This window comes from Oncorhynchus keta, chromosome 19 (genome assembly GCF_023373465.1).
Source record: "Oncorhynchus keta strain PuntledgeMale-10-30-2019 chromosome 19, Oket_V2, whole genome shotgun sequence".
Classification (NCBI taxonomy): domain Eukaryota; kingdom Metazoa; phylum Chordata; class Actinopteri; order Salmoniformes; family Salmonidae; genus Oncorhynchus; species Oncorhynchus keta.
In genome coordinates, this window is record NC_068439.1 from 50110376 (window position 1) to 50170846 (window position 60471).

Sequence of the window (60471 nt, forward strand, 5' to 3'; positions counted from 1 at the left end):
AAATACAATTTGTAATCTGACCGCTTTGCTCATCATCTGATGGGATTTTTTTTTGACCTTGCGGTGTTATAGCCTAGCTTTTCAAAGATCTAGGCGCATGACAGCTGTCTTTAGGAGATTCCTCACCTTTTCAGATACCCCGCCGTGAGGCAATGAGGATGGGAGCCTAATTGCAGTAAGAAAAAAAAACGTACTGCTGCTCCCCATGCGATTTCTTCAAAGCCGATTACCCAAAAGAGTTCAACAGCAATGCAATGCATTTAAGGCTATACAAATATTGCTTAAAGTTTACCTTGAAGACGGAGCATCAACCCTGTTCAAACTGGGGTAGTAGGCCTACCGCGTAAATTCTTCCGCAAATGTTGTTATGAGCGCCAAAACATTTTGACAGAATTCTGTGTAATGTAAATGGTGGTTCCTTGAGCCAACTCAGGTCTCCCAAAAATGTGCGCTGGATCCTAATATAGTCTGTGAGAATGGCCTTCGAAACCAGCGATGCCCTTCAAGAAATCCATGGCCATAGAAAGCAACATTCCAACGCCTTACTTACTTCCCCCGGTGTATCTACGTGGGAAATGCGCGCTTGGTGTTGGCTATCTAAAAGAAAACGGCAGGAGGATGAGGTCCCGCTATCGCTTTGATTCTACAGCTTTCCAGCTACACCACACTCGAACGGCATGAACCGTTTAATAGAAGAGAAAACGCCTTTGTTGCGATACGGCGCTGTCTACTGACTGCTGGTGCTGCATTCGGATCGCGTAGAAGTCAGATGTTCGCATCGCTTTTTCTCAGCAGGTCCGCAGGTGACATGCGGGCTCAAAGCAACCGAGTCAGACTGACACCCCGCTAGATCCCTTCTGTCCTCCGGTCCGGGCGTCACACAAGTCGTGGACTATACTATCAACCTTTACCCGCCAGCGAACCAGCTCAATTTCGCGGGTGACCAGAGGTGCACTGCTGTGCTTGGAATGGTAATCGAGGGCGCCCCCCAGCACTAGGGCCATTTGTGCATTCATCCACAGACAGACAGACAGTTGCAATGCCTCCCAGCACAATCTTGCACCTGTATACTGATTATTTAAATTAGTAGGCTGTATGAACTCAGCTTCACATCTGACAATGCAGTGCCCCTATAGTAGGCTATATGGAAATACTGTATTAATCACCATGCTGTTATTCATTTATCATCACAATGATTATGAGCTGAACACATTTATAAGCAATCATTAAGCCAATTAAGCTCAATGATTTGATGCAGTGACATACTAACACAATTTAAGAATTGATCTGGTGCAGGCACCTCTGCAAACAAGCAAGCACACAAATAACCAAAAATGTATAGGCTATTGAACATGTGGTGAAATAATAGCCTTAAAATGTGTATGATCTATTGGCAAACTGAAAGATTACCATATGCGAATTTAAAAAGCTTTCAAGAGATGCCCAGGTAGTTGGGTACCAACATGACTACTTCTGCATTCAATGAGGTCACAAGAAAATGGCAGGTTGGCTGTAACCATCTTGGTACTCTCCGCCCTGTCTTTGGCACCCACTCCTCAGGCTAAAGCACAGGGCTAGCCAAAGGCTACTGCTGCTGTGGTTATGTAACGGAGGTGGTTCGGTGACTCATGGGGCGGCAGGGTAGCCTAGTGGTTAGAGTGTTGGACTAGTAACCGAAAGCTTGCAAGTTCAAATTCCTGAGCTGACAAGGCACAAATCTGTTGTTCTGCCCTTTAACAGGCAGTTAACCCATTCCCTAGGCCATCATTGAAATGAAGAATTTGTTCTTAACTGACTTGCCTCGTTAAATAAAGATTAAAATCACAACCTCGCTTGAGACCTAAATATTTGTGTTAGCTACCTGAGCTAATGTCTAGGTTTTAGCCCCGCAGGCTTACACGGTATTGTGACGTGCAGAAGATGACCTGGGATGATACATCGTAGGTCATGTCATCTTCTGATCTTATTCTGCACTTCTTCACGTTGACAAAGGCCATTTGTGTTCTCTAAATGCATTCTCTTAACAGGAAATACCATCAGACTCGCTGTTTTTGTCCTCAAAACAAAGCCCGTAGCCCAGCTCCTCATAATTCACAAGGTGTTGGGTTTCATCTACTACAGCATTGCACTGAGGAGTTCTACTGCGAATCAATATATAGCCTCATTCAGCCACTGTATACAGGCAGGGTTCAGATCAATAGAGACAATGTATGCCCAAGGTGTTGGAACGAAGAAATCTATGGTGATTCCAGGAGCCTTTGCAGTTTTCGTGTGTCTAATATATTCTTTAGAATGCAGAAAATGACATCCTGTTGTTGTAGCTTTCATTACCTAGTTAATCAATAAAGGACATTGTGACAAGGCAACTGTGTCCCACTTGTTCATGGACCAATGGAGTATTAATATTCTCCAATCAAACCTTCCTACTCTATTGGACCATGAATAAGTGGTCAATCTGGAGATGGAAGAAACGCAAGCCTGGTTAGGCGAAGTGCTGGCTAGCGGAGTAGAACATATTTTTAGAAAGAAAACAAGAATAAGTGGAACATAGCCTTGGGCCCTTGGCTAAGGATATGTATCTGTTATGCATACTATGCCAGGAGGTCTGGATCCTATTGGCACATGTGGTAGTATAATAACTACAGGGTCATAGTCCTGAACCCTGCACTGAACCTGGTGTTACTCCTCAATCACTATGATATTACAAATGAATTTGGAGGCATGCAGAAAAGATCATTGCCGACCCCGCCCACCCCAGACACCCCCTCTTCCGAACACTCCCCTCTGGTAAGCGGTTCAGGGCCATCATGACCAAAACAACCTGACAGCTGAACAGTTTCTTTCCCCGTGCTGTGTTCCTCACCAATTGGCCATCTGGTCCATAGAAACTAAGGGACTATGCACTCTCTGCTGCGCACTGCATCAAGCCATCTTCGACCTGCACATATAATAACCGCACTACCGTAATTGCACTCTGCACATTAACACTGCATATGAGCTGTACATAGGCACCTGTTGTTGTACTACATCACAGAGCATTCTTACCTCTGCACATATATATTTATAATGTACATTTGTAAATCCTCTCTGTAAATTCTCTTACTGTACAGTTCTATGCATACTTGATCTATTTTGTATATAATGTACATAAACTTTGTGTAAATTCCTCTGTCTGTATTCTGTCTGTTGTCTATTGCTAGTAGCACATCACCAAGTAAAATTCTAGAAATGTTAAATATACTTGGCAAAGAAAGGTGATTCTGATTCTTACCAACAACACACTGACCGACATTTAATCCATTCACGTTTCTTATATCAGACACCAAATTCCATTCACTGTTTCCTGTCGTTGATGAGCTGCTTGTAGGTGAAGGAGTCGTCCCAGGGTCCAGTTTAGATGCTACCCTCGTTAGTTGGCCAATGAAATATGAATTATTCTCAGTGCTGAATCTGATTGTCTGCATTTGGTTGTGTATGATATATCATGTTGTGTGACGCATCTTGAATAATTAGCCAACCACCGAGATGGGAAGATTGCCCAATGTTTTCTTATTTGGGTTGGAACAATCCTGCATACATTCATGGTGGCGCCTCCAGGACATTTTAGTGCCTTAATGCAGAGATTACTGTAGTCTAGCCTATTTCTACTTTACATTTAGACCTTTTCAATCAACATCACTCTACTGAAATTGATATAAGTATCCAATGCAGGCATAGAATCTGAAAGCTTCACAGCTTAATTTCCCTTTACTTTCATATCCTCAAAGTCTGTGATTCCTAATCTTGACAGATAGTGGTAATTTACATAAATCAGCTTTTTACCTGTGATGAGGTTCTCAGTGAAACAGGCCTGTGGGGTGGATAAAGACAGAGTCGTTGACTCGTCGCCATCAGCAAAGTGGACTGCTGTGCACTAATGTTAGGCTAGCAAAAATAAAATGGAAAAGTTATTTGGCATTGTAAAGAAATTAGTAACTTCATAAAACAATGTGATAGCTCACTCACTGTATAATGTGGATATCCTAAGGAATGCCACGGTGTGTGTGTGTGTGTGTGTGTGTGTGTGTGTGTGTGTGTGTGTGTGTGTGTGTGTGTGTGTGTGTGTGTGTGTGTGTGTGTGTGTGTGTGTGTGTGTGTGTGTGTGTGTGTGTGTGTGTGTGTGTGTGTGTGTGTGTGTGTGGTATCATAGAAACTGTCACATGTCAAGCTAGGTTGAAAGTGTTTATGTCATCTTCAACCTAGCTGTAAGGAAAGAAGCTAATGTAGCTCAGCCACAGTTTTCCATTGGGTCAAATTACTTTGCTCACGCCTAAATATAACATGTTAGGTATAGAAATAGGTAACTTAATTATAGCATAAAAACTCAGACCAAGGCCAATGTGAAAAGTGTCTGTCACATTATAAAAAGTGGAATCAGGAATAAAGTAATGTAGTGACTTATAGACTATGGTCTATTCTATACTATTATAATGTGTTCTACCTTATTCTAGAAAGTTCAATTTACTTAATTTAATGTATGTTCCGAAAAAGACCAGCTCTCACATGATACTTTAAGCTCTGTTGGATAAGAAAAAAATGCATAAGGTGAAATGATGGACTCGATTTTGCACCAATGAAAGACATGTAACAGAGCTGGGGCGGGCACTAATTGTGCAAGGGTAAATTATTTAGCATGGCTCGGTGTCCTGGGTGTTTGGATTTGATGCATTTTAGACCATTCCATTGGTCCTTACGTGAAATCCACTCAGCCGGAATACCGGACCGTGTAAAACGAATTTGCCCAATGTCAACGACGACTGGTCCCTATCATGAAAGGCCAGCCAATCCGCTTCGTACATTTTGGGGCGTGTTTTTGTTTTCGCCAACTGATTGGTTCTCGTCCAAGCGTTTGTCCCTCACATGGTGCGTCCTCTTCACGGGACTCTAGCGTTTCAATTTCACAGATGCATAAAGTATTTGCTGCATTCATCAACGTGGCCTAACTTTGCTGTCTCATTGAAAGATCGAATAAAAGGTGCAGCTTTTGCGTTTTCTACGTTCCCAGTCTGTTTGACTTCATCAACGTATAACTGCTAGATAGCTGACCTTATAAATGGCCAGAGGTGTCTGTGTTTAGGGACTGTAAGTGTGTGTACTTTGGGCTGAAAGCAATCACAATCTCTTCTACCAATGGCAGGGATTCTAGCAAGATCGTTATGGAGCAAAAAGGTCAACCACATTCCCCGTGCAGCTTTTCTAGCTAAATGCATTGTTTTATACTTGATTGGCTAGCTAGCTATATAAATTGCTAGCATAGTAGCATGGCACGGTAGCTAGTTAGCTAACTATCGCCACAAACTTTTGGGAAAAAAAAGTCTAAGCAGTCATGTACGATTATATCCTTTTTGCCTTGCAACGTTAGCTATATTCTGTAGCATGCGGCCAATGCATGATTAACAGGTTGAACGAGTCAACTAGCTAGCTAACTTCAATGTCACAGTTGGTTAGCTTAGCTAACTAGTTAGCTAGCAGAACTGTAGGGTTTTGGATCTTAGCTAGCTGGTCAATGGCAATGAACGTAACGTTGACAATTGATCCTCGTGTGTCCTCTCTTCAGGCACCACTTCAGATGGGTCTCGCGTGTTATTCATCATCAGTGGTGAGTTAACATCTTGCAATCGTAAAATAACTAGATTTATGAGTGGTCGTATGTATACTGTAGCTCGCTATCTAAGGCTTGTAGTCAAATATATGCTCATGCAATCTACACCTGCACAGACATGTTTGACATTGTCGATGACATGTCCATTGTGAGGTTGTCATTTCCTGTCTTGCAGCCCACCACCAAGCTGTTCATTGACGGCAAGTTTGTAGAGTCCAGCACCTCAGAATGGCTGGACATTCACAACCCTGTAAGTGTCAATGCTTACACACACACACACACACACACACACACACACACACACGCCACAACAGGTGTACACAATGTATAAGCCGGTCGGGTCGGAAGATGAATATGTCTTGAGGGTGTCATATTTTAATCTGTATGATTTGCAAAGTGTAGAAATGGAAGCATATTCTTCACAGCCAACTGACCCTTGACATGTTTATGCACTAACATGAACTATAACGCTGCATCTACTTCAGGGAAACTTGCTATTGACTTGCTTTTGGCAAGGCAACTATATACTGCTGTTGAATGCAGAATCAGCTACACACCCAGAAGACCATAAATCTCTTCCCTACAAATAATTTCATTTAAAAGTTAGCCTAAAAAGGATGTATGTATTATTTATCATGCTAAAACCCCTGGTAAAAGACAAACGTCCCCCTCAAGCATTCAGTCTCACTAAAAATACCATAATGAAGCGCTATCTGACTCAACTGCCGATTCTACATGTCATGATATAACGTTATACCTGTACACAATCAATTTTTACGTTACACCCTCCTGGACAGGCCCCTTATGTAGTGTGTCTCCGTTCACAATGACATTATTATTAATCTATTGTCCTTATTCTCTCCCTACCTCAGGCCACTAATGAGGTGGTGGGTCGCGTGCCCAAAGCCACCCAGACAGAGATGTTAGCTGCAGTAGAGTCCTGCTCCAGGGCCTACGCCTCCTGGGCCGAGACCTCCATCCTCACCCGCCAGCAGATCTTCCTCCGATACCAGCAGCTCATCAAGGAAAACATTGTAAGGAAAGACCCTGGTTTGAAAATGGGCCTCCATAGGAATGGTTCCCAATATTTTGTTCAATATAATGCCTTTTGAGCTGTATTGAAAATCGTGATCCAAAGAAAAAGCTACAAACAAGTTTCTTTGCAACAATCGGGGTCTAAAACATGAATGTTCATCAAAGATGTTTGGTTCATTTATTTATTTTCATCTGTGTTTTCAGAAAGAGCTAGCCAGGCTGATCACCCTGGAGCAGGGCAAGACTCTGGCTGACGCGGAGGGAGACGTCTTCAGAGGATTGCGTAGGTAGACCAGTCATGCTAAGTAGGCATGGGGAAACACGGGAGAAAATGTTTGAACTGTTTGAAACTGGGAGATACGACAACTTGCCTCTGTAGTCTGTATTGAAATCTCTGTTCTGCAATCGCTATCTCCTTGCACCACAAATATTTGACCCTCTGCCCACCACTTCTGTGTCTTTCACTGCTACTCTTATCTCTAAGAGTAGCAGTTTGATCTTCTGCTTCCTGGCTTTACTCACCGTCTCTCTGCCCCCTAGAGGTGGCAGAGCACGCCTGCAGCATCACCTCCCTGATGCTGGGGGAGACCCTGCCCTCCATCACCAAAGACATGGATACCTACACCTACCGCCTGCCCATCGGGGTGTGTGCTGGTATCGCCCCCTTCAACTTCCCTGCCATGATTCCTCTGTGGATGTTCCCCATGGGTATGGTGTGTGGCAACACCTACCTGATGAAGCCTTCCGAGCGCGTCCCAGGATGCACCATGCTGCTGGCCAGGCTGCTGCAGGACGCAGGGATGCCCGACGGGACCCTGAACATCATCCATGGACAGCACGCTGGTAAGATTAGGGGGCGTGTGTGTGATGAGTCTTTATAAAACATGCTATTGAAGTGTGTCCTGTTTCCCAGGATGTAAGGAAAAACCAGGCTATGCTGATCATGTGTGTTAGCTAGTGCCTGAGGTATATTGGTAGTCTTTGAATGTCCTGTAGACCCAGCACTTTATGTTAAGTAAACGCTTTGCCTAATGTGTGTAGGTAAATGTGTTTAAGTGCCGTAGGGGGTAGCAGTCCATATAGGAAACACTATTTGTTTTGTTGCAGGTTTCATTTCCAAGGTGATTACACCTCCATCTTGTGCCCTTACAGTGCCATGTTGAGGAGTGAAATAATATGACCTTTGACCTCTTTCCGTAGCTGTGAACTTCATCTGTGACCACCCTGCCATCAAGGCCATCAGCTTCGTGGGCTCCAACCAGGCAGGAGAGTACATCTACGAGAGAGGATCCAAGAATGGCAAGAGAGTGCAGTCCAACATGGTAAATATGATAACCGAATAGTTTCTATGAATAGGGTCAATTGGGGACTAAACAAATGAAGGGAACCCTTAGATGCTTAGGGAAATATGTCTGCCTTAAATTGTCTACAGTGCCCTTAACCATACTGCAAGATGAATAGTTCTACCACATTATCAATCCTGAACCAGTAGATGGCTGAAGTTCCTTGAGTTTCTTATTGCTTAGGTCTATGTCTTTGCACATTCTGAAAACTCGTGTCAGTAAACCTACCAACCCTTGTATTCTGCCTCGTAGGGAGCTAAGAACCACGGTGTGGTGATGCCTGACGCAAACAAGGAGAACACTCTGAACCAGCTGGTGGGCGCAGCCTTTGGCGCTGCAGGACAGCGTTGTATGGCTCTCTCAACCGCCATTCTCGTAGGCGAGGCTCGTGAATGGCTCCCAGAGCTGGTGGAGCGCTCCAAAGCCCTGCGCGTCAATGCAGGTACAGTGCCTTGCAAAAGTATTCACCCACTTGGTGTTTTTCCTATTTTGTTGCATTACAACCTGTCATTTAAATTGATATTTATTTGGATTTCATGTAATGAACATACACAAAATAGTTCAAATTGGTGACGTGAAACAATAACTTGTTTGTTTTTATTTTATTTTAGACAACAGAAAAGTGGTGTGCACATATGTATTCACCCCCTTTGCTATGAAGCCCCTAAAATAAGATCTGGTGCAACCAATTACCTTCAGAAGTCACATACTTAATTAAAGTCCATTAAAGTTCACCAGTATGTGTATAAATAATACATGCATACATACACACCTGTTCTGAAATGCCCCAGAGTCTGCAACACCACTAAGCAAGCGGCACCATGAAGACCAAGGAGCTCTCCAAACAGGTCAGGGACAAAGTGGTGAAGTACAGATCAGGGTTGGGTTATAAAAAATATCATAAACTTTGAACATCTCACGGAGCACCATTAAATCCATTATTAAAAAATGGAAAGAATATGGCACCACAACAAACCTGTCAAGAGAGGGCCGCCCACCAAAACTCACAAATCAGGCAAGGAGGCCATTAATCAGAGGCAACTGAGACCAATGATAACCCTGAAGGAGCTGCAACGCTCTACAGCAGTGATTGGAGTATCTGTCCATAGGACTACTTTAAGCCGTACACGCCACAGAGCTGGGCTTTATGGAAGTGGCCATAAAAAAGCCATTGCTTAAAGGAAAAAAATAAGCAAACATGTTTGGTGTTCGCCAAAAGGCATGTGGGAAACTCCCCAAACATATGGAAGAAGGTACTCTGGTCAGATGAGACTAAATTTGAGCTTTTTGGCCATCAAGGAATACACCATGTCTGGCACAAACCCAACACCTCTCATCATCCCCACAGTGAAGCATGGTAGTGGCAGCATCATGCTGTGGGGATGTTTTTCATTGGCAGGGACTGGGAAACTGGTCAGAATTGAAGGAATGATGGATGGCACTAAATACAGGGAAATTCTTGAGGGAAACTTGTTTGTCTTCCAGATATTTGAGATTGGGACGGAGGTTCACCTTCCAGCAGGATAATGACCCTAAGCATACTGCTAAAGCAACACTTGGGTGGTTTAAGGTGAAACGTTTGCATGTCTTGGAATGGCCTAGTCAAAGACCAGACCTCAATCCAATTGAGAATCTGTGGTATGACGTAAAGATTGCTGTACACCAGCAGGAACCCATCCAACTTGAAGGAGCGGGAGCAGTTTTGCCTTGAAGAATGGGGGGGAAAATGCCAGTGGCTAGGTGTGCCAAGCTTATAGAGACATATTCCAAGAGACATGCAGCTGTAATTTCTGCAAAAGGTGGCTGTGCAAAGTATTGACTTTTTTTTTTGGGGGTGAATAGTTATGCACACAAGTACATTTTTTTTGTCTCATTTCTTGTTTGTTTCACAAGGAAAATTGATTTTGCATCTTCAAAGTGGTAGGCATGTTGCGTAAATCAAATAATACAAACCCCCCCCAAAAAATATATTTTAATTTCAGGTTGTAAGGCAACTAAATAGAAAAATACCAAGGGGGGGTGAATACAATCACAAGGCACTGTACCTCTCACTCTTTTACTTAAAGGGACTTTCAATGCCTTGTGTGGATTTATGACTTTTTTCCTCCGCAAAACTTCTTACAAATCAAAATGTCCCCCCCCCCCTATGTGTGAGAACATTGATTTAATTAAACATTTCAAATAGTACATCTAATATGACCACCAGCGCCAGTCCACATAGTGTATGTCATAGAATAGAGTTCTAATTGTGTTTTCTTCCTCTGTGTATTTAGGTGACCAGCCGGGTGCCGACGTAGGTCCTCTGATCTCCCCTGAAGCCAGGGCCCGTGTTGAAATGTTGATCCAGAGTGGCGTGGACGAGGGAGCTACGCTGCTGCTGGATGGACGCAATGTCCACGTCAAAGGATACGAGAATGGCAACTTTGTAGGGCCCACCATCATCGCCAATGTTACGGTAAGGGGGGTTGTGTCTCTCTAACCGACCTGGCTTTGAACCTTAGCTGTGTGATTTACTGTTTTTTTTTATTTAAAAAATACTTTAGGGTTGGATCAGCTTTAATATTAGAGCTGATCCAACCCTGAAGTAATTGTAAAAATATATTAAACTGTCTTAGGTCAGTTAGGATCAGTGATAAATTTGAGCTTTTATTTCTTTCATCACATTCCCAGTGGGTCAGAAGTTTGTATTAGTATTTGGTAGCATTGCCTTTAAATTGTTTAACTTGGGCCAAATGTTTTTGTTAGCCTTTCACAAGCTTCCTACAATAAGTTGGGTGAATTTTGGCTCATTCCTCCTGACCGAGCTGGTGTAACTGAGTCAGGTTTGTAGGTCTCCTTGCTCGCACACGCTTTTTCAGTTCTGCCCACAAATGTTCTATAGGATTGAGGTCAGGGCTTTAATGGCCACTCCAATACCTTGACTTTGCTGTCCTTAAGCCATTTTGCCACAACTTTGGAAGTATGCTTGGGGTCATTGTCCATTTGGAAGACCCATTTGCGACCAAGCTTTAACTTAGTGACTGATGTCTTGAGATGTTGCTTCAATATATGCACATTGTCCTCATGATGCCATCTATTTTGTGAATTGCACCAGTCCCTCCTGCAGCAAAGCATCCCCACAACATGATGCTGCCACCCCCGTGCTTCACAGTTAGGATGGTGTTCTTCGGTTTGCAAGCCTCCCCCTTTTTCCTCCAAACTTATTGATGGTCATTATGGCCACACAGTTCTATTTCTGTTTCATCAGACCAGAGGACATTTCTTCAAAAAGTACGATCTTTGCCCTATGTGCAGTTACAAACTGTAGTCTGGCATTTTTTTTATGGCGGTTTTGGAGCAGTGACTTCTTCCTTGCTGAGCGGCCTTTCAGGTTATGTCGATATAGGACTCATTTTACTGTGGATATAGATTCTTTTGTACCTGTTTTCCTCCAGCATCTTCACAAGGTCCTTTGCTGTTGTTCAGGGATTGATTTGCACTTTTCGCACCAAAGTACGTTTATCTCTAGGAGACAGAATGCGTCTCCTTCCTGAGCGGTATGACGGCTGCGTGGTCCCATGGTGTTTATACTTGCGTGAATGTGGAACCTTCAGGCGTTTGGAAATTGCTCCCTAGGATAAACCAGACTTGTGGAAGCCTGCAATTATTTTCTGAGGTCTTGGCTGATTTCTTTTGATTTTTCCCATGATGTCAAGCAAAGAGGCACTGAGTTTGAAGGTTGGCCTTGAAAGACATCCACAGGTACACCTCCAATTGACTCAAATTATGTCAATTAGCCTATTGGAGGTGTACCTGTGGATGTATTTCAAGGATTGTGTGTTCCTGGTGTAACTTGGGCAGTTGTTGCCATCCTGTACCTGTCCCGCAGGTGTGATGTACCGATCCTGTGCAGGTGTTGTTACACGTGGTCTGCCATTGAAGACGATCAGCTGTCCGTCCTGTCTCCCTGTAGCGCTGTCTTAGGAGTCTCACGAACATCTCAGTCTCATGGACATTGCAATTAATTGCCCTGGCCACATCTGCAGTCCTCATGCCTCCTTGCAGCATGCCTAAGGCACGTTCACGCAGATGAGTAGGGATCTTGGGGCATCTTTCTTTTGGTGTTTTTCAGAATCAGTAGATGGGCCTCTTTAGTGTCCTACGGTCACAGTTATGAGAACTTAGGACACTCAATTGCCGACCGTCTGTAAGCTGTTATTCTTAACGCCCGTTCCACAGGTGCATGTTCATTAATTGTTAATGGGTCAATGAACAAGCATGGGAAACTGTGTTTAAACCCTTTTACGATGAAGATTTGTGGTTATTTGCATTTGTATGAATTATCTTTGAAAGACAGGGTCCTGAAAGAGGGACATTTAATTTTTTGCTGAGTTTATATATAACATTTCAGTTTGCAAGAATTGTGTTTAGGTTTTGATTGACTGTTGGCACGCTCAGCTAAACCCTAGGTTTCCACATCTACAAACTATACAGGTTACTGTATTTCATAGATCATGTACATTTTGGTGAACCATCTCCACTACACTTGGAAGGGTCATGCACATCAGTGGAGTATCTCAGAACAATGTTGAACTTTGGTACAGTGGATATTACACTTTGACAAAAGTACAAAAAAATATATACAAACTTTTGACATACCAGTGTTAGGTTCTAAATGAACCTTCTAAAGTTTCATGGACGCTTAATAAAGCTCAAGCGATGTTTATAACCACATTGGGTCAAACAGCTGCAAAAGACAAAAGACATTCACACGAGCACTGATATGTATCCCTTTCTCCTAGGCTGAGTCTCTTCCTACACATCTGAACAGCCAATGCATCTCTGTTGCTTGACAGAGCCTTAGTGATATCTGTTCTTCCTCACTTCATCTGACCTCTGTCCCAAAGTGCTCACTCCTCTCCAACTCACGGCTGTTATGTTGACTCGTACCAGACGGTCTTTTTTTCCTTCCATAGGATCCCTGATGGCTAACAACATATCCGGACAGAATGGAAACGTTATACATTCCCCTCTCTCCCTGAATAAGTATTTCATATTCTCAGAACTCAACACGACAGTCTAGGGCTACAAAACCTAGATATGGGCTAGTTGATCTGGACATTTCTGACAAGTTATAAATGGCTCTCTAAAGTATGCACTGATGAGGGAAATGACGAGGAAAACTGATGATGCACTACTTAATCTCAGGCTTTTTCCTCCCCAGCCAGCGATGAAGTGCTACACGGAGGAGATCTTTGGGCCGGTGCTGGTGGTTCTGGAGGCTGACACTCTGGGTGAAGCCATCTCCCTGGTCAACAACAACCAGTACGGCAACGGAACCGCCATCTTCACCACCAACGGCGCCACCGCCCGCAAGTACACACACGAGGTGGATGTCGGACAGGTGAGCCATAGTTCAGAGACCTCCGGTAGGTGCTTGGGGAAGTAAGACTTGTGTGATCGGCGTCCAACAGTAAAAGTAGTTTCCCATTTAACTTCATTTCTAGATAGATGGGCAACTATGCAGTGATTCATAGCTTGTGGTAACTCTGAGGATAATTTAATGCAACTTTAATTACATTTTAGTTATTTAGCAGATGCTCTTATCCAGAGCGACTTAGTGCATGCATTTTTAATTCGTACTGGTTCCCCGCGGGAATCGAACCCACAACCCTTTGCAAGTGGCATGCTCTACCAACTGAGCCACACGGAGTCATCTATTGTTTACCTCACTATTTTTGTTGTGTAAGTCTTTTTCATGGGTCGTTGAAGGTGTAATTTGTAGGTTAACGTTGGGCATTGTTTTCCTTTTCTATCTTTGGTTAATTTTGTTGGTGTATTGGACGAGGGATGGGTGGGGTTCTCAGATGGTTGAGGGGCAGCTCTTAGTGAACTGTGGTGGGGGGTCTTGGAGGGCTGGTGGTTGGGAGTTTGGGCCGGTGGCTGATGGGTCGCTGGTTCGTGTCCCCATTTTTTTGATCTTGTGGGAGATCTGTCGACGTGTCCTTGAGCAGGGCGTTGACCCTGGTTGCTTCTGTGTCACTCTGGATGGGAGTCTGATAGATGACTGCTTTGTATATATTCAATAATGGTCCGACAAATCCCAGGTCCTGCTGATGGCAGTTAGGATTTGGCATGAGTCAATGGACCCAGGCTAGTAGCGACGGTGTATCGCGTCAGCATGGACCAACATACCTGTGGAACGTTTCCGACTTGTAGAATCAATGCCCCTGATAATTCAGGCTGTTCTGGAGGCAAAGGTAGATCCGACCCGGTACTAGACGGGAAAGTTTATTTTTGAAGTGTCTGTCCCAAATCTGAGAGAAAGATATGTAGTTTGACACATTTAACCATTTTTTTAGCCACTAAACTACTTCCATATATACAGTGCATTCGGGAACGTATTGAGTCCCCTTTACTTTTTCCACATTTTGTTATGCCTTATTCTAAAATGTGTTAAATACATTTTTCCCCTCCATCTATACACAATACCCCATCATGACAAAGCGAAAAAAGGTTTAGAATTTTTTGCAAATGTATTAAAAATACCTTATTTACGTAAGTATTCAGACCCTTCGCTATTAGACTCAATTGAGCTCCGGTGCATCCTGTTTCCATTGATCATCCTTGATGTTTCTACTTATTGGAGTCCACCCGTAGTAAATGCAATTGATTGGACATGATTTGGAAAGGCACACCTGTCTATATAAGGTCCCACAGTTGACAGTGCATGTCAGAGCAAAAACCAAGCCATGAGGTCGAAGGAATTGTCCGTAGAGCTCTGAGATAGGGTTGTCGGCACAGAACTGGGGAATGGTACCAAAGCATGAAAGGTCCCCAAGAACTTAGTGGCCTCATTCTTAAATAGAAGACGTTTGGAACCACCAGGTCAAACTGAGCAATTGGGGAGAAGGGACTTGGTCAGGGAGGTTAACAAGAACCCTATGGTCACTCTGACAGAGCTCCAGAGTTCCTCTGTGGAAATGGGAGAACCTTCCAGAAGGACAACCACCTCTGTAGCAGTCGACCAATCAGGCCTTTATGGTAGAGTGGCCAGACGGAAACCACTCCTCAGTAAAAGGCACATGGCAACACGCTTGGAGTTTGCCAAAAGGCACCTAAAGGACTCTGACCATGAGAAACACTGTCCTCTGGTCTGATGAATCCAAGAATGAACTCTTTGGCCTGAATGCCAAGCGCCACATCTGGAGGAAACCTGGCACCATCCCTACGTTGAAGCATGGTGGTGGCAACAGCATGCTGTGGGGCTGTTTTTCAGCGGCAGGGACTGCCAGACTAGTCAGGATTGAGGGAAAGATGAACAGAGCAAAGTACAGACAGATCCTTGACGTCAACCTGCTCCAGAGCATACAAATATTTTCAGTCGTGTATTTTTTCATTTAGTGTGTGTGCGTGTTAAAAAAAATATATATATACATATTTTTTTTAACCTTTTAACTAGGCAAGTCAGTTCAATGACTGCCTAGGAACTGTGGGTTCAGGGGCAGAGCAACAGATTTTTACCTTGTCAGCTCGGGGATTAGATCTTGCAAGTCCAACACTCTAACCACTAGGCTTCCCGGGACCACCCATACGTAGAATGTATGCACACATGACTGTAAGTCGCTTTGGATAAAAGCGTCAGCTAAATGGCATTTATTATTATATATTACCTGCCGCCATAACTGCATCCTCTTTAGCGGCTTTGAACAACATATTGCCACAGACAATGAACGCAGCAGAATTTGTGACATTATTTGAAATTGTTCTGAAAAGTGGAGGGGGAAAAAATGTATCAAACTTGGTGTGACTGGTTCAGTGCGTCAAATTTCTTTTTTTTTTTTTTGGGGGGTCCTTGCCAATCTGAAACTTCTTAATTTGTATAGTCGACTAATATTTAGAGAACATGGATAATAATAATGCTGCTGATAACATAACGTAATGGTGAAGTTTCAGAGAGAAGCCACGTTTTCTTTTGTCTGATATGCGCAAATGCCCCCCAGCCAATTACCGTAACTTAAATTTCAAGACCATCACAGCCCTATTCACAACTAGTGAGAGGATATGCTGAGAAAGAAGGGCAAATTAGCAGATATTAGGCCCTTGGGCTACAGCATAGCTTCTATACATTTTAATTGCTTACTATATGTGCAGGCTACACACAACCTCTCGACGCAGTTATGGTAGATAATGTTCGATCTCCAGCTCACATTGAAATCCCCAAACTAACGTGTGACTCTGGCAGAGGCTCAAGATATAAACTGTTGCTAATCACAAAAGTGCTTGAGGAAATTTTTTCATTTGCAACATTGTTTCATGATGGTATGCTAACAAAAGCAAGCGCACTGTGGGCCAATTGGTTAGATTTGCGATCAACTGCCGCTGGCCTAGGGCTACTATTAGTTTATCTGATTTATTTAGGGGATCATCTGAGTCACCAAAAACGGGTTATCGTAAAAATAAGCCAACAAGCTGTCTGACATATTTTTTGGGGGGGAAATATTAAACCCTACTCTGTGTGTTTCTCATTTAGATTGGTGTGAACGTGCCCATCCCCGTCCCCCTTCCCATGTTCTCCTTCACCGGCTCCAGAGGTTCCTTCAGAGGCGACACCAACTTCTACGGCAAACAGGTTCGCTCACAACAACCAGCACAAGCCCACAACTGTTTCTCGCCCATGTTTTTTTTTATCATATGACCATATTGGTGCTAATTGAATAGTTTCTGCAGTCAACTGTACAGTATGAGGTGCCAATTTTCTAGTGTTGACTGTCTGCGCCTCTTCTCTGTGTTGTCTCTACAGGGCATCCAATTCTACACTCAGGTCAAGACGGTTACATCACAGTGGAAGGCCGACGACGCCACCACGAAGAGCCCAGCCGTTACCATGCCGACCATGGGACGCTAAACGTTAATGTGGTGTTCTCTACCTGGCACAACGTTCCACATACTGACTGACATGCGTTAACATTCAGAAGGGGTTAGCAGCCAAGGGGTACGAACAACTGATGTCTATTACAGTCATGGAATATGTTTTATACAGAGTGTACTATATGAGAAATGTTTTTGTATTTTGAGTTTGACCCTGTTACTGAAATTGCGTCCGGTAGGGTGATGGCAGATTTTTAATCTGAAATGTACTGTTACTGTAGCAACAAATCCTCTGTTCAAGCACTAGTCATATGCTGACCCTGGGAGTCACATTGGAAGGATGTACTAGGTGGAATGCAATGGGTGAGAGAAGGCCGGTAGCAGCTAGTCTAGTGGTTAGAGTGTTGGGCCAGTAACCGAAAGGTTGCTGGATTGAATCCCCGAGCTGACATGGTAAAGATTTGTTGGCTTCCCCAGAGCAGGCCGTCATTGTAAATAAGAATTTGTTCTTAACTGACTTGCCTAGTTAAGGTTACATCTGAAAAATATTTTATTTTTAAAATCTAAGATGTTACTCCGCTTGCATCTTAACTACAACTATTAGGAGGGGAACAGCGGGACACAGATAAACGGCTTCACCCAGTCCCTTGTGGGCATTAGTGTTCCCAATCTGTGAAACGGAGACACTAGCTTGGTTTCCATCCAATTGGCGATAGATTGTATGCAGATTTTAGAATATTCGCATCAATGTGAATTTTCTCACCAGAGATGTTTCCATCACGTTGACTTGTTGCTGATTTTTAAATTTAATTTTTTTTTTTTTTTTAAAAGGCTGTGGGTTATTATGTAGTGCACATTAAAAATAACAACTTTTGCAGTTAAATTCCCATGTACCGAATAAAACAAAATACACTGTACATTGATTTCCATCGCATTTAACTCTGATGGATTTGTCACATCAAATGTAGCATTATATAGCGAATGTGCTCACTCCGGTATTGGCACGTGCGCTCTAGCCAACCGTTTGCAGTGCGGATACAGCCGACAACATGAGATTATTATGGACAAAGGAGTGAGATTGACAAAAATAAACTGCAGCCAAGCATTGATCATAATGTCACAAGAATCTTCATTTTTATTCGAAAGGAGCATCAATCTCATCACTGTGCACTTCCATCCACCATGTGAAGTTCACTTATTTCATCTGTAGCCCAGGGGTGTAGCCATAATTAGTATTTATTTTTTTGGATAGGCCTAGAGAAATTTGGATATGCATTTTTTTTTTCTACTTAATTTACCTTGCGACTTGCACCATATATTATTTTGTAATACAATCGTTTTATACTAGTGCATACTACCTAGACCAACCTCGTTGCATATACAAATAATGACCTATCATCCCAGCATATTAAAATAAAACTAACTTTAGAAGAGTTGCCAATTTGCCAACAAACTCCTCTTCAGACACACTTTAATCTCGATGGGCAAACAAGCCTATATTTGATGTTACATTGTATACCACGGTGGGCAGTAGTATTATAAAATGGTACCGAACCTTTAGACATAAATCATAAGTAGAGGTTGGCCGATTAATTAGGGACGGTTTTTCACAATTTCAAAACAATCTGTAATCTGCATTTTTGGACACCAATTATATTGCAATCCACGAGGAGACTGCGTGGCAGGCTGACCACCTGTTACTGAGTGCAGGCAGCAAGGAGCCATGGGAAATTGCTAGCTAGCATTAAACTTATCTTATAAAAAGCAATCTTAACATCAATAGTTAACTACACATGGTGGATGATATTACTAGTTTAACTAACTTGTCCTGCGTTGCATATAATCAATGCTGTGCCTGAAATGGTCACTTCTCTTGCGTTCAGTGAAAGCAGAGTCCGGGTATATGCAGCAGTTTGGGCCGGCTGGCTCGTTGCGAACTGTGTGAACACCATTTCTTCAGAGACCGTAATAAATTTGCCCGAATTTTACATAATTATGACAATATTGAAGGTTGTGCAATATTTAGACTTAGGGTTGCCACCCGTTTGATAAAATACGGAATGGTTCCGTATTTCACTGAAAGAATAAACGTTTTGTTTTCAAAATGATAGTTTCTGGATTTGACCATATTAATGACCTTGTGTGTTTTATATTAAAATTAAGTCTATAATTTGATATTCGATAGAGCAGTCTGACTGAGCGATGGTAGGCAGCAGCAGGCTGGTAAGCATTCATTCAAACCTCACTTTCCTGCGTTTGCCAACAGCTCTGTTTATGACTTCAAATCTATCAACTCCCGAGATTAGGCTGGCAATACTATAGTGCCTATAAGAACATCCAATAGTCAAAGGTATATGAAATACAAATGGTATAGAGAGAAATAGTCCTATAATTACTATAATAACTACAACCTAAAAGTTCTCAAATGAGAATACTGAAGACTCGTGTTAAAAGGAACCACCAGCTTTCACATGTTCTGAGCAAGGAACTTAAACGTTAGCTTTTTTACATGGCACATATTGCTTTCTTCTCCAACACTGTATTTTTGCATTATTTAAACCAAATTGAACATGTTTCATTATTTGAGACGGAATAGATTTTATTTATCGTCAAATCAAATTTATTTATATAGCCCTTCGTACATCAGCTGATATCTCAAAGTGCTGTACAGAAACCCAGCCTAAAACCCCAAACAGCAATCAATGCCGGGGTAGAAGCACAGTGGCTAGGAAAATCTCCCTAGAAAGGCCAAAACCTTGGAAGAAACCTAGAGAGGAACCAGGCTCTGAGGGGTGGCCAGTCCTCTTCTGGCTGTGCCGGGTGGAGATTATAACAGAACGTGGCCAAGATGTTCAGATGTTCATAAATGACCAGCATGGTCAAATAATAATAATCACAGTAGTTGTCGAGGGTGCAGCAAGTCAGCAGCTCAGGAGTAAATGTCAGTTGGCTTTTCACAGCTGATCATTAAGAGTATCTCTACCACTCCTGCTGTTTCTAGAGAGTTGAAAACAGCATGTCTGGGACAGGTAGCACGTCCGGTTAACAGGTCAGGATTCCATAGCCGCAGACAGAACAGTTGAAACTGGAGCAGCAGCAAGGCCAGGTGGACTGGGGACAGCAAGGAGTCCTCATGCCAGGTAGTCCTGAGGCATGGTCCTAGGGCTCAGGTCCTCAGAGAGAGTGAAAGAAAGAGAGAATTAGAGAGAGCATACTTAAATTCACACAGGACACCGGATAAGACAGGAGAAGTACTCCAGATATAACAAACTAACCCTAGCCCCCTGACACATAAACTACCGCAGCATAAATACTGGAGGCTGAGACAGGAGGGGTCAGGAGACACTGTGTTATATTACGCTAAAATAAGTGTTCATTGTTCATTCAGTATTGTAATTGTAATTTTATTACAAATATATATCTATATAAATCGTCCGATTAATCGGTATAGACTTTTTTTTGGGGGTCCTCCAATAATCGGTATCGGTATTGAAAAATCATAATATGGTGATTGTTTCATCATAATCCTATGTATCTGTCAGTTCCACCTCAAAAGACAGCAAACTGAAGTGGTTCAGCCAGCCGCTTGTCATTGATGTGCGAAGACGATTTTTAAAATCCTAGGTTGTGTCACCACACTGCATGATGTCATTGGAAGTGTGACAATGATCCTTAACAGAGTTTATATTAGGGAAAATATCAGGGCAGCTGTCGAGTACACTCATTATGGAGGAAAAGTCACTCTTTCCCATGTTCATTTTGCGACTCAACTGCTGAATAAAAACAGTGAATTCAGAATCCTCAATTGATATTGCATAATGATCGCATGTGGTTTGCAGCTGCTCTTTAAGGCCGCAGGTTTGGTAGTCTTTGGAAAAGACTGCCGCTTGCATGATTTGTATGTGTATTCTTGAAATCTTGAGTTCAACTCAGTAATCTGTCTGTCTAGAATATTGTTACAAAGTTGCCTCAGGTCACTGTCCCTCTTGATGCTGAATGTTTTCCCTAATGAAGTTGACTACACTGTAATCAGCGGTTTCCATAAACCCAACAGCATTTTCTTTAATCATTCTACAATGAATGTATCGGATGCACACATTAATAAGTTCTCGTTTAGATTGATCTTCATTAATCTGCTAGTATGGCAAAATACGTGGAAGGCACAGAATGAACTTAATATTTTATCCTCCACAGTAACAATGATGCTTTAACTCATTCTGAATTTTGGGGCTCATAAGCCCATTAAAAACTTATTTGGGATCTGTGTCCCTTCCACTGGACGGTTGAGCTAATGTAGGCTAATGTGATTAGCATGAGGTTGTAAGTAACAAGAACATTTCCCAGGACATAGATATAGCTGATATTGGTAGAAAGCTTAGATTCTTGTTAATCTAACTGCACTGTCCAATTTAGAGTAGCTATTACAGTGAAAGAATACCATGCTATTGTTTTAGGAGTGCACATTTTTTAACAAATTTATTAATAAACAAAAGTCTTGATACATTTTGAACATAAATGCAATGGTTCATTGGATCAGCCTAAAACGTTGCACATACACTGCTGCCATCTAGTGGCCAAAATCTAAGTTGCACATGGGCTGGAATAATACACTATGGCCTTTCCCTTGCATTTCAAAGATGGTACAAAACTGTTTTTTTTTTATTTTGTATTATCTTTTACCAGATCTATATTCTCCTACATAACTTTCACATTTCCACAAACTTCAAAATGTTTCCTTTCAAATGGTACCAAGAATATGCATATACTTGCTACAGGCAGTTAGATTTGGGCATGTCATTTTAGGTGAAAATTGGGGGAAAAAGGGCAGATCCTTAGGCCTGTTTTCTATTTCTGAGTCATACTTTGAGATTAAATTTAAGATTTCAAAAAAATTACCATAGATTGCCTCTTCAGTTTCTCTATGCCCTCTGAGTGAAATATCCTGCTTTGCACACATTAAAACAATATCTATGACCACTTTAACGTGCGCTTTTTTCTATAAAATCCATGTTTGCATCACCATGCATTTGGTTCAACACAGTCCCACGACTTCTAGGCCCATGGGTCGCCTTGTAGGATTCATATATTGAAAGGGCACGAACATGTAATTTGCTATTCTCGTGTTTGCAGCAAGCATTTCTTGCGAGTTTCCAGTTTTTAAATCCTTCTCATATAAATCTGAATTCGACATTTACCCCAGGAAAGTGCCTATAAAACTTACAATAAATTGTATATTTCACTTTACTATACTCAATCCACACGAACTGATCATAACATCTTGAAGAGAAGCTGCATAATTTGCCAGCGTTTGGGAACTTTGCTAGCTTTTGGTTGACAGGCTGGTTCATCAACGGGAGACAAATCTGTCGGTGGACCTACTGCTGGTTCACCGCAGCATCAATAACGAGAGGAGACCGTGGGGTAGGCAAGCATGCCTGGCTCAACGTGGCATTGGCGGTTGTGATTGCGGTTGTTTCAATCCTGGCGCCACCTGTTAAATGTTTCATTCTGGAAGCTATCGGTAGATTGATCCAAATTATTTTCTGGCACACACTCCTTTTGGTTTACCATTGCTAGAACTACTAAATTGCCTTAGCTGGTGAGTCGATTCGAGTAAACTAGCGTGGTGGAGTGTACTAGCTTATGCGCTACAAAGGTTAGCCATGTGACGTTGCCAGGTTGTTGCGGTAAAACATCGTATGACATTTTTTTAGGCCTGTCACACTGGCTGCGCGACTGCTGTAAACAGCATGTTTTCTTGAGTGGTAGTGGAAGGACCACGCAACATATCACGTTATTCCAAGTTTACTGCGATATAATGGCTATTATATTCATATTTGCGCATAAAGACGTTTCCACCGGCATTTCTAATATAACTAATTGTACAGATACGAAAACATCTCACCTTATCTAGTGTATTTTGTTTTGTCGACATTTGGAAAGTTTACTGACATTTTGCTGTTTCCATCATGTTTTTATCCGAAATGTGCATTATTCACATTAAAAGGTTTAATGGGATTTCTACAAATGTATTTTGTGCTGACAGGTCTCTGTTAGTATTTCTGTGAGTATACATTACAATAATACAATTTGTGATGTTAGTGCCTAGACTTCTGCTCCCGAGTGGCGCAGCAGTCTAAGGCACTGCCTCTCGGTGCTAGAGGTGTCATTACAGACCCTGGTTCTGTTCCAGGCTGTATCGCAACCGGTCGTGATTGGGAGTCCCATAGGGCGGTGCACAATTGGCCCCGCGTTGTTAGGGTTTGGCCGGGATAAGAATTTGTTCTTAACTGACCTGCCTAGTTAAATAAAAATGATGCAATGATGCACCCTGTTTTACATGGAATAAAGATTTCCATTGAATACTGCTGCTAAAGACACTTCTTCCTATGCCTCATCGATGAGCTCTATATATTGCAACTATAACTAAGTATAACAGATTCATGCTCTCTCAAGCATGAATCTGGGGGAAACAAGTTTTGTTGAGAAGTTGTAAATGTACGAGTCAGACACCTTTTAGAGCCACCCTTTGATGAGTGGTTAAGCTTTGTGGTCCCTGAAGTTCTTGATTATATGTTCTTTGGGCCACAGAATAACACATGCGACTGGTAGGTTATATGGATGTTTGCATGTTGTAACTTACATAAACGGAACTTCATAAACAAGCTTTGACAAGGCTTTGCTGTTGTTAAAGTACAGAATTAGACATGGATGTAAATGTTTATCATAAACATTTGACAACACTAGGTAGTCAGATTACCATGGGGTTTGCATTGTTTTTCTGGCTACAGAGCTTGCTTTTCTATTCATCAATAGCGGAGTCCTGACCAGGGCACAGAGATTTTCCTAGCAATCCTAAATCTGCTGTCTGGTGGTTATTTTGGTTGTGAAAACCCTTTCATGTAGACATTGTGAACAGTAAAGCGGCAGAGTTTCAAACTTTAAGCAGTAAAACTGGTAATTGGCTGGCTAAGAAATTCCTATGTTTTGACAGACAGACCATGGTACTTGTTGCAAAATCCCAACAATAGAAATATGCTTCTGCTGTGCTGGCACAAAACTAATTACAGTGAGTTTCCCTTGACTGCATTGAACATGCTGAAAATTGGTATTGTGGGTTGATTATTTCGTTTCCTCAGCATGTTCATTCTTTCGGGATTAACCTTTATGGTCTTTATTTACACTGTCAGCAAGATTACCTTAATGTATGGAAAACAACAATCTACATGAGAATTATACAGTTTTCTTTGATCAGTGGTTTGACAGACGGTCAACCAACTCGGAATTCCAAGAGGGAAATTATGTCATCTTTCTGGAGCTCTAACTGTCCGACCTGAAGATCACCAACGTCATGATTTTACCTGCTTTTTTTTTCTTTGAGTTCCCAATTGTTTTGCAGCATGTTGTTTTATATATATATTTTTTTAAATATATATTTTTTTATTAACAACAAATCAATACAGGAAGTACATGTGGGAACACAAGTATATATAAATAATATACAAAGGACAATTGGGCTAGGGGGTAAAATATTACATTACACAAGGACCTTTAAGGAACATACATACACTTATTATTCTAACAGCTTTTTTGTTAGTAGAGTATTTAATTGTCTTAAAATACAGTTCAATTTCCTTTTGTAAGGTAAGAAAAGGTGGTGTTTTGTTTGTAAATTTACATTTGTGAATATGAAATTTGGCCGAAAGAATAATGAAATTGATTACATAAAAAATGTTCAGCTTATTTCTATCATAGGCAAAGAATCCAAGCAGTACATCTCTCCACAACAGTGTAAGATTTTCATAAATGTGTTCAATTATAAATCTACTGATGTCTTGTCATAGTTTTCTTACATGAATACAATGCCAAAGAAGATGCAACACTGTTTCTGGGTGGTCATTACAAAAGGAGCAATTAGAGTTGATGTTTTCCTTAAACTTCTTCATGTAGTGTAGTGAGTGGTTGGCAGGATAATATTTATGAATAATTTTGTTCACAAGTAGGTACGTGTGTTGCAACATTGTTGTTTTGCAGCATCAATAGGGCGAAGAGCCATGAGGTCACGTTCATGAGCACAACATTGATGACGTAGGTACGCCCTCCAGTTTAGCTGAAGCAGGTGGATGTTGACATGAATAGTAAAATGATTAGCTAGCTAGATATGTATTTGTTCTTATGGCTGTGACGACATGTATTGCCCGAAAATAAATGTATATAATTTTGTTTTATTTGCAGTACATTTTGTGTTCTCTTCGGGAAGAAGTCACTGGTTAGCCTAGTTAGATAGCTAGCACGTTAGCTGTCAATTGGTAAATCGTGCAACCGCATGGGTCAACTGCTGTCAGAAATGAGCTCAATATAAACTTTTGTGCCTATTTTATTCCCAGCATTTATTTACACAACATGCCACTATATAGGTAGCAGCTATCGTTTCTTTATTTGCATGCAGTGTAAGTTAGCTAGCTAGCACAAAAATGTGTTAATTAAAGAAATGTAGGCGAGTCGACAAGGCAGGACCATGAGAGGTAAACTGGCTTTGGCAGCCAAAACAGTCAAATGCTCCCTCTAAACATGAATCGATTCTCAATTGCGATATGGTTCTCGAGACACAAGATCTACTTTTATAACACATCAAAAAATAATTTCACAAATGCAAAATATACACTACTGTGCTCTGTTTTAGTTCAGTTCAGTTACAACACTTCTGGCGTCCTTTCATTACACACAGGCGTTTGGTGACGCTATAGTTTACTAGAACGGGTCAACAAGCGCTGTAACATGGACATGTGGGAACCCTAACGCTATACAGGTGTGTGTCGTAATTCAACTATTTGTTTAATGAAAAATCTTTCTGGATTATAGTAAATTTCCAAAGGTTTTCAAAATCGCATTGGAAACAAGCATTATTAAAGTGTAGACAAAACTTCGGGATTATTGTACACAATCCCATGCAGTCTTCAATGCATCAACAGAGAACCAAAGAGGAAGCCCTCTGGTGAACGGTGGCTAGCAGCTAGCTATCATAGTCTTGGGAATTTGACAGCACTGCACTGGAAATTTGAACAGAGTAGCCCTTTAACAGCCTTTTTTTAACAGGATCAGTACAGAACTGTTTATATTCTTGACAGCTGCAGCTGTGGTTTCACTTGCAATACTGTAGGTTTTCCATGGGGTTAGCTTATATAACATAAGGTTATATATAACATGTTTATTCACTATTAAAAACCAATAACACATTCCTTTAAACAAGGTCAATCAATCAAATGTATTTTATAAAGCCCTTTTTACATCAGCAGTTGTCAAAAAGTGCTTTACAGATACCCAGCCTAAAACCCCAAAGAGAAAGCAATGCAGACAGAAGCAAAGTGTCTAGAAAAAAAATCCCTAGAAAACAGGAACCTAGGAAGAAACCTACACAGGAACCAGGCCCGCAGGGCTTGCCAGTCCTGTTCTGGCTGTACCGGAACCGTTTTCAGTATACGTGGCCAGATCGTTTTTCAAGATGGACTGCATGGACAGGAGAGAGAGCATCTGAATTTCTCACAATAGTCTATAGTATTTGTCACACATATGATAGTTGGTTCTTTTTTTTTAATTTGTATTTATTTAACCTTTATTTAACTAAGCAAGTCAGTTAAGAACAAATGTTAATTTACAATGACGGCCTACCCCGGCCAAACCCTAACCCGGACGACGCTGGGCCAATTGTGCACCACCCTATGGGACTCCCAATCACGGCGGGTTGTGATACAGCCTGGAATCAAACCAGGGTCTGTAGTGATGTCTCTAGCACTGAGATGCAGTGCCTTTAGACCGCTGAGCCACTTGGGCGAAACAGTTGTAAGGGGAGTACTATACATTTGTCTAACAATCTTGCTTGGTGGAAGTGTCAACATCATCCTCCAGAAGGCTCCCTTCTGATTGGTGAATGGCTAGTTAGGGTGTGGTTAAAGTGCATATAACTGTATGCTATTGCTTTGGGGCTCTTCTGTTGGTTGTTGCTTCTAGTTGGGACCTTGTGTCATCTATCCAGTTAGGTCAGGACTCAGGAGCAGTGTCAATTATCTAGCGTGCTGTTGGCTAAACTAAACTTTCCTCTGCATGACTGCCTCAGTGTCCACTCTCCTATTTGTTGAGTTGACTAAGATACCCTTCAGTGCCTCAGTTTTAGCCTAATCCTCCTGGCTTCGTACCCATCAGAGGGACACTCATTTCCTACTCCTTCCCAAGAGATGTCTTCCCAAGCTTCTCTCCGACCTGCGGTGGTCCTGTCACTGGTTCTGGTTGTGTGGGCTCTGACAGGGCTGACCCATGCCCAGCCCAAGGCTTCTGTCCTGGACTTCTCAGCCAGCCTGGGTAACCTCCTCCCAATCCTCAGCCGACCAGCCAACTCCAGCCGGATCTTCTATGGGGTAATGTTTGACGCTGGCAGCACTGGCACACGCATCCACGTCTATACCTTCATACAGAAAGACCCTGGTGAGTTATGCTAAAACTCTACTGGAGAGAGAGGAGGTGTTTAGATGCTCCCTGATGTGTTACTCTGCGCAATGTAGCGCTATCGAATTGCCCGTTTAGTTCAAGCAAAATTGAATTGGTATATTATTAAATGCTCATCAATAAACATAACTCTTATGCACATCTTCGTAAAACATTGTTCATGTTTGCAAATTGTAAATTAAATGCTTATTGCTCCAAGTGGATTTTGTCATCTCAATTGTATGTTTTTTTTGTTGTTGACGGATCGTTCATGTGTAACTTTTGTCTGACAGAGGAGTTACCAGTGTTGGATAATGAGATGTTCCATTCCATCAAGCCTGGTCTGTCAGCATATGCAGACATGCCTGAAATGGTGAGACAGCAGTGGTTGTAATTGTCGATGCAGCAAGTGGTATTCAAATATTTCAAAAACACTGAAAATGGCTTGAGTCCCTAAAATGCACACCATAATCATCATCTCCACCACCACATTCTCTCCCCAGGGTGGGTACACAGTGAGGCAGCTTCTGAAAGTGGCTAAGAAAACCGTCCCCCGGCTGGAATGGAAGAGAACCCCGCTGGTCTTGAAAGCTACAGCAGGACTCAGGCTGCTGCCCTCAGAGAAAGCACAGGCTCTACTGGAACAGGTAGGGGTGGGAGCTAGGGCACTCCTAGATCTAATAGTGGCTGGAGCACTACTACATCAGGTATGGCACTGCCATAGGTGTTGACACCGCATTCACCCTTTCTACTGTCATCTCACTGTCTTCCCACTCCACCCCACAGGTGCAGGATGTTTTTGATGAATCTCCCTTCTTCGTCCCAGACGATAGCGTCAGCATAATGAATGGTACAAATGAAGGTAAAGTCTCGTCTACCCATAACCCGTAGTCAACCTCCAGTCAGAGCTATTCATCAGCACACCAGAGGCAGGCTTCAGCAGTGCTCGCGTCTTGGTGGCATCAGTCACTGTTCTCCTTCGACAGCTTGCTGTACACTTTCTTAACCCCGATCTGTTATGATGACGCTGTAGAAAAAGAGGGTTGTTGTTGTTAGTCTGTCTTGGTTACACCTCAAAAAGGTGTAATTATGGGGTGAATGGATTTAGTGGTTTACCAAACCTTGTGTGGTGTAATTGATTTGTCAGCATTTTGTCTCAAATGATAGCCCTCTTACACAAACTAATGTCAAACTAATGCTTATGCATGTCAAACAAGGGATGAGTTAACTGCACTAAACTGCACTGTCAGATCAGTATTACCCTCACTTGAATTATACTTTTTTGTTCTTGTAGGAATCTTGGCGTGGGTTACTGTGAACTTTTTGACAGGTGAAGCTTGTAACTTTTTGTCATAGTACATATTGTAATGCATTATTGTCACTTTTCAAACAATTTTGTTTAGGCTATTATATTATCAGGTTGTAGGGTCAGCTATAAACAGGTAACTGCCAAAATAGTGGAAACACAGTAAAAGAGGGAAACAAAGTATGTATATTGAAAACAAGTGCTTTCACACAGGTGTGGTTCCTGAGTTAATTAAGCAATTATCATCTCATCATGCTTAGGGTAATGTATAAAAATTCTGGGCAGGCCATTATTTTTGCTACCATGGTTATGCCACCATAGGATGACAATGCCCCCATCCAAAGGGCACGAGTAAACAATATGCCATGGCATTATCAGACACCAGTTCTCAACCCAATTGAACACTTATGGGAGATTCTGGAGCGGCACCTGAGAGGTTTTCCATCACAAACAAAACACTAAATAATGGAATTTCTCGTGGAAGAATGGTGTTGCATCCCTCCAATAGAGTTTCGGACACTTGTAGAAACTATGACAAGGTGCATTGAAGCTGTTCTGGCTCGTGGGGGCCCAACACACTATTAAGACGCTTTATGGTGGTGTTTTATTTATTTTGGCAGTTACTTGTATATACACATAAATCAGACAGCTAACTCTTGTCAATAAAGTTGGTTCAAATGTGAAGCATGTTATTTTAGGTCACCTGTATGCTGAGACCAGGAAGACAGTGGGGATTCTGGATCTGGGGGGAGGATCGACTCAAATCACTTTTCTTCCTAAATCCAAGGTTAGTGTCCATTTGTACAAGTTGATTCATTTTCAATATTGTGTTTCTATATTGTGTTAACAGTTTTTATTGGAATGGTAATAACATTTATTGATTGATTTTTCCTGTGCAGAAAACCATTGGAAGTTCTCCTGATGACTACATTGCCAGAATTGACATGTTCAACTCGACATATGAACTCTACACTCACAGGTATACAATCTATATCCACTGATGCAGCAAGTATAAACAGTAATATTTCTTCGTAACAAATCCGTAAGGTAGGTATTTGTAAAACTGTTTTCCAAGTAAGATTGATTGATTGATTGATTGATTGATTGATTGATTGAATTGACAGCTACCTGGGTAATGGACTGATGGCAGCTAGACTGGCAACCCTAGGAGCACTGGGGGCAGACGGTACAGGGATTACATATTTTACATATCATCATCAGCATGTTATCTCCATTTAGACAATATAGGTTTCAGAACATGTATAAAATGTTTACTTTGCCATGTTATTCATAGACCCCCATATATTATTTTGTTACTTCACACTCCAGGGTTAGAGTGGAGAGTGTTCAAAAGCTCCTGCCTGCCTAAGAAGTTCAGAGAGGAGTGGAGCTTTGGAGGACTCACCTACATAGTCAGTGGGATACCTGATGGTGAGTCAGCCAACTCACTATATCTGCTAGAAGTACAGTCAAATATGTACCATAGTAGATCAACCTTGGAACAGTTCTTTGGATGGTAACACAAAACATAGCATGCTGAGGTACCTATCAATGTGTCCTCTATGCAGGATGGTAAGGTTTACCTGAGTTTGCTCATCGGGGTATTAGGTCTCGGGTGCTGTGGAGCAGTTTGTTACAAATGTGTGTGAAAAGTGCTATACACATGCATTTCATTGATTGATTGAAAACGTGTCATAATAGTATCCTGTTTCTGTCCCTGTCCCAGGTTATGTGGGATACAAGCTGTGTTACCAGGAGGTGTTGAAGGTGGTAAAGGGAATAGTTCACCAGCCCTATGAGTTGAAAGACACCAATGTGTTCTACGCTTTCTCCTATTACTTTGACCGAGCCGTGGATGCCGGCCTTATTGGTGAGAGGAAGCACACACTATGACTTACACACAATACTTCAACCAAGCAGTGGAATTTTCAGTGAGAGGACACACACACACACACACACACACAGTTAGTATAATTACTCACTGCTAGAATTAGATTTATTCACCTCCTCCCTCTCAACAGGGAAAAAAATACTCATTGCTGAGGTGATTGACTCCAGTGTTTTCCCTAGGATTTATTTCAGCAGCAGTGGCAAAGTTAGAGGGTTGGGGGTTCATGGTAGTGGGAGGGGCCAATGAATGGTTTTAGGGCACATTTCCTGTAATTCTATACATTTTGCCATTGGGCAGAGGACATTTTAGTTTTAAAGCTAGTTTCCTGCAATTCTACAGGTTTTGTCCTGAGGCTGAGAGACAAATTTCAGTTTGAAATTATATTTGAAAATATATTGCGCCATTATATTTTCTACATACTATATCTGGTTTTAGTAGTTTAAGTTTACACTTCAATATTTTACCATCCCCAAATATATATTTTCTTGCATTGGTGGCAACGATTTTGCAGTGGCGTGCTGCTGCTAAATGCATTTACAGTTGAAGTCGGAAGTTTACATACACTTAGGTTGTAGTCATTAAAACTCGTTTTTCAACCACTCCACAAATGTCTTGTTAACAAACTATAGTTCGGCAAGTCGGTTGTGCATGACACAAGTAATTTTTCGAACAATTGTTTACAGACAGATTATTTCACATATAATTCACTGTATCACAATTCCAGTGGGTCAGAAGTTTATGTACACTAAGTTGACTCTGCCTTTAAACAGCTTGGAAAATTCCCGAAAATGATGTCATGGCTTTAGAAGCGTCTGATAGGCTAATTGACGCTAATTTACATATTTTGAGTCAATTGGAGGTGTACCTGTGGATGTATTTCAAGGCCTACCTTCAAACGCATTACCTCTTTGCTTGACATCATGGGAAAATCAAAAGAAATCAGCCAAGACCTCAGAAAAATAATTGTAGACCTCCACAAGTCTGGTTCATCCTTGGGAGCAATTTCCAAATGCCTGAAGGTACCACATTCATCTGTACAAACAATAATACACATGTATAAACACCATGGGATCACGCAGAACGAGACGCGTTCTGTCTCCTAGAGATGAACATACTTAATTCAATCGCAGAACAACAGCAAAGGACCTTGTGAAGATGCTGGAGAAAACGGGTACAAAAGTGTCTATATCCACAGTAAAATTTGTCCTGTTGACATAACCTGAAAGGCCGCTCAGCAAGGAAGAAGCCACTGCTCCAAAACCGCCATAACAAAAGCCAGACTACGGTTTGCAACTGCACATGGGGACAAGGATCGTACATTTTGCATAAATGTCCTCTGGTCTGATGAAACAAAAATAGAACTCTTTGGCCATAATGACCATTGTTATCTTTGGAGTAAAAAGGGGAAGCATGCAAGCCGAAGAACACCATCCCAACCGTGAAGCACGGGGGTGGCAGCATCATGTTGTGGGGATTCTTTGCTGCAGGAGGGACTGGTGCGCTTCACAACATAGATGGCATTATGAGGACAATTATGTGGATATATTGAAGCAACATCTCAAGACATCAGTCAGGAAGTTAAAGCTTGGTCTTCCAAATGGACAATGACTCCAAGCATACTTCCAAAGTTCTGGCAAAATGGCTTAAGGATAGCAAAGTCAAGGTATTGGAGTGGCCATCACAAAGCCCTGACCTCAATCCCATAGAAAACTTGTGGGCAGATCTGAAAAAGCGTGTGCTAGCAAGGAGGCCGACAAACCTGACTCAGTTACACCAGCTCTGTCAGGAGGAATGGGCCAAAATTCAGCAAACTTATTGTGGGAAGCTTGTGGAATGCTACCTGAAATGTTTGACCCAAGTTAAACAATTTAAAGGCAATGCTACCAAATACTAATTGAGTGTATGTAAACTTCTGACCCACTGGGAATGTGATGAAAGAAATAAAAGCCTAAATAAATCCTTCTCTTTACTATTATTCTGACCTTTCACATTCTTAAAGTGGTGATATAACTGACCTAAAACAGGGAATTGTTACTGGGATTAAATGTCAGGAATTGTGAAAAACTGAGTTTACATGTATTTGGCTAAGGTGTATGTAAACGTCCGACTTAAACTGTAGGGGAAACACTGGACTCAGTGGTGCGTTAAAGATGTGGAGTTATTACAGTGGTGTCATTGGTTGTCGACTCAGTGAGTGAGATGAGAAAGGTTGCAGGCCCAATTGTTAGTATGATGGGGATGTACTGTGTAGCCCTGCTGTCATTATGAATGATAGTGTGATAGGTGTTTCTTTCTGATGGAAAGGTTAACGACCCCAATCGCTCCTCTCTTTCAGACAGCACCCAAGGAGGAATGCTGGAGGTCAGGGACTTCAAGAAGAGAGCTAAAGAGGGTGAGAACCAGATAAGCCCGAATCATGATATGCATAGCAATGGATTTATCATTACTATTTAGGGAGAGACTTGCTTCTCTGCGCAGTGCACTTCAGACATGCCGTGCATGGCAATGTATTATACCCATATCAGACTTACTGCGCTGTGTACTGGAGAAGTATCATTGGCTGAAAGTGTCTTCCTCTCCTCTTTCCTTTACTGCACTGAACTGGAAACTGATTTTTGTTTCTTTTTCCAGTGTGTAACAAGATGTCTAAGTACCGTCCGATCAGCCCCTTCCTGTGTATGGACATGACCTACATCACCTGTCTGCTCAAAGACGGCTTTGGCTTCAAGGAGAACACTGTACTGCAGGTGAGACAGTAAATCTGTAATGCACGATAGTCCTTTTTGGCAAGTCAGTAAAGCAAAACAACACTTTTTAAAGACAGGATCAGTTCAAATGTTTTATTTATTTAAATAAATACAAAAAGACATGTTGAGTGATTTGGTGTGGGTTGTCTCTCTTCCCTAGCTGACTAAGAAAGTCAACAACGTGGAGACAAGCTGGGCTTTAGGTGCCACGTTCAACCACTTCCAGAACCTAAAGATCCACAGATAGACAAGGAGCCACGGGTCTGGGTGGGCAGGAGGGGAAAACCACTGGATTAGATGGTGCTCAAAAATAAATGGACTGAGGAACTATTGTTGTTTTAAACAGCCTTTGACCCTGCCTTATTGTGAATTCTAATGTCTTAAAAATATGCCTTGCATCTTTGACTTACTATTTGACTATCAAGATTTGACATTTCTGAGATAACATTACAATTGTTACAACTATTTTTGTTACCCAACACCTAAATGGTTGGTCCTATAGTTCAGTAGGTCTGTTGTTTTCATGTGATTGGTTGCTATAGCACAGTGGTCTCATATTATTTACATCTCTATTAAAGCACTGGGGGCTGTCGCTGACTGAAACGCCACTTAGTTGTGTTACTGTATAAAAGGTGGATATTTTGACCGTCTGTTTAATATCACTTGGGTGTGATCTTTATTTTCATTAAAAAAATAAACTGGTATGAGTGTGTGCTTTGCAAAAAAAGTGTGTTCAATTGTTCTACATGCAGCCCTCTGTGCATCAAATCTTACTGTGCTTTAGTTCCAATAGCAGCTTGGGAGTTTGGAACTGATTTCAACGTTTCCTTTCTACTAATGATGGAGGACGGAGCACATTGCTGTGGAGCACATTTAATGTCCTTTTCAAATAGTCTTACGTCAGCTATCGACTTTATTCATTTGTGAATTAAACTAAAAGCAACAGCCTTAATATTGTTTTACCAAACACTGCATGTTGAGCTTACACAGTTGATTTAGTACGTTTCACAATGACAAATCCAGGTAGCAACATGTACTTTCTTTTAATAAAACTCACGATTTGTATATCTGTCTTATTTCTTTGGAAGTCACCTGATAGTTATTTGTATTTATAAACTACAGAAAACATCTTTGTACAAGTTCTAGAACATTTCATACTGTCTTTCTCAAAATAAAACCCTTAGTAGCTAATTACAGATATCTACAGGGCTAAAAGTGAAGGATGCATCTATGTACAGAGAGCTTTGCCTCAAATGCCTGAGATTTGCCCAACAGACTTGACTACAATAGGGCCACCACATCCTCTGGGTATGTGTGGCTTGCTGTTGTCATGGTGACCAGGTCATGGGGTTGAGAGAGAACAACCACCGAGTCTGCCGAGCCTAGAAAGGAGGAGGAAAGGAAGAGGAGGATGGAAGGCATTAAATAACTAACATGGTCATAGGCTGTTCCCATGGTTTTGGACAAGAATATAACAGCGTCGCTAACTGTTGGAGAGTATCTGGGTTTTGCATTTGTGACGGGTTGTATGACAAGGTGTGAGAGTGTGTCTACCTTGGGCTCGCAGCATGGCATGGTGGACGTTAATTGGATCAACCCCTGTAGTCATGGTGACCATGGTGTCGACGGGCGACCCGTCGGCCTCCAGTAAACTGCTGTGTGTCAAAGCCTCTCCTGTCAATAACACACAGGGGACATACTGTACATTACAGGTATGTTTGTGTGCCATATTGAACTTTCCAGATGGAAAACAACGGGCTGGTTCCACACACACACACACACACACACACCAAGGCTGCGGCTGAATTAGGTGCGTTTGTGCTGGGTTGGAACTGGAAGAAAGAACGCTCGTAACCAGGCTTGGAGACCACTAGCCTAGTTTGTGTGTGCGTGTGTGTTACCCGTTTCTCTGCCCTCGTTCCCCTGAGCCTCCTCTCCATGTCTCTTCCTCATGTGAACATTCCTGCTACCGCTCTGAGAGAACGTCTTCCCACAGATCCCACACTGGTGGGGCTTTTCTCCTGGAACACGATAACACATATCAGTGGTTGCATCTTAAATGGAACTCTATTCAGTGCACTACCTTTGCACATAAGGCCATAAGGCTCTGGTCAAAAGGAGTCACTATATAGGGAATAGGGTGTCATGAGAGACAACCAGTGACACACACTGAAGCTAAAGTTATGTGTTTGTAGACAGTAGGAACTTGATTTCCACATATTCAGTTGACATAGATAAACGAAGCTAACTGTTGTAATTTCACTATATATAGACTGAAAAGCTGAAACTGGCGTGTTGTTCTCACCTGAGTGTACGAGCATGTGTTTGCGTAGACTGGAGTACTCAGCGAAGGACCGACCACAACCATCTGCTTCACACAAGAAGGGCTTCTCCCCTGCAGACAACACACACACCTATGAATGATCACATGTTTCCCACACACACACACACGCTTGAAGGCACATACAGTTTTAAGGCTCCTCACCTGTAGACAACACACACTGTTAGCACTGAGGTGGTGTGCCCTAGCAGGAAGACCACTTTGTGCAGCTCACCCTGCACTATCAGCTCCAATGTAAATAACATGAGTAAGTCTACTTCTGATAAGTTTCCAGTAAATAATTAAAGACAATCAAGAAACCCAGAAATGTGCTAAAAAAATATCCCATATTAACATATGTAGCCTAAGAAGCAAGGTCCATGAAGTCAATAACTTGCTTGTTAACAGACGACATTCATATTCTGACTATTTCTGAAACTCACTTAGATAATACCTTTGATGGTACAGTGGTAGCAATACATGGTTATGACATCTCCCGAAAAGGGGCGATTTTGCAGTACAGGAATCACATTCCTGTAAAGCTTAGAGACGATCTAATGTTAAATAATGTTGAAGTAATATGGTTACAGGTTCATCTGCCTCACCTAAAGCCCATTATTGTGGGAAGCTGCTATAGACCACCAAGTGCTAACAGTCGGTATCTGGATAATATGTGTGAAATGCTTGATAACTAATGCTGCAGAAATTTGCTTTAAAGCAGTATCCAAATCCATAGGATGTAGTGATCACAATGTACTAGCCATATCTAGGAATACCAAAGTTCCAAAGGCTGGGCCTAATATAGTGTATAAGAGGTCATACAATACATTTTCTAGTGATTCATATGTTGATGATGTAGAGAATATTTGCTGGTCTGTGGTGTGTAATGAGGAGCAACCAGAAGCTGCACTTGACACATGAAATTGCTTATTCCAATCACTGATAAGCACGCACCCATTAAGAAAATGACTGTAACAACTGTTAAATCGCCTTGGATTGATGAGGAATTGAAAAATTGTATGGTTGAGAGGGATGAGGCAAAAGGTATGGCAAATAAGTCTGGCAAGCCCAACTGGCAAACGTACTGCAAATTAAGAAATCATGTAACTAAACAAAAATACAAATAAAATATAATATGAAACAAAGATCAATTATATAAAGAATGATAGTAAAAAGCTTTGGGGCACGTTAAATTAAATTTTTGGGAAAAAAGCCAACTCGGCTCCATCATTCATTGAATCAGCTGGCTCACAAACCCCACTGACATTGCAAACTACCTTAATGATTTTTTTCATTGGCAAGATAAGAAAACTTAGGGATGACATGACAGCAACAAATGCTGACACTACACATCCATGTATATCGGACCAAATTATGAAAAACAAGAATTGTACTTTGAATTCCGTAAAGTCAGTGTGGAAGAGGGGAATTTTTTTTATGTTGTCTATCAACAATGAAAAGCCACCGTGGTCTGACAATCTGGATATAAAATTACTGAGGATAATAGCAGATGATATTGCCACATCTTCAGTTTAAGCCTACTAGAAAGTGTGTGCCCTCAGTCAGGCCTGGAGGGAAGCGAAAGTTCTTCCACTACCCAATAGTAGTAAAGCCCCATTTACTGGCTCAAATAGCCAACGAATCACCCTGTTACCAACCCTTAGTAAACTTCTGGAAAAAAATTATATTTGACCAGATAGCATTGTATTTCAAAGTAAACAAATTGACAACAGACTTTCAGCACACGTATAGGGAAGGACACTCAACAAGCACAGTACTTACATAAATGACTAATGATTGGCTGAGAGAAATTGATGATAAAATTACTGTGGGGGCTGTCTTGTTAGACTTGAGTGCAGCTTTTGACATTATCGATCATAGTCTGCTGCTGAAAAAACTTGTGTTATGGCTTTACACCCCCTGCTATAATGTGGATAAAGAGTTACTAGTCTAACAGAACACAGAGGGTGTTCTTTAATGGAAGTTGCTCAAACATAATCCAGGTAAAATCATGAATTCCCCAGGGTATCTGTTTAGGCCCCTTGGTTTAAAAAAAAAAGTTTTTTTTTTTTACTAACGACATGCCACGGACTTTGAGTCATCCTCATACATAGCAACTCAACACTATTACACGTCAGCTACTACAGCAACTGAAATGACTGCAACACTTAAGAAAGAGCTGCAGTTAGTTTCAGAGTGGGTGCAAAGGAATAAGTTATCCCTAAATATTTCTAAAACTAAAAGCATTGTATTAGGGAAAAAACATTCACTACACCCTAAATCTACGTGGAAATTGAGCAAGTTGAGATGACAACAGCTTGGAGTAACCCTAGATTGTAAACTGTCATGACATATTGATACAGTAGTAGCTAAGATGGGGAGAAGTCTGTCCATAATAAAGTGATGCTCTGCATTCTTAACAAAACTATCAACAAGGCAGGTCCTACAGGCCCTAGTTTTGTCGCACCTTGACTACTGTTCAGTTTGGTCAGGTGCAACAAAAAAGGACTTTGGAAAATAGCAATTGACTCAGAATAGGGCAGCACGGCTGGCCCTTGGATGTACACAGAGAGCTAATATTAATAATATGCATGTCAATCTCTCCTGGCTCAAAGTGGAGGAGAGATTGACTTCATCACTACTTGTATTTATGAGAGGTATTGACATGTTGAATGCACTGAGCTGTCTGTCTAAACTACTGGCACACAGCTCAGACACCCATGCATACCCCACCAGACGTCTCTTCACAGTCCCCAAGTCCAGAACAGACTATGGGAGGCGCACAGTACTACATAGAGCCATGACTACATGGAACTCTATTCCACATCAAGTAACTGATGCAAGCAGTACAATTAGATTAAAAAAAAACAGAAAAAACACAGTGGGGACTGTGAAGCAACACAAACATAGGCACAGACACATGCATACACACGATAACATACGCACACATGGATTTAGTATTGTACATATGTGGTAGTGGTGTAGCAGGGACCTGAGGGCACACAGTGTGTTGTGAAATCTGTGAATGTATTGTAATGTTTTTAAAATCGTATAAACTGCCCTTCATTTTGCTGGACCCCAAGAAGCGTGGGGATCCATAATAAATACAAATACAATGATTACTCTTTTTTTCTCAGACCAAGCATTATACCACTCTCTCCCACACAAATACACTTATCCCATGTCCTCCCACAGCACTGAAAACACATAATATACATTCAGTTTACGTCTATGCCCTACTACTGGATACAGAGCAGACTAAAAGAGATGTCCTTCCTGCATATGTGCACTTGAGCTCTAGCGCTGTGTACCTCTGCGTGTGTGTGGTGTGTGTGTTTCTGACTGTCCCCACCTGTGTGTGTGCGTTTGTGGTTCTTGAGGTTTCCTGCGGTGGTGAACTTCTTGCCACAGTTTTTCTCTTTGCAGATGAAGGGCTTGTCGCCATTGTGAGTTCTCATGTGGACCTGCAGACGCTGCAGCACGTAGAAACTCTTCCCACAGCCCTCTGCCCCACACCGGAACGTGCGGTCGTTCCTGACACACACACGCAGACACACACATATATGAACATTTGAGGTGATATTTGAGAATATGGAAAATATGGTGTGTGTATACCTGTGTGTTTTGAGGTGGTATTTGAGGTGAGCAGGCCAGGTGAAGGTTCTGTAGCAGCCCTCAAAGGAGCAGCGGAGGATCTGTTTAGACGACAGTGTACGATTGGGCCTCGCCGGCTGTTCTCTCTTCGCCCCCTCCGATAGGAAGCTGGGCAGGTGGTCACCTAGACAACAAAAGCAGAAATGTGATGCGATACCATATACTGATGTCTTCCTTTGCATTATAGTGCACATGAAAAGTAGCTTCTGCTTTTGCAGCGGCTAATGGGGATCCTAATACATACCAAATACCCAGTATCAGCTAAAGTATCAGCTATCAGCGATAACACTTGCTCTTCAGTGGTTAGTTGGTGACAGTAAATAAGGGCTGACCCCATTTAGTCGACGGGTCGATTTTTTGGTTAACAGGCTGTTGGTCAACCGAGGTTTCTTTAGTCGAGCAGTCACAACTTTATTTTTTCCCATGGTGCACAAGAGAACCATCTGATTCACGCCTGTCTCGTGGACTAATCAATTGCAGAGACCACGGGGATGGCACAGTCTATCACTCTAAAATATGTGATGCTGAAATTGTATATGGGTATTGTATGTAAAAAAAATAATGGTGCACTCTAATATAATTTTACAACAAATGTGCCTTCTCCCTCGTTGGATATGGTCGCTGTCCGCGGTTCTGAAACAAACTTCAGTGCACTGTAGAATTGGCGCCTTACCCCATGTTGCTATGTGCATAATGTCTCAATTAACCAGCATATTGGGATTAAGAACAATGAGGCAGAGGCAGCAGCAGCAGAAACAGCCCTGTCCTTAAACCCTATTCGGACTGGATTAGTTTTACTGGGGAGGGGAATGTAATTATGTGTACCAGCGCAAAACACCACATCTGTCATTTTAGTCCTGTACCAATCTGCCATGTCAGTAATTTGTACATTGCAAGAGAGTAACAATTCCAGCCAGAATAACCTACTGTTTTTTGGCGATAATATTAGTCCCGTGCGAAATGCCATCTCTGTGTTTTGAGAGAAATGTCTGTTTGACAGGGGTTGCACAAGGTTTGAGAAGAAAACAATAAGTGATTTGATAAATTGAACGAAGTGCTGCACATAGCCTATATATGAAGAGCCTCCATGTATCAATGTTTACAGTGAATGCTGTTGTTCATCTGTTTTGTGCGTATTAATTATGAATTGAATATTGCCAAATGCATCAGTAAAAAATATTGCAGATATTTAATGTAACTGACCTAAAAGTTTGTAGTTCACTTTCACATCCATAGCCTTAAAACGCATCTCAAGTGCAAGTACACTGTTTAGCTCACATATGATGCTGGGGGGCATTTAGGACGTCTACTGCAGATCACTAAAATATCCTAATGATTATGATCACATTTTCTCAATTCAAATACTATGGAGACAATATGCCAAAGCTGGTTTGGTACGGTTTAGAAACTTGTGAACCAAGCTGGAGTTATCAGTGTATCCTGTTATCGCCTGGAGGTGTTGAACTATCTTCACGCCAAGAAAAAAACCTCCAGGCTTAATCATAACTGTCAATTTATTGGGCAAAAAGAATAACAGGGGGCAGTTTGGATAAAATATAATCCCATCGTGAGTCATCCTCTGGAATAACAAACATTATGGGGTAATAATTACGTAACCAACTTTCTCTAGTAATACTAGTCCCGTGAGAATTCTTTATTTTGTACACATTTTCTACATTGTAGAATAATAGTGAAGACATCAAAACTATGAAATAACATATGGCATCACGTAGTAACCAAAACAAAGCGTTAAACAAATCAAAATATACAGTTGAAGTTGGAAGTTTACATACACTTAGGCTGGAGTCATTAAAACTTGTTTTAAAACAAAACAAATTTCTTGAAAGAAATTGTAGACCTCCACAAGTCTGGCTCATCCTTGGGAGCCATTTCCAAATGCATGAAGGTACCACATTCATCTGTACAAACAATAGTATGCAAGTATAAACACCATGGGACCACATAGCCATCATACCTCTCTGGAAGGAGATGTGTTCTGTCTCCTAGAGATGAACCTACTTGGTACAAAAAGTGCAAATCAATCCCAGAACAGCAAAGGACCGTGTACCCGTTTCCTCCAGCATCTATATCCACAGTAAAACGAGTCCTATATCGACATAACCTGAAAGGCCGCTCAGCAAGGAAGAAGCCACTGCTCCAGAACCGCCATAAAAAGCCAGACTACGTTTGCAACTGCACATGGGGACAAAGATCGCCATTTTTGGAGAAATGTCCTCTGGTCTGATGAAACAAAAATAGAAATGTTTGGCCATAATGACCATCGTTACCTTTGGAGAAAAAAGGGGAGGCTTGCAAGCCGAAGAGCACCATCCCAACCGTGAAGCACGGAGATGGCAGCATCATGTTGTGGGGATGCTTTGCTGCAGGAGGGACTGGTGCACTTCACAAAATAGATGGCATCATGGGGTTGGAAAATTATGTGGATATATTGAAGCAACTTCTCAATACATCAGTCAGTCAGTTAAAGCTTGGTTGCAAATTGGTCTTCCAAATGGAAGATAACCCCAAGCATACTTCTAAAGTTGTGGCTTAAGGACAACAAAGTCAAGCTATTGGAGTGCAATCACAAAACCCTGACCTCAATCCTATAGAAAATCTGTGGGCAGAACTGAAAAAGCGTGTGTGAGCAAGAAGGCCCACAAACCTGACTCAGTTACACCAGCTGTCAGGAGGAATGGGCCAAAATTCACCCAACTTATTGTGGGAAGCTTGTGGAAGGCTACCTGAAATGTTTGAGCCAAGTTAAACAATTTAAAGGAAATGCAACAAAATAATAATTGAGTGCATGTAAACTTCTGAACCCCTGGGAATGTGATGAAAGAAATAAAAGCTGAAATAAATAATTCTCTCTACTATTATTCTGACATTTCACATCCTTAAAATAAAAAGTGGTGATCCTAACTGACATAAAACAGGGAATTTGTACTGGGATTAAATGTCAGGAATAGTGAAAAACTGAGTTTAAATGTATTTGGCTAAGGTGTATGTAAACTTCCGACTTCAACTGCATTTTAGATTCTTCAAAGTAGCCACCCTTTGCCTGGATGACAGCTCTGTCCAATCTTGGCATTCTTTCAACCAACTTCACCTGGAATGCTTTTCCAACCGTTTTGAAGGAGTTCCCACATATTCTGAGCCCTTGTTGGCGGCTTTTCCTTCACTCTGTGGTCCAACTCATCCCAAACAGTCTCAAATGGGTTGAGGTCAGGTGACTGTGGAGGCCAACTCATCTGATGCAGCATTCCATCACTCTCCTTCTTGGTCAAATAGCCCTTACACAGCGGGGATGTGTGTTGGGTCATTGTCCTGTTGAAAAATAAATTATAGTACCACTAAGCGCAAACCAGATGGGATGGCGTATTGCTGCAGAATGTTGTGGTAGCCATGCTGATTAAGTGTGCCTTGAATTCTAAATAAATCACTGACAGTGTCACCAGCAAAGCACCCCCACATCTCCATGCTTCACAGTGAGAACCACACATGCGGAGATCATTTGTTCACCTACTCTGCGTCTCACAAAGACACGGCAGTTGGAACTAAATATCTACATTTGGACTCGGAACAAAAGGACAGATTTCAACTGGTCTAATATCCATTGCTTATGTTTCTTGGCCCAAGCAAGTATCTTCTTCTTATTAGGGTCCTTTAGTAGCGGCTTCTTTGTAGCAATTTGACCAGGAAGGCCTGATTCACGCAGTCTCCTCTGAACAGTTGATGTTGAGATGTCTGTTCATTGAACGATGTGAAGCATTAATTTGGGCTGCAATTTCTGAGGCTGGTAACTCTATTGAACTTATCCTCTGCAGCAGAGGTAACTCTGGGTCTTCCTTTCCTGTGGCGGTCCTCATGAGAGCCAGTTACATCATAGCGCTTGATGTTTTTGAGACTGCACTTGAAGAAACTTTTAAAGTTCAAGAAATTTTCCGGATTGACTGACATGTCATTTCTCTTTGCTTATTTGAGCCATTCTTGCCACAATATGGACTTCTTTTACCAAATAGCACTATCTTCTGTATTCCACCCCTACCTAGTCACAACACAACTATTGGCTCAAATGCATTAAGAAGGAAAGACATTCCACAAAATAACAAGGCACACCTCTTAATTGAAATGCATTCCAGGTGACTACCTAGAATGCCAAGATTGTGCAAAGAGTGTGCCAAGAGTGTGCAAAGCTGTTATCAAGTTAAAGGGTGGCTATTTTGAAGAATCTCAAATATAAAACATGTTTAGATTTGTTTTAACACTTTTTTGGTTACTGCATGATTCCATATGTGTTAATGTCTTCACTGTTATTCTACCATGTAGAAAAAAGTAAAAATTAAGAAAAATCGTGGAATGAGTAGGTGTGTCCAAACTTTTGATTGGTACTGTATATCTACAGAAATAAGAAAGTTCTTGCTTCAGTTGCCTCCGAGTGATTCTTTAATAACCTACTGAGCACCAAGCCACATTTTTTCGTCAGAACAGACTGGTATGGGGCCTCCCGAGTGGCGCAGCGGTCTAAGGCACTGTATTGCAGTGCTAGAGGCATCACTACAGATCAGGGTTAGATCCTGGGCCGTGTCATAGCCGGCTGAGAGCCCGGGAGATCCATGAGGCGGCGCACAATTGGTCCAGCATCGTCCGGGTTAGGGGAGGGTTTGGCCGGCTGGGATGTGCTTGTCCCATCACGCTCTAGTGACTCCTTGTGGCAGCCAGGCGTATGCATGCTGACTTCGGTCGCCAGCTGTATGGCGTTTCCTCCGACACATTGGTGCGGCTGGCTTCCGGGTTAAGCGGGCAGTGTGTCAAGAAGCAGTGCGACTTGGCGGGGTCATGTTCCGGAGGACGCATGACTCTCGACCTTCACCTCTCCCGAGTCCAACGGATGCAGCAATGGGACAAGACTGTAAAAAAAAATACCAATTGGATATCATGAAATTGGGGGAGAGAAAAAGTAAAATAAAAAAAATGACATTACTTACTACTTAGTGTTGTTTACACTGTTCCAAACCAGAAAAGTAATATTGTAATCTAACAGCACCTGTTTGTCACACACAATATACAAGCAGATCTCACTCCTATACCCTCCTTTTTCTAGATCTCCTTCTTCTTATTATTACAATTATTATTATGATCATCATTATAATAAGTAATGTCGTTAATCATTAGCAGGCTTAGTATAGTAGCCTTGTATAACCACCATCGAGCTGTAGGCCTAAGAACATGTCCTATTTAGGCTTAATAACCTAACTTAGGCCTACTGCATATTTTAATTAATGGGCTACTGTATCAACCAATAATGTATTAATTCATGCCATCACACAGCATATGGGACATTCATGCTTTGAAATGCAATCGAGCATTTTAGTTTTAAAGTTAAATAACAAAGGGAGCTTTGAATAATTAGCCTAAACAATAAATAAACTGCAATTCACGAAGGCATGCAACTGTTTTTCATCTGCTGTAACAAAGGCTTTAAATATCTTGTTTTTCATTAGAACAGACTCTCTGGTCCACTTATTTACCGAATGCTGTTTACACTGTTCCAAATGGTCAGAAGAAAATTATATTGTAATCTTACAGCATCTTTTTGGCACACTCACAATGCTTGCTCCTATACCCTCCTTTTTCTGGATCTCCAGTAGTTTCCACAACTAAGTCAAATGTCTTCCACAGATCTGACTTCCCCTTCCCTCCCTGAGCAACCAGTAAACATTCGCCCATTGAGTTTATTTTCACATCTTCCGTATCCATTCTGCTTTCGACATTACCGTGTTCGGAGTTTGTTATAACCAATTTATTGATGTGATTACGATAGGATATTGGTTAGGCCCTATTAGTCACATGCATGCCATTCTTACATGTTTCATGTAAAGAGAGCAAGGGTTGAGGGAATAGGAGATGCTTTTCAGTCAGAAACAAGTAAGACCCTAAATGTCTGTAACTATGTTGCAGCTTCAGCACGGACAGAGGAATAAACACTTGCTGTGCTGTGGTGCCTTTTCGATGCAGTAGGGAGGAGAGCGAGACAATGTGCGCCAGTCACACAGGCAATCACTGTCATTTTTATAACACAGTGTGACCATCGGGCTCTTTCTTGGGTCATTTGTGCGTCTTAATTATTGAATCAGACATATATGTAGTTGGTTTTATTCAAATAGGGTGTGTGTCTATATATGGAAAAATAAGTTTAAACATTTCAACCAATCGAATGGTCGAAAGAACAGGACAACTCTTGACTGACCAAGATGTTTTTTTTTGTCAGGGACAGCCCTACAGTAAACCATCATTAAAGTCAACCCACCACCATAACAATCCTTCAAAAAAAGAAGAAGTGACATTACTGTTGGTGCCATTCCCAGCCCTAGCGTCCTGGCTAGCCTTGGCATCTTTAGCCAGCTGTGCCCGCGTGGCTGCGATGAGGCTGTCGTGCGCCAGCTCCTGTACCCTCAGGTACCAGGGGGCAGTGCCATCCACGCCACAATCCCCGGACGAGATCACCTCTTCTTCCTCTTCCTCTGCACCATCTGCTGAGAAGATTAGGGGCTCAGAGGAGGCTGCTAGACCTGGGAGAATAGGGAGGGAGGGGAGGGATGGATGGAGGGCGAACAGAAAAAGGAGGGTGGAGGGGAGAGAGAGTTTGTCAGGGCATGATGAAGTGTCCTTGTCATGTTATCTCAGTCCTACAAAGTAAACAAAACAAGGTCATAAGAGAATAATTGTGATCATTTGCCAGACAGAGACAGAGCATGGCAAAGACAGAGCATCCAGAGATGAGATAATAAACACTTGTCAGTGCATTTGCATGACAGTTCAAAGCTGCTTTGTCACACCACAGTAAAGATAACAGTTAAATACTGCATTAAAAAACTAGGGATGGCCACGGTTATTCTAATAGCCAAACGGACGTTAGTATTCGATTACTTGTGTGAATACTTTTGTTGTTGTTGTATAGGCCTATTTTAACAATGAAAGCCATTGTCTAAATTAATTTAAAATATCCATGTGACATTGTTATATACCATGACATTTGAAATTCTTAATTTAATAAAACTGAATGTAGTTTTTATGACGTGTGCCCTATAAAAAAAAAACACATACCGGTAGCCTTCATGTGTGTAGCTAGGTGTTTTTGTCAGCCTATCAAAGCACCACTACAGCCAAAGAGGATCCATGTGCAGAAAGTAAAGTGACAGATGCAATGCAAAATGGAATTAAAATTAAGGAATTCAAAGTTAGCTAAATGAGAACGAGCAGACTGTAGGCTACACTGAGCAACCATCAAGTAGTCTGTTTAATCTGAATGGACTCGTTGGTTTTTGTAGACAAGCTCAGGGAGCAAATGCTGCCTCGCCTCGCTAACCATATTAGGGATGAATTGGAACTCCGACTGCGAGCCAGAACTAATCGCACAACATCAGTGACCGACCTCACTAATGCTCGTGGCTGAATGGAAGCAGGTCCCCGCAGCAAAGTTCCAACATCTAGTGGAAAGCCTTCCCAGAAGAATGGAGGCTGTTATGGAAGCAAAGGGGGGGGACCAACTCCATATTAATGGCCATGATTTTGGAATGAGATGTTCGATGATGTTCACACACTTTTGGCCATGTAATGTAATCAAAAGTTTAGCATTTGTCCCATATTCCTAACACACAATGACTACATCAAGCTTGTGACTCTACAAGCTCGGATGCATTTGCAGTTAGTTTTGGGTTATCTAAATACTGGTCACTATTACTCTTCTTTACATGTATATATTACCATAAGTGTTTAAATATTCCAGCTTCCAGTCACTTTTCAGCCCTGTTTACATGTACAGTTGAAGTCGGAAGTTTACATACACTTAGGTTGGAGCCATTAAAACTTGTTTTTCAACCACTCCACAAAAACTATAGTTTTGGCAAGTCGGTTAGGACATCTATTTTGTGCATGACAAAAGCTATTTTTCCAACAATTGTTTAGACAGAGAGATTATTTCACTTATAATTTACTGTATCACAATTCCAGTGGGCCAGAAGTTTACATACACTAAGTTGACTGTGCCTTTAAACAGCTTGGAAAATTCCAAAAAATGTCATGGTCTAAGAAGCTTCTGATAGGCTAATTGACATAATTTGAGTCAATTGGAGGTGAACCTGTGGATGTATTTCAAGGCCTACCTTCAAACGCCGTGCCTCGTTGCTTGAAATCATGGGAAAATCTCAAGAAATCAGCCAAGACCTCAGAAAAATAATTGAGACCTCCAGAAGTCTGGTTCATCCTTGGGAGCAATTTCCAAACACCTGAAGGTACCACGTTCATCTGTACAAACAATACAGATGAAGGACCTTGTGAAGATGCTGGTACAAAAGTATCTATATCCACAGTAAAACGAGTCCTATATCAACATAACCTGAAAGGCCACTCAGCAAACCGCCATAAAAAGGCCAGACTACAGTTTGTAACTGCACATGGGGACAAACATCGTACTTTTTTGGAGAAATGTCCTCTGGTCTGATGAAACAAAAATAGAACTGTTTGGCCATAATGACCATCATTATGTTTGGAGGGAAAAGGGGGAGGCTTGCAAACTGAAGAACACCATCCCAACCATGAAGCACGGGGGTGGCAGCATCATGTTGTGGGGGTGCTTTGCTGCAGGAGGGACTGGTGCACTTCACAAAATAGATGGCATCATGAGGCAGGACAATTATGTGGATATATTGAAGCAACAGCTCAAGACATCAGTCAGTCAGTTAAAGCTTGGTTGCAAATGGGTCTTCCAAATGGACAATGACCCCAAGCATACTTCCAAAGTTGTGGAAAAATGGCTTAAGGACAACAAAGTCAAGGTATTGAAGTGGCCATCACAAAACCCTGACCTCAATCCCACAGACAATTTGTGGGCAGAACTGAAAAGGCGTGTGCGAGCAAGGAGGCCTACAAACCTGACTCAGTTACACTAGCTCTGTTAGGAGGAATGGGCCAAAATTCACCCAGCTTATTGTGGGAAGCGTGTGGAAGGCTAACCAATTTAAAGGCAATGCCACCAAATACTAATTGAGTGTATGTAAACTTCTGACCAACTGGGAATGTTATGAAAGAAAATATTAAATAAATCCTTCTCTACTATTATTCTGACATTTCACATCCTCAAAATAAAGTGGTGATCCTAACTGATCTAAGACAGGGAATTTTTACACTGATTAAATGTCAGGAATTGTGAAAAACTGAGTTTAAATGCATTTTTTTTTTTGTAAACTTTATTTAACCAGGCAAGTTAAAGAACAAATTCTTATTTTCAATGACGGCCTAGGAACAGTGGGTTAACTGCCTGTTCAGGAGCAGAACGACAGATTTGTACCTTGTCAGCTCGGGTTTGAACTTGCAACCTTCTGGTTACTAGTCCAACGCTCTTAACCACTAGGCTACCCTGCCGCCCCATTTAACTAAGGTGTGTGTTAACTTCTGACTTCAACTGTATATATCCTACTACCCTGTCACTTTTTATGTATAAACCAACCTCAACTACTCCAGTATCCCTGAACATTGAATAACGTACTAACACTGACCTGTATATACTTGTATTCTCTTGTTTCTTCAACCTATATCGCACTTCTGGTGTTTTTTTTCACTTGATTATATTATTACTACTACTAACACTGCATTGTTGGGAAACAGCTATCGAGGGAAGAATTTCACTGTACTGTTTTACACCGGTTGTATCCTGTGCACTTGGCATACTTGGTGTACAAACGTACAAAGGAACTGAATGGTGAATGAGGACTGGAGTAATTCTCTTTCTATGCGAGTAGATAATGATGAGTGAAAAAGATTTACAGATTTAAACCAGAGACTGGTTGGTTACGGGCCTAACACTCAACCTCTAGGCTACATCACTCATTATGATTATCCCATAATCATAGTAGCATCAACATTTATGTAGAAGTGTTCACAAACATGTTCTATAATAAAAGTGACTCCAAAATGACACTGTACATTATTCACCAGTCACTTCCTATTGGACAAAACATAATCTGAAACACAACCAAAAGAAGCTGTAAATGCATCCAACAAGTGTGTAGAATCGCAAGCCTGATGTAATAATTGCATTCGGAATATGGGACCAAATACTACATTTGACTACTTTAATACACTAAAAGTGAAATTTGTTCAAGTACTTAGGTCAGCTCCCACTTAGACCAGTCAAAGCTATTTTCTGTCCTGGCACCCCAATGGTAGAACCAGCTTCCCCATAATGCTAGGACAGCAGTCTATGCCCATACCAGAAAATGTCTGAAACCCTACCTCTTCAAATAGTATCAACATCTCATGTTCACTTTACAGCACCACATGCAGGCATGCCCTGGAAGAAAAGGTAGCTGTCTATTTAGAAATATGGTGATAGAAGTGTTGTTTTTTTATGGCTGGGGCCTGCGTCTCCATACCTTTGGCGAGGTTCAGAAGGACATAGGAGGTGCTCTCTGACCGTTGCAGGTCATGGAGGACGGGAGGGGGGCTGGGGGGCATGTGAGGGCTGCGGGGGTGGTGGTGCACCACCATGGGGCTCCGCTCTGCACCCCCAAACTCTGAACGGGATGGAGACCTTGCTGACACATGGCTGAGACTACCCTCTGAGGAATAAAGTAACAGATTACATTAGTAGAGTGGTTAGTTGCCTGAGGACCAATGACAGAGCAGGTTCATAGAGAGATTTAGTCTAAGTGGGAATATATAATATGAAAAACACAAGGTCTTTTTATGGTCTATGAGGATTTCCAGTCATTCTCTTCGATAGCTGTCTCATGCCATCTGTCCGACCTGTCAGACCCAGCCGTGTGCACAGGGAGCTGTCTGCGGGAGCCAGCAGGGGAAGGCAGATGTGTTTGGGCTCCGAGTCCTCCAGACCCTGCCCCAGAGGTATGGATGCGTTCTGGACAAACTGAACCAGCAGCTGCAGAAGCAGAGGGGGAAGTGAGGAAGAGAGAATCTATCAAGCTGTTATGTAGCTACGGGTGGATCTATTAGTGCAAATGGAAGACTCCAAATAAATACATCCATGCATTCATGTTGGCAGGTGAATAGTGTGTTGTTACCTCAGGTTTGGAGTCAAGCTCATCTGACAGCATGGATTACACCTTGAGAGATCTGTTGGGATAAATCAAACTATGCATTCAACTGGGGAGGAATTTTCATCCTTACAAAAACGTATTGTACTTTACTGTCCATTACTTACCCCCAAAATTAGCTTTTAAGTGAGATGTCCTATTAGGGTTGGGGTGAGAATTATCATCTCGGTTTCATCAGTTTCCATTCATGAAGTCGTCATAAACCTAAATAGATTATATAAACCTATTTGGTTGAATGACTTGTTGAAGCTAGCAACCAACATCGCAACAAAAGTGCGTGCGTCTATTAGTTAACTGAGCTGTTAGTCCGTCAACTCACTAGGAATCACAACAAACGTTGCAGAATCTGTGAAGGCTAACTAGTTAGCTGGCTAACTAGCACAGCCTCTATGTTTAGCTAATGCAACATTAATAATGTTGGTTGGTTGGCTGCATAGCAAGCTACCACCAGCACAGCAGCTACTGTTTCTCCAAACAGAATATAGATATGTTACCAGTTATGATAGATGAACAGTAAGTAAAGTAACACAACGGTAAAAACTAAATCCAGAGTTTCTAAAAACAGAGTCGCAACATCGCGAGACTTCCGGGAACGCTTGCGAAACAGACCAAACAGACCAGGCCGGGGTTTGGAGAGTTAAGAAATCAATGTGAGAAGTAAAAAATAATTCCTTAGTTGGTCATTTTCTCAAAATCTACAGGAACCTATATTCGAGACAATGTTTTAAGAATTTGAACATGTGATTACTCCACCTTCCTGAAAGTGACAAACTGACAAGTTTTCCATTTCGTAAAAAAAAAAACACTATATCGAAGGTGTGCCTTCAATTTGACGGCCTGCACTTGGAAATTCGGCACGAGACGACCGTTAGACACGATGACGTAAACTGCGCATGAGCAGCTGGCAATCATCGCCTACAACCGTGATTTCTATTGGCTAAGCAGTTTCTGACTATCTTCATACAGTACGATATTTTTTTCATTCCCAATGCAGCTAAAAAAATATTTAAAAAATTAACCGAAAACTGTGGCTATTTTAACGTTAGCTAGTTGGCCGGTGAGTTTGTTAACATTGCAGTCAATAGCTTGCTAGCTTCTTATGCCAAAACAAAGCTTCTCAACAGTCGATCTACGTCGCACATCTACACTATAATCAAAACACTAAGACAAAACATTAATTACTAAAGATTCATTTAAACATTTTACCTTGTTTTATTATTTGTACATCAAATAAACGTACCAGCCAATCCAATTCTACGGGACTTCCTGAGAGACAAAACTGGTACTTCCGCATTTCAGTTTTGGAAACGGCAGTTGATATCCGCTGGTTGCTGTGTGGTCAGCTGTAGTCTCGCGTTGCCAAACCTCAAAAACCTTGTCGTCATGCCTTCCCTTCCCGTTTAGAGAAGCCTGCTTTGGTTTGGTCTTGAACATAATTTCCAGTTGAGTTGAATTTCAAAGCCAGATAACGTCTAGCTCAAAGGTTATGGAATAAGCTATTTTCACTTTAAATTGACTTAAATGGTGCAGATCTCGGTTCCTTATCGTTTACGTTCACTGCTCCTACGTCTTTGACGTACGTCGTCATCCTACTACAGTTTATACTTTTATACAATCTTTGTTGTTTTGTCTTTGTCTATATTATATCTTAATGCTAGGGGGTTACGAAACAGTGTGAAGCGCAAGGACTTATTTTTATTTGCTAAACAATTTCGAACAGATTTTTGCTTTTTTCAAGAGTCTCACTCAATTTTGGCTGATGCCAACATCTGGAGGTCGCAGGGGGGCAACGATATTTGGCTCTCCCATGGATCTGAACGCTCCGCTGGTGTCACTACAATGAAAAATACATTTGGTGGTAATATTCTACACTCGGACTGCGACCCCGTTGGTCACTTTATTTGTCTTGTGATCAGTTACAATGGCATTACGCGTATTACTGTAAACTTCTACGGGTACAACACCAAACATGAAAATGATGAGTTGCTTGAATCTATAGAGAAACATATACTTCATTGGTTATCTAAATTTCCCAATTCGTTATTATTGATAGGAGGGGACTTTAAGATTACAATAGATAATTCAACTGATAGATGGCCCCCAGGTAGGCCAACCAATCAGAATTTGGGTTTAATACTTTTTATGGAAAAGTTTGATCTTACTGATATATGGAGAGAGAGGTTTCCAGCCGAAAGATCATTCACTTGGAGTAACAAAACAGGCTCCAGACAATCCAGAATAGATTTTTGGCTTATATCCAAATATATTGATAGTGAGTGTGTTACTACAAATATTTGTACTACTCCCCTCACAGACCATAGGGCTATTTACATTGATATCAAAATATTTACCCCTGATACGAACCTTGGTAGAGCATCCTACTGGAAGCTAAATAGCTCATTATTCAATAATGATATAGTTACATTTGAGGTTAAAGAGCTGCTCTCACACTTTTGGGAAAGGGTTTGTGAAGAAAAATCTTATTGCAAGAACTGGGAGCTCTTTAAATTTGAGGTGTCCAAATATCTTAGAAAATATGGCAGTAATCTTGCTAAGACCAGAAGAGCTGAGGAGGAAAAGGTGATCATTAAGATAACTTCCCTTTCTCAGAGGTCCCGAGCCGACCTCTTGGGGGAGGAGAAGATGGAACTAATTGAGTTACAAAATAAACTGGATAATATATATAAATTAAAAGCAGAAGGAGCCTTTATTAGATCTAGGAAAAAATGGATTGAGGAGGGAGAACAGAATTCATCCTATTTCTTTAGACTTGAGAAATTTCACTCTAAAAATAACACTATCCATAAGTTAAACATTGATGGTGTTATTACAGATGACCAAAAATTAATCGCTAAATACTGCAGCAATTTTTACAGAAAATTGTATAGCTTTTCGTACTGTCAGGAATCCACAGATATGTTTTTTAACTCACTGAATAATGTTCACTCTGTCAGTGATATAGAATCTAAACAGTGTGATGAACCCATCAAAGTTGAAGAGATTATAGAGTCTATCAAACATCTAAAGAACAATAAATCACCAGGTGTTGATGGAATTACATCAGAATTTTACAAATTATTTTCTGAACAAGTAGCTCCCTTCCTATTTGAAGTCTTTTTAGAGAGTATTAAAAACAATGTTCTCCATCCTACAATGAGTCAGGGGTTAATAACACTGATACCTAAACCTATAAAAGAAGTGCTGCTCATCGATAACTGGCATCCAATTTGTCTTCTTAATAATGACTATAAGATATTAGCCTCACTACTTGCAAAAATAATGAAAGAAGTCCTGGATGCAGTCATTGATGAAACACAGTCTGGCTTCATGAGGAACAGACATATTTCTAACAATGTCAGACTAGTATTAGACGTACTTGACTACTCAGACCTAATAACTGAGGATAGCTTCATATTATTTTTATAAAGCACTTTACACAGTAGAGCATCAGTTTATCGTCCACTCCCTTGAGAGACTTGGCTTTGGGGATTTTTTCTGTAAGGCTATTAAGACTCTATGCAAATGGTAACAGCTCTATCAAATTGAAATGTTGGACCTCATCTAGATTTTAGTTAAAGAGAGGAATAAGGCACGGTTGTCCTATCTCTCCGTACCTGTTTTTATTAATCACCCAACTTCTTGCAAATTCTTTAAATAATAGTCCTGTACAAGGTATTTCCATAGCTGGTAAAGAAATTATTATAAGCCAGCTGGCTGACGATACTACACTTTTTCTGAAAGACGCTAACCAAATTCCCATATCGATCAATGTGATTACAATCCTTTTCCAAAGCGTCTGGTCTATACCTTAACATTAAGAAATGTGAATTCATGGCTGTCAACGATTGTGTGACACCTTCATATTATGGTATTCCAGTAAAAGAAGAACTTACATATTTAGGCATAACCATTACAAAGGATCAGAAGTCAAGAGGCGTACTAAATTTTAACCCTCTTATTAAAAACCCAGAAGAAACTAAATCAATGGCTACAGAGGGACTTATCTTTAATAATAATAATAATATATGCCATTTAGCAGACGCTTTTATCCAAAGCGACTTACAGTCATGTGTGCATACATTCTACGTATGGGTGGTCCCGGGAATCGAACCCACTACCCTGGCGTTACAAGCGCCATGCTCTACCAACTGAGCTACAGAAGGAGGTAGAGTCCTAATAACCAAGGCTGAAGGTATCTCTAGACTAACATATGTTGCTCTGTCTTTATATCTTGACCGTAAAATAAGCAAGGAGATAGACCAGATGCTTTTCAACTTTCTTTGGAGAAACCGTACCCATTACATTAGGAAAACTGTTGTAATGAACACTTATGAGAATGGTGGACTGAATTTTCTGGACTTTACTACTTTAAATAATACTTTTAAGATCAATTGGATAAAACAATTCCTAAGAAGACCCACTTCTATCTGGAATTTTATTCCTCATCATGTCTTCTCTACTTTTGGTGGCCTTAACTTCATGTTGTTTTGCAATTTTAATATTGACAAAGTTCCAGTGAAACTTTCTGCTTTTCATCGGCAGGTTTTCTTGTCATGGTCCTTAATTTATAAACACAATTTTTCTCCACACAGATATTATATATGGAATAATCGGGATATATTGTATAAAAATACCTCTCTGTTTTTAGAATATTGGTTCCAAAATAATATTCTATTGGTGAGCCAACTGGTAAATGCAGAGGGTCTTTTACTCAGTTATAAAGAATTGTTATCACTTTACAAGGTCCCTGTAACACCTAAAGATTTTGCAATTGTTTTAGATGCCATTCGCTCAGGTGTTGCTTTGTTATTCAGGAAAATGTCAAGACCCTCAGAGCCCTACCTTCTATTGACCCTGTTGACACATCAGTAGGAAAGATTTGTTTATCTTTTGGTCCATTCAACAACAGAGCGATACGATCCTTGTTTCAACAGGATGTTGTATCTATACCTTATGTCATGCCTTAATGGAATGGATTTATTGATAATATCTGTTGGAAAAAAGTTTGGATGTTGCCACACACATACCTACTTGTTAACAAAATTAAGGAAGTTTCCTTTAAAATTATTCATAAATATTATCTTGCCAACCACTATATGAAGAAGTTTAAGGAAAACATCAACTCAAATTGCTCCTTTTGTAATGACCACCCAGAAACAGTTTTGCATCTTTTTTGGCATTGTATGCATGTAAGAAAACTGTGGCAAGACATCAGTAGGTTTATAATTGAACACATTTATGATATTTTACACTATTGTGGAGAGATGTACTGTTTGGATTCTTTACATACGATAGAAATAAGCGGAATCATTTTTATGTAATTAATTTCATTATTCTTTTGGCCAAATTTATATACACAAATGTACATTTACAAACAGAAAACCACATTTTCGTACCCTACAAAATGAAATTGAACTGTATTTTAAGACAGTTAAATGCTCTACTAACAAAAAAGCTGTTAGAATTGTAAGTATATGCATGTCCCTTAAGGTCCTTGTGTAATTGTAATGTGATATTGTACCCCCTAGTTCGATTGTCTATTGTTTGTAATCTATGTATGCTTGTGTTCCCTCATGTGCTTTATGTTTGATTTGTTATTAAAAAATAAAAATAAAAAAGAAGCCTGCTTTTCGAGCAGAGGCTTTTCTAATTAATTCAGGGGATTTTAATGAAACACCTGATGCATCTCCTGATCCTTTTCCTCCGAGAACGAGTCAAAGCCCTCAAAATAGCAATAGTATCACTACATTATGCAATGATCTATGTGTTGAGGATGCCTGGCGTTATTTCAATCTGGATGCAAAGGGTTCTTCTACCTGACCAACAAAACTATGTCACATAAATCTAGAATAGATTTATTCCTAATTTCCCCCTTTTTGTTACAATTTGTTATAGATGTAGATCATCCGTTGGCTCCCTTTTCTGATCATCACTTGATTTCCCTGAGTTTACAAGCTACTAACAAAATCCAAATGATATAGGAAATTAAACAACACACTTCTTAAAGATACTACTCTCATTGAAAACATCAAATCTTTAGCTAAAGATATTTTTTTGCAAGATATGACTTGGGTCATGGAAGTAGATGGGAATTTTTCAAATATAAAGTCAGTGGTAGCCATTAAACGGGCGAAGAGCTGGTGCACTTAAAGAACCTTAGAGAAAAAGAGATGATGAGCAAACATGACAGTTTTCTAAAGAAAGATAATCTATCTGAAGAAGAGGAGTCTGTATTCAAGTCTTTACAACTAGTATTAGAACAGCTTTACACACCTAGCAAAGGGTGCCTTTGTAAGGTCAAGAGCAACATGGATTGAAGAGGGAGAAAGAAACACGAGTTACTTTCTTCCACTTGAAAAGAGAAACTACAAAATAACATCTGTAACTACACTTAAAACGAACAATGTTTTATGCAAAGATCCCATTACAATATCATCATTTGTCAATTCCTTTTATGAAAACTCTCAATTTCAGGAAGATGGTTGTGAAAGCTACATTTGCCACATTCAGAATTGTCCCTGTAATTGAGGATGATTTCCACTCATTTTGCGATTCACCTGTGTCAATTGAAGAAATTAGAGAGGCTCTGAATTCAATGAAAAAAGGGAAATCACCTGGCCCTGATGGCCTGTCAGTTGAAATCACATGGCCCTGATGGCCTGTCAGTTGAAACCACCTGGCCCTGATGGCCTGTCAGTTGAAATCACCTGGCCCTGATGGCCTGTCAGTTGAAATCACCTGGCCCTGATGGCCTGTCAGTTGAAATCACCTGGCCCTGATGGCCTGTCAGTTGAATTCTATAGACAGTTTTGGGAGATACTAGAAGACCTCATTTTTTATGTTTCAAGATTGCATTAAAAGTGGGGAAATGGTCTCCACTATGAAACAGGGCCTTATTTCATTGATTCCGAAGCCCAATAAAGACCCTTCTCTCATTGACAATTGGAGACCAATGACTTTATTAAATATTGATTACAAATTGATTGCTCTGGTTTATGCCAAAAGATTAAAGAAAGGAATAGACACCATTATAAATGAGACTCAAACAGGATTTATGAAGGGCCGTCACATAAGCTCTGACATTTGTTTAGTCTTGGACCTTATAGATTATTCAGATGTGGTTGTCTTATTTTTGGACTTCTGTAAAGCCTTTGACATAATCAAACATACATTTCACTTTAGGTCTCAAACTTTTTGGATTCGGTGAAAATTTTATCAAAGTAAGTTGCATGTTTTCCAAAGATATAAATAGTTCTATGTTACTAAACCTTAATACTTCCAAAATATTCAGTATCAACAGAAGTGTACGACAGGGATGCCCAATTTCACCATTTTATTCATTTTGGTTGTGGAACTTCTATTTCTAGATATTCAGAATAAAGCACATTTGTATGGCTTAACCATTTTTAACAAAGAAATCTAAATTTCCCAACTGGCTGATGATACTACTCTTTTATTAAGAGACAAAGACCAGGTCGACCATGCCCTTAATGCTGTAACTGCATTTTCTATTGCATCAGGATTAAAAATGACTGTTTCTAAATGTGAAATCAAATGTTTATTTGACTCTGATGATAAAGAAATAGAAAATATTCCTGTAAAGGACTGTGTTAAATATTTAAGAATACATCTGTCAAAAAACAACTTAGTCAGACAACATTTGAAATTCTCTCCTAAAATGAAGACAACCAAAACTATATTTAATAATTGGCTACAAAGAGATCTTTCTACACTTGGGAGAGTACTTTTGTCCAAGGCAGAGGGACTGTCTTGTTTTGTGTACCCCTCATTATCGTTATGTGTAAATCCTGCTACTTGTAAAGAGATCAATAAGACCTTTCTTGACTTCATCTGGAAAAAATTGTCTCACAAACTTAAAAAGTCAGTCCTTTGTAATAAAAGAGCTGAAGGCGGTCTGAAAGTGTTGGATTTTGTTGACATAAATAACATTTTCAAGATCACCTGGTTGAAAAGATGTTTGATCAGTACTGATTCAATATGGTATTTCATTCCAAATAATGTGTTTCATAAGTTGGGAGGTCTTCAGTTTTTACTGAAATGTAATTATATTCTTGAAAAATTACCCACTAAATTGGCTAGGTTTCACCAACAAGCTTTAATGGCCTGGAAAATATGTTTCCTGCACAATTTTTCCCCACATAAAGCTCTTTTGTGGAATAATTCAGACATAACTATAAGGAGTTGTTGCATTGTTCTACTCCAGCTGGCATGAGAGGAATATTGACTTTGTTCTTGATGTTTTCAACAACAAGGGTAATATTCTCACATATGAACAATTTATAACATTGAAAGAGTTTCCAATAACTTTCAGAGAGTTTATTTCTGTGATCAAAGCTGTTCCCAGTGGTCTAACTACACTAAAGAAAACTCATCTTAGCTTTGGTAATGATCACAAAGTTTATCCAGAACTCAGATTGGAAGGCGTGGGCTTACTTGAGAAATCTTGTTGTAATAAATATATAAGACAAATTCTTCATTCACACAACCAACTTACACCGAGAGGAACATTTTTATGGAACATGCTTATTCCTGGTTAAGGCCTTACAAATATTGTATACCAAACAAAGTTAAGGAAGTGCACATTAAAATTTGACATAAGATATATCCATGTAATTCTATGATATCCAAGTGTGTGGCTATTGATGATATCTGCGTTTTTTTGTGAAAAAGAAAGTGAGAATCTGTCTCACTTGTTCTTTGAATGTAAATTTGTGTCAGAATTTTGTGAAAACCTTGCAAAATACTTATTTACCATTATGAACACTACCCATGTTTTTGACATGAAAGATATAATATGTTACTATTGGAATTATAACAAGACCATTGAAATTATTGTGATTTAAAAAAAATATTGTTGCCAAATACTTTATACAAAAACAAAAATTCCATAATTCTATACCAAAATTACACTTTTTTTATATTGAATTGAACTATTTTATAAAACATTAACCCTAGTGAAATAATAACACGAATAACATTTTCCAACATCATTACAATAAGATGTTTTTTTACCAATTACCAATTGCACTCGAAATGTTTATGTTTAATTAAAAAAAAGATGTATAGTTTGTTTTAGTATTTTCTTAATACCTGCATTCTGTTTTGTATGATGTAAGAATTAATTGTTGATCTGTATTTTGAATAAAAAACATAAAAAAATCAAATAAAAAGGCTGCTTTTCGAAGAGCTGTTCTAAATACTGTACTATCACTCCCTTCGCCAGTAGAAGTCAGTATAATTCAAAATGTTCAGGAGAAAAGTGCCTGTTACATTTGTTCGTCTGCTTTCTATTTAACTTTTTTTGTGGGATGCAGCTTCCACCGCAAATTGCTTATTTTTTAAAACAAATACAACGACATGAATCAAAAAGATTAGGTCTCAATGCCTTGCCAAGGCTGCACTGCAGCATCGACTCACAGGTATTATCCCACTACTGGACAGCACGGGGGATTTGACCTGCTTCGTTTCCGACCTGGGCCGGTTCACCCCTCCTTAGACAACCTGGTGGTTCCGGGCTCCCCCAGGAACACCATATTGATACCGAACATAGCGTGGACACCCGTTCGACGTAGTGTGCTGCAGCACAGAGCTCCTCAGCTCACTTGATCCACCAACCTCAGCCTCCCAGTGACTTGGATTACAGGCACATGCCACCGCACCCGGCGAGATACTCAGCTGCAGGTAAAGGTGATAAGAGGTAGGATAGTGTAGCGAAATTTTAGTTCCGTCTCTGAAGTCTATGTCAGTCTTGTCAAAACAATGAATTTGATGTGTATTTATTAACTGATCATACAGTATGTGTACAGTGTAGGAACTGAGGCAGTCTTTCCGATGCCACACTGATTAGTTAAATGTATAAAAACAGAGAGGAAGAGACTACTCTCCATCTTTACTTTTATCTCAACAAAGGCAGAATACAGTGTTTAACCTTTCTACTGTCTGGGTCAGCTCTAAAATAAATGTAAATTACTTTTTGAAAGAAGTTCAGCCTTCGTATGTAAGTATGGACTTTCCCCTCTTGTGCCATGCTTGTAGTGTTGACAGTGTGTAAAAGTGAGTAAAACCACAGA

At 40.8% G+C, this 60471-nt stretch overlaps 3 protein-coding genes and 1 pseudogene across 11 annotated transcripts; 2 read left to right on the forward strand and 2 right to left on the reverse strand.

Moving 5' to 3' along the window:
* Window positions 1-1013, reverse strand: part of LOC118398409 (leucine-rich repeat and fibronectin type-III domain-containing protein 5-like) — a 21150-nt pseudogene extending 20137 nt beyond the window's left edge.
* Window positions 1014-5041: 4028 nt separating this feature from the next.
* On the forward strand, window positions 5042-17978 carry LOC118398414 (methylmalonate-semialdehyde dehydrogenase [acylating], mitochondrial-like). Its single transcript, XM_035793717.2, has 12 exons — window positions 5042-5208; window positions 5597-5638; window positions 5817-5891; window positions 6514-6675; window positions 6881-6959; window positions 7217-7519; window positions 7877-7998; window positions 8272-8461; window positions 10293-10474; window positions 13223-13402; window positions 16532-16630; window positions 16802-17978. Exons 1-12 carry the CDS (start codon window positions 5170-5172, stop codon window positions 16904-16906), a joined length of 1578 nt encoding a protein of 525 aa, XP_035649610.1. The 5' UTR covers window positions 5042-5169; the 3' UTR covers window positions 16907-17978.
* Window positions 17979-21927: 3949 nt separating this feature from the next.
* On the forward strand, window positions 21928-34357 carry LOC118398416 (ectonucleoside triphosphate diphosphohydrolase 5-like). Of its 3 annotated transcripts, none has more exons than XM_035793728.2 (14): window positions 21928-22290; window positions 27070-27348; window positions 27642-27721; window positions 27852-27995; window positions 28135-28210; window positions 28643-28678; window positions 29353-29441; window positions 29554-29633; window positions 29779-29840; window positions 29984-30085; window positions 30381-30524; window positions 32881-32937; window positions 33177-33292; window positions 33453-34357. In XM_035793728.2, the coding sequence occupies exons 2-14, from the start codon at window positions 27102-27104 to the stop codon at window positions 33537-33539; spliced, it is 1320 nt and encodes a 439-aa protein (XP_035649621.1). In that variant the 5' UTR covers window positions 21928-22290; window positions 27070-27101; the 3' UTR covers window positions 33540-34357. The 3 variants fall into 3 exon arrangements, with proteins under 3 accessions (XP_035649621.1, XP_035649620.1, XP_035649622.1); XM_035793727.2 differs by lacking the exon at window positions 21928-22290 and adding an exon at window positions 24859-25678; XM_035793729.2 differs by lacking the exon at window positions 21928-22290 and having other exon boundaries at window positions 27152-27281.
* On the reverse strand, window positions 33372-51710 carry LOC118398415 (zinc finger protein 410-like). 7 transcript variants are annotated; one of them, XM_035793720.2, is made up of 12 exons: window positions 51587-51690; window positions 50488-50584; window positions 50348-50399; window positions 50073-50205; window positions 49700-49885; window positions 45617-45838; window positions 39228-39390; window positions 38965-39146; window positions 35598-35687; window positions 35194-35313; window positions 34847-34966; window positions 33372-34674 (listed from the first exon to the last, which is right to left on the reverse strand). In XM_035793720.2, exons 3-12 carry the CDS (start codon window positions 50378-50380, stop codon window positions 34574-34576), a joined length of 1350 nt encoding a protein of 449 aa, XP_035649613.1. In that variant the 5' UTR covers window positions 50381-50399; window positions 50488-50584; window positions 51587-51690; the 3' UTR covers window positions 33372-34573. The 7 variants fall into 7 exon arrangements, with proteins under 7 accessions (XP_035649613.1, XP_035649616.1, XP_035649614.1 ...); XM_035793723.2 differs by having other exon boundaries at window positions 50488-50516; window positions 51587-51666; XM_035793721.2 differs by having other exon boundaries at window positions 51621-51664.
* Between the last annotated feature and the right edge of the window lie 8761 nt (window positions 51711-60471).

Bases quoted from the DNA above. Each gene is read 5' to 3' on its own strand.
- LOC118398416 (XM_035793728.2), top strand. From the start codon at position 27,102: ATGTCTTCCCAAGCTTCTCTCCGACCTGCGGTGGTCCTGTCACTGGTT. The intron at 27,722-27,851 runs GTGAGACAGCAG...TTCTCTCCCCAG, and splicing joins ATGCAGACATGCCTGAAATG to GGTGGGTACACAGTGAGGCA. The intron at 33,293-33,452 runs GTGAGACAGTAA...TCTCTTCCCTAG, and splicing joins AGGAGAACACTGTACTGCAG to CTGACTAAGAAAGTCAACAA.
- LOC118398415 (XM_035793724.2), bottom strand. From the start codon at position 50,380: ATGCTGTCAGATGAGCTTGACTCCAAACCTGAG. The intron at 50,206-50,347 runs GTAACAACACAC...CTGCTTCTGCAG, and splicing joins AGCTTGACTCCAAACCTGAG to CTGCTGGTTCAGTTTGTCCA. The intron at 35,688-38,964 runs GTGGGGACAGTC...TGTTGTCTGCAG, and splicing joins CCACAAACGCACACACACAG to GGGAGAAGCCCTTCTTGTGT.
- LOC118398414 (XM_035793717.2), top strand. From the start codon at position 5,170: ATGGCAGGGATTCTAGCAAGATCGTTATGGAGCAAAAAG. The intron at 6,676-6,880 runs GTAAGGAAAGAC...CTGTGTTTTCAG, and splicing joins AGCTCATCAAGGAAAACATT to AAAGAGCTAGCCAGGCTGAT. The intron at 10,475-13,222 runs GTAAGGGGGGTT...TTTCCTCCCCAG, and splicing joins CCATCATCGCCAATGTTACG to CCAGCGATGAAGTGCTACAC.